This window comes from Haliotis rufescens, unplaced genomic scaffold, assembly GCF_023055435.1.
Source record: "Haliotis rufescens isolate VD_foot unplaced genomic scaffold, xgHalRufe1.0.p SCAF_25, whole genome shotgun sequence".
In the NCBI taxonomy this organism is placed as follows: domain Eukaryota; kingdom Metazoa; phylum Mollusca; class Gastropoda; order Lepetellida; family Haliotidae; genus Haliotis; species Haliotis rufescens.
The window spans coordinates 8,698,466-8,770,554 of record NW_025963946.1 but is presented as its reverse complement, the minus strand read 5'-3'; the positions used below and the strand labels follow the sequence as shown (position 1 = coordinate 8,770,554).

The 72,089-nt window shown below is 43.0% G+C and overlaps 2 protein-coding genes and 1 long non-coding RNA gene across 3 annotated transcripts; 1 reads left to right on the top strand and 2 right to left on the bottom strand.

The window, feature by feature from the left end:
- The first annotated feature begins 27,749 nt into the window (after positions 1–27,749).
- LOC125383624 (putative cyclin-dependent serine/threonine-protein kinase DDB_G0272797/DDB_G0274007) lies at positions 27,750–31,215 on the top strand. Its single transcript, XM_048402220.1, has 3 exons — positions 27,750–27,850; positions 28,768–29,023; positions 30,616–31,215. The coding sequence occupies exons 1-3, from the start codon at positions 27,750–27,752 to the stop codon at positions 31,213–31,215; spliced, it is 957 nt and encodes a 318-aa protein (XP_048258177.1).
- A 5,539-nt stretch (positions 31,216–36,754) lies between these two features.
- Positions 36,755–67,864, bottom strand: LOC124141401 (uncharacterized oxidoreductase MexAM1_META1p0182-like). Its single transcript, XM_048402338.1, has 9 exons — positions 67,647–67,864; positions 66,605–66,735; positions 45,719–45,814; positions 43,903–44,041; positions 43,462–43,502; positions 42,511–42,580; positions 41,520–41,556; positions 39,078–39,138; positions 36,755–37,935 (listed from the first exon to the last, which is right to left on the bottom strand). The coding sequence occupies exons 1-9, from the start codon at positions 67,678–67,680 to the stop codon at positions 37,768–37,770; spliced, it is 777 nt and encodes a 258-aa protein (XP_048258295.1). The 5' UTR covers positions 67,681–67,864; the 3' UTR covers positions 36,755–37,767.
- LOC125383650 lies at positions 47,363–56,897 on the bottom strand. Its single transcript, XR_007222858.1, has 4 exons — positions 56,776–56,897; positions 56,245–56,303; positions 55,286–55,359; positions 47,363–48,015 (listed from the first exon to the last, which is right to left on the bottom strand). It is a non-coding gene; the product is annotated as an uncharacterized LOC125383650 (long non-coding RNA).
- Positions 67,865–72,089: the final 4,225 nt, after the last annotated feature.

Here is a 72,089-nt window from a genome sequence, read left to right as displayed (position 1 = left end):
GCTGATCAGCCCCACAAACAAGCTGATCTGCCTCACAAACAACTTAATCAGCCTCACAAACACGTTGATCAGCCCCACAAACGAGTTGATAAGTCTCACAAACAAGTTGATCAGCCCCACAAACAAGTTGATCAGCCCATAAAACAACCTCAAAAGCCTCACAATCAAGTTGATCAGCCTCACAAACAAGCTGATCAGCCTCACAAACAAGCTGATCAGCCCTACAAAGAAATTGATCAGCCTCACAAACAAGCTGAACAGTCTCACAAACAACCTCAAATGCCTCACAAACAAGCTGATCAGCCCCACAAACAAGTTGATCAACCTCACAAACAACCTCAAAAGCCCAATAAACAAGCTGTTCAGCCCCACAAACAAGCTGATCAGCCATACAAAAAACCTCAACAGCCCCACAAACAAGTTGAGCACCCCACAAACAAGCTGGATCAGCACCAGAAACAAGCTGATCAGCCCACAAACAATTGATCAGCCCACAAACAAGCTGATCAGCCCCACAAACAAGCTTATCAGCCCCACACACAAGCTGATCTGTCTCACAAAGAAGTTGGTCAGCCTCATAAACAAGTTGACCAGCCCCACAAAAGAGTTGATGAATCTCACAAACAAGTTGATCAGCAGCAGAAACAAGTTGATCAGCCCCAAAAACAACCTCATCAGCCTCACAAAGAAGCTGATCAGCCCCCAAAACAAGTTGATGAACCTCACAAACAAGCTGAGGAGGCCCACAAACAAGTTGATGAACCTCACAAACAACCTCAAAAGCCCAAAAAAGAAGCTGATCAGTCCCACAAACAAGCTGATCAGCCCAGAAACAAGCTGATCAGCCTCACAAACAAGCTGATCAGCCCTACAAACAAGTTGATCAGCCTCACAAAAAATTGATCAGCCCACAAACAACTTGATCAGCATCAGAAACAAGCATATCAGCCCCACAAGCAAGCTGATCTGCCTCACAAACAAGTTGATCAGTCCCCAAAACAACCTCAAAAGCCTCACAAACAAGCTGATCAGCCTCACAAACAAGCTGAGCAGCCCTACAAACAAGTTGATCAGCCTCAGAAACAACCTCAAAAGAGTCACAAACAAGATGATCAGCCTCACAAACAAATTGATCAGCCTCACACACAAGCTGATCAGCCTCACAAACAACCTCAAAAGCCTCACAAATAAGATGATCAGTCTCACAAACAAGCTGATCAGCCTCACAAACAAGCTCATCAGCCTCACAAACAACCTCAAAAGCCTCACAAACAAGCTGATCAGCCCCACAAACAAGTTAATCAACCTCACAAACAACCTCAAAAGCCCAATAAACAAGCTGTTCAGCCCCACAAACAAGCTGATCAGCCATACAAAAAACCTCAACAGCCCCACAAACAAGTTGAGCACCCCACAAACAAGCTGGATCAGCCCCAGAAACAAGCTGATCAGCCCACAAACAATTGATCACCCTCATAAACAAGCTGATCGGCCCCACAAACAAGCTGATCTGCCTCACAAACAAGCTGATCAGCCCTACAAACAAGTTGATCAGCCTCACAAACAATTGATCAGCCCACAAACAAGCTGATCAGCCCCACAAACAAGCTGATCAGCCCCACACACAAGCTGATCTGTCTCACAAAGAAGTTGGTCAGCCTCATAAACAAGTTGACCAGCCCCACAAAAGAGTTGATGAATCTCACAAACAAGTTGATCAGCACCAGAAACAAGTTGATCAGCCCCAAAAACAACCTCATCAGCCTCACAAAGAAGCTGATCAGCCCCAAAAACAAGTTGATGAACCTCACAAACAAGCTGAGCAGGCCCAACAAACAAGTTGATGAACCTCACAAACAACCTCAAAAGCCCCCCAAAAAGGTGATCAGTCCCACAAACAAGCTGATCAGCCCAGAAACAAGCTGATCAGCCCCAGAAACAAGGTGATCAGCCTCACAAACAAGCTGATCAGCCCTACAAACAAGTTGATCAGCCTCACAAAAAATTGATCAGCCCACAAACAACTTGATCAGCATCAGAAACAAGCAGATCAGCCCCACAAGCAAGCTGATCTGCCTCACAAACAAGTTGATCAGTCCCCAAAACAACCTCAAAAGCCTCACAAACAAGCTGATCAGCCTCACAAACAAGCTGAGCAGCCCTACAAACAAGTTGATCAGCCTCAGAAACAACCTCAAAAGAGTCACAAACAAGATGATCAGCCTCACAAACAAATTGATCAGCCTCACACACAAGCTGATCAGCCTCACAAACAACCTCAAAAGCCTCACAAATAAGTTGATCAGTCTCACAAACAAGCTCAAAAGCCTCACAAGCAAGCTGATCAGCCCCACAAACAAGTTAATCAACCTCACAAACAACCTCAAAAGCCCAATAAACAAGCTGTTCAGCCCCACAAACAAGCTGATCAGCCATACAAAAAACCTCAACAGCCCCACAAACAAGCTGGATGAGCCCCAGAAACAAGCTGATCAGCCCACAAACAATTGATCACCCCCACAAACAAGCTTATCAGCCCCACACACAAGCTGATCTGTCTCACAAACAAGTTGGTCATCCTCATAAACAAGTTGACCAGCCCCACAAAAGAGTTGATGAATCTCACAAACAAGTTGATCAGCAGCAGAAACAAGCTGATCAGCCCCACACACAAGCTGATCTGTCTCACAAAGAAGTTGGTCAGCCTCATAAACAAGTTGACCAGCCCCACAAAAGAGTTGATGAATCTCACAAACAAGTTGATCAGCACCAGAAACAAGTTGATCAGCCCCAAAAACAACCTCATCAGCCTCACAAAGAAGCTGATCAGCCCCAAAAACAAGTTGATGAACCTCACAAACAAGCTGAGCAGGCCCAACAAACAAGTTGATGAACCTCACAAACAACCTCAAAATCCCCCCAAAAAGGTGATCAGTCCCACAAACAAGCTGATCAGCCCAGAAACAAGCTGATCAGCCCCAGAAACAAGGTGATCAGCCTCACAAACAAGCTGATCAGCCCTACAAACAAGTTGATCAGCCTCACAAAAAATTGATCAGCCCACAAACAACTTGATCAGCATCAGAAACAAGCAGATCAGCCCCACAAGCAAGCTGATCTGCCTCACAAACAAGTTGATCAGTCCCCAAAACAACCTCAAAAGCCTCACAAACAAGCTGATCAGCCTCACAAACAAGCTGAGCAGCCCTACAAACAAGTTGATCAGCCTCAGAAACAACCTCAAAAGAGTCACAAACAAGATGATCAGCCTCACAAACAAATTGATCAGCCTCACACACAAGCTGATCAGCCTCACAAACAACCTCAAAAGCCTCACAAATAAGATGATCAGTCTCACAAACAAGCTGATCAGCCTCACAAACAAGCTCATCAGCCTCACAAACAACCTCAAAAGCCTCACAAACAAGCTTATTAGCCCCACAAACAAGTTGATCAACCTCACAAACAACCTCAAAAGCCCAATAAACAAGCTGTTCAGCCTCACAAACAAGCTGATCAGCCCTACAAAGAAGTTGATCAACCTCACAAACAATTGATAAGCCCACAAACAAGCTGATCAGTCCCACAAACAAGCTGATCAGCCTCACAAACACGTTGATCAGCCCCACAAACGAGTTGATAAGTCTCACAAACAAGTTGATCAGCCTCACAAAAAGGTGATCAGCCCATAAAACAACCTCAAAAGCCTCACAATCAAGTTGATCAGCCTCACAAACAAGCTGATCAGCCTCACAAACAAGCTGATCAGCCCTACAAAGAAATTGATCAGCCTCACAAACAAGCTGATCAGTCTCACAAACAACCTCAAAAGCCTCACAAACAAGCTGATCAGCCCCACAAACAAGTTGATCAACCTCACAAACAACCTCAAAAGCCCAATAAACAAGCTGTTCAGCCCCACAAACAAGCTGATCAGCCATACAAAAAACCTCAACAGCCCCACAAACAAGTTGAGCACCCCACAAACAAGCTGGATCAGCCCCAGAAACAAGCTGATCAGCCCACAAACAATTGATCACCCTCATAAACAATCTGATCGGTCCCACAAACAAGCTGATCTGCCTCACAAACAAGCTGATCAGCCCTACAAACAAGTTGATCAGCCTCACAAACAATTGATCAGCCCACAAACAAGCTGATCAGCCCCACAAACAAGCTTATCAGCCCCACACACAAGCCGATCTGTCTCACAAACAAGTTGGTCAGCCTCATAAACAAGTTGACCAGCCCCACAAAAGAGTTGATGAATCTCACAAACAAGCTGATCAGCAGCAGAAACAAGTTGATCAGCCCCAAAAAACAACCTCATCAGCCTCACAAAGAAGCTGATCAGCCCCAAAAACAAGTTGATGAACCTCACAAACAAGCTGAGCAGGCCCACAAACAAGTTGATGAACCTCACAAACAACCTCAAAAGCCCAAAAAAGAAGCTGATCAGTCCCACAAACAAGCTGATCAGCCCAGAAACAAGCTGATCAGCCTCACAAACAAGCTGATCAGCCCTACAAACAAGTTGATCAGCCTCACAAAAAATTGATCAGCCCACAAACAACTTGATCAGCATCAGAAACAAGCATATCAGCCCCACAAGCAAGCTGATCTGCCTCACAAACAAGTTGATCAGTCCCCAAAACAACCTCAAAAGCCTCACAAACAAGCTGATCAGCCTCACAAACAAGCTGAGCAGCCCTACAAACAAGTTGATCAGCCTCAGAAACAACCTCAAAAGAGTCACAAACAAGATGATCAGCCTCACAAACAAATTGATCAGCCTCACACACAAGCTGATCAGCCGCACAAACAACCTCAAAAGCCTCATAAATAAGATGATCAGCCTCACAAACAAGCTGATCAGCCCTACAAACAAGTTGATCAGCCTCACAAAAAATTGATCAGCCCACAAACAACTTGATCAGCATCAGAAACAAGCATATCAGCCCCACAAGCAAGCTGATCTGCCTCACAAACAAGTTGATCAGTCCCCAAAACAACCTCAAAAGCCTCACAAACAAGCTGATCAGCCTCACAAACAAGCTGAGCAGCCCTACAAACAAGTTGATCAGCCTCAGAAACAACCTCAAAAGAGTCACAAACAAGATGATCAGCCTCACAAACAAATTGATCAGCCTCACACACAAGCTGATCAGCCTCACAAACAACCTCAAAAGCCTCACAAATAAGATGATCAGTCTCACAAACAAGCTGATCAGCCTCACAAACAAGCTCATCAGCCTCACAAAAAACCTCAAAAGCCTCACAAACAAGCTGATCAGCCCCACAAACAAGTTAATCAACCTCACAAACAACCTCAAAAGCCCAATAAACAAGCTGTTCAGCCCAACAAACAAGCTGATCAGCCATACCAAAAACCTCAACAGCCCCACAAACAAGTTGAGCACCCCACAAACAAGCTGGATCAGCCCCAGAAACAAGCTGATCAGCCCACAAACAATTGATCACCCTCATAAACAATCTGGTCGGTCCCACAAACAAGCTGATCTGCCTCACAAACAAGCTGATCAGCCCTACAAACAAGTTGATCAGCCTCACAAACAATTGATCAGCCCACAAACAAGCTGATCAGCCCCACAAACAAGCTGATCAGCCCCACACACAAGCTGATCTGTCTCACAAACAAGTTGGTCAGCCTCATAAACAAGTTGACCAGCCCCACAAAAGAGTTGATGAATCTCACAAACAAGTTAATCAGCACCAGAAACAAGTTGATCAGCCCCAAAAACAACCTCATCAGCCTCACAAAGAAGCTGATCAGCCCCAAAAACAAGTTGATGAACCTCACAAACAAGCTGAGCAGGCCCACAAACAAGTTGATGAACCTCACAAACAACCTCAAAAGCCGAAAAAAGAAGCTGATCAGTCCCACAAACAAGCTGATCAGCCCAGAAACAAGCTGATCAGCCCCAGAAACAAGGTGATCAGCCTCACAAACAAGCTGATCAGCCCTACAAACAAGTTGATCAGCCTCACAAAAAATTGATCAGCCCACAAACAACTTGATCAGCATCAGAAACAAGCAGATCAGCCCCACAAGCAAGCTGATCTGCCTCACAAACAAGTTGATCAGTCCCCAAAACAACCTCAAAAGCCTCACAAACAAGCTGATCAGCCTCACAAACAAGCTGAGCAGCCCTACAAACAAGTTGATCAGCCTCAGAAACAACCTCAAAAGAGTCACAAACAAGATGATCAGCCTCACAAACAAATTGATCAGCCTCACACAAAAGCTGATCAGCCTCACAAACAACCTCAAAAGCCTCACAAATAAGATGATCAGTCTCACAAACAAGCTGATCAGCCTCACAAACAAGCTCATCAGCCTCACAAACAACCTCAAAAGCCTCACAAACAAGCTGATCAGCCCCACAAACAAGTTGATCAACCTCACAAACAACCTCAAAAGCCCAATAAACAAGCTGTTCAGCCCCACAAACAAGCTGATCAGCCATAGAAAAAACCTCAACAGCCCCACAAACAAGTTGAGCACCCCACAAACAAGCTGGATCAGCCCCAGAAACAAGCTGATCAGCCCACAAACAATTGATCACCCTCATAAACAATCTGATCGGTCTCACAAACAAGCTGATCTGCCTCACAAACAAGCTGATCAGCCCTACAAACAAGTTGATCAGCCTCACAAACAATTGATCAGCCCACAAACAAGTTGATCAGTCCCACAAACAAGCTGATCAGCCCCACACACAAGCTGATCTGTCTCACAAACAAGTTGGTCAGCCTCATAAACAAGTTGACCAGCCCCACAAAAGTGTTGATGAATCTCACAAACAAGTTGATCAGCACAAGAAACAAGTTGATCAGCCCCAAAAACAACATCAAAAGCCTCACAAACAAGTTGATCAGCCTCACAAACAAGCTGATCAGCCTCACAAACAAGCTGATCAGCCCTACAAACAAGTTGATGAAGATCACAAACAAGCTGAGCAGGCCCACAAACAAGTTAATCAGCCTCACAAACAAGTTGATCAGCCCCACAAACGAGTTGATCAGCCCCCAAAACAACCTCAAAAGCCTCACAAACAAGTTGATCAGCCTAACAAGCAAGCTGATCTGCCTCACAAACAAGCTGATCAGCCCTACAAACAAGTTGATCAGCCTGCCCAACAATTGATCAGCCCACAAACAACTTGATCAGCATCAGAAACAAGATGATCAGCCCCACAAACAAACTGATCTGCCTCACAAACAAGTTGATCAACCTCACAAACCAGTTGATCAGCCCCCAACACAACCTCAAAAGCCTCACAAACAAGCTGATCAGCCTCACAAACAACCTGATCAGCCCTACAAACAAGTTGATCAGCCTGAGAAACAACCTCAAAAGAGTCACAAACAAATTGATCAGCCTCACAAACAAGCTGATCAGCCTCACAAACAACCTCAAAAGCCTCACAAATAAGTTGGTCAGTCTCACAAACAAGTTGATCAGCCCCACAAAACAAGTTGATCAGGCCACAAAATTAGATCAAAAGCTCTCAGAACAATTTGATTAAGCCCATTAACAAGTGGATCAGCAGAACAAAGAAGCTGATCAGCCCTACAAACAAGTTGATCAGTCCCACAAACAAGTTGATCAGCCTCACAAACAAGTTGATCAGCCCGAGAAACAAGTTGCTCTTTCTCACAAACAATTGATCAGCCCAGAAACAAGCTGATCAGCACCAGAAACAAGCTGATCAGCCCCAGAAACAAGTTCATCAGCCCCACAAACGAGTTGATCAGCCCACAAAACAACCTCAAAAGCCTCTCAAACAAGTTCATCAGGCTCACAAACAAGCTGATCACCCCTACAAAGAAATTGATCAGCCTCACATACAAGCTGATCAGTCTCACAAACAACCTTAAAAGCCTCAGAAACAAGCTGATCAGCCCCACAAACAAGTTGATCAGCCCTAAAAATAACATCAACAGCCCCACAAAGAAGTTGAACAGCCCACAAACAAGCTGATCATCCCCAGAAACAAGCTGATGAGCCAGAAACAAGCTGATCAGGCTCACAAACAAGCTGATACGCCCTACAAACAAGTTGATCAGCCTCACGAAAAAATTGATCAGCCCACAAACATCTTGATCAGCATCAGAAACAAGCTGATCAGCCCCACAAACGAGTTGATGAGTCTCACAAACAAGTTGATCAGCCCCACAAACAAGCTGATCAGCCTCACAAACAACCTCAAAATCCCCACAAACAAGTTGATCAGACCACAAAAACGTTGATCAGCCTCAGAAACAACCTCAAAAGCCCCAGAAACGAGTTGATCAGCCTCACACACAAATTGGTCAGCCTCACAACCAACTTTACCAGCCCCACAAACAACCCCACACACCCCACAAACAAGTTGATCAGCCCCACAAACAAGCTGATCAGACTCACAAACAACCACAAAAGCTTGAGAAACAAGTTGATCAGCCTCACAAACAAATTGATCAGCCTCACAAACAATTGATCAGCCCACAAACAAGCTGATCAGCCCCACAAACAAGCTGATGTGCCTCACAAACAACTTAATCAGCCTCACAAACAAGTTCATCAGCCCCATAAACGAGTTGATGAGTCTCACAAACAAGTTGATCAGCACCCAAAACAACCTAAAAAGCCTCACAAACAAGTTGATCAGTCCCACAAACAAGCTGATCTGCCTCAGAAACAAGCTGATCAGCCCTAGAAACAAGTTGATCAGCCTCACAAACAATTGATTAGCCCACAAACAAGCTGATCAGCCCCACAAACAAGCTGATCTGCCTCACAAACAAGTTAATCAGCCCCACAAACAAGCTGATCAACCTCACAAACAACCTCAAAATCCCCACAAACAAGTTGATGAGCCCACAAACAAGCTGATCAGCCTCACAAACAACCTCAAAAGCCCCACAAACGAGTTGATCAGCCTCACACACAAATTGGTCAGCCTCACAACCAACTTTACCAGCCCCACAAACAACCCCACACACCCCACAAACAAGTTGATCAGCCCCACAAACAAGCTGATCAGACTCACAAACAACCACAAAAGCTTGACAAACAAGTTGATCAGCCTCACAAACAAATTGATCAGCCTCACAAACAATTGATCAGCCCACAAACAAGCTGATCAGCCCCACAAACAAGCTGATCAGCCCCACAAACAAGCTGATGTGCCTCACAAACAACTTAATCAGCCTCACAAAGAAGTTGATCAGCCCCACAAACGAGTTGATGAGTCTCACAAACAAGTTGATCAGCCCCAGAAACAAGTTGATCAGCCCCAAAAACAACCTCAAAAGCCTCACAAACAAGTTGATCAGTCCCACAAACAAGCTGATCTGCCTCACAAAAAGCAGATCAGCCCTAGAAACAAGTTGATCAGCCTCACAAACAATTGATCATCCCACAAACAAGCTTATCAGCCCCACAAACAAGCAGATCTGCCTCACAAACTAGTTAATCAGCCTCACAAACAAGTTGATCAGCCCCACAAAGGAGGTGATCAGCCCCCAAAACAACCTCAAAAGCCTCACAAACAAGTTGATCAGCCTCACAAACCAGCTGATCAGCCCTACAAAGAAATTGATCAGCCTCACAAACAAGCTGATCAGTCTCACAAACAACCTCAAAAGCCTCACAAACAAGCTGATCAGCCCCACAAACAAGTTGATCAGCCCTAAAAACAACCTCAACAGCCCCACAAACGAGTTGAGCAGCCGACAAACAAGCTGATCATCCCCAGAAACAAGCTGATCAGCCAGAAACAAGCTGATCAGGCTCACAAACAAGTTGGTCAGCCTCACAAACAATTGATCAGCCCACAAACATCTTGATCAGCATCAGAAACAAGCTGATCAGCCCCACAAACAAGTTGATCAGCCACACAAACAAGTTCGTCAGCCCCTCTAACGAGTTGATGAGTCTCACAAATAAGTTGATCAGCCCCACAAACAAGCTGATCGGGCTCACAAACAAATTGATCAGCCACACAAAGAAGTTGATCAGCCACACAAACAAGTTGATCAGCCCCACAAACGAGTTGATGAGTCTCACAAACAAGCTGATCAGCCTCACAAACAACCTCAAAATCCCCACAAACAAGTTGATCAGACCACAAAAGGTTGATCAGCCTCACAAGCAACCTCAAAAGCCCCACAAACGAGATGATCAGCCTCAGACAGAAATTGGTCAGCCTCACAACCAACTTTACCAGCCCCACAAACAACCCCACACACCCCACAAACCAGTTGATCAGCCCCACAAACAAGCTGATCAGACTCACAAACAAGTTAATCAGCCTCACAAACAAGTTGATCAGCCCAGAAACAAGCTGATCAGCACCAGAAACAAGCTGATCAGCCCCCAAAACAACCTCAAAAGCCTCTCAAACAAGTTGATCAGCCTCACAAACAAGCTGATCAGCCCTACAAAGAAATTGATCAGCCTCACATACAAGCTGATCAGTCTCACAAACAACCTTAAAAGCCTCAGAAACAAGCTGATCAGCCCCACAAACAAGTTGATCAGCCCTAAAAACAACCTCAACAGCCCCACAAACAAGTTGAGCAGCCCACAAACAAGCTGATCATCCCCAGAAACAAGCTGATCAGCCGGAAACAACCTGATCAGGCTCACAAACTAGCTGATAAGCCCTAGAAACAAGTTGATCAGCCTCACGAAAAAATTGATCAGCCCAGAAACATCTTGATCAGCATCAGAAACAAGCTGATCAGCCCCACAAACGAGTTGATGAGTCTCACAAACAAGTTGATCAGACCCACAAACGAGTTGATAAGTCTCACAAACAAGTTGATCAGCCCCACAAACAAGCTGATCAACCTCACAAACAACCCCAAAATCCCCAGAAACAAGTTAATGAGACCACAAAAAAGTTGATCAGCCTCACAAAAAACCTCAAAAGCCCCACAAACGAGTTGATCAGCCTCACACACAAATTGGTCAGCCTCACAACCAACTTTACCAGCCCCACAAACAACCCCACACACCCCACAAACAAGTTGATCAGCCCCACAAACAAGCTGATCAGACTCACAAACAACCACAAAAGCTTGACAAACAAGTTGATCAGCCTCACAAACAAATTGATCAGCCTCACAAACAATTGATCAGCCCACAAACAAGCTGATCAGCCCCACAAACAAGCTGATCAGCCCCACAAACAAGCTGATGTGCCTCACAAACAACTTAATCAGCCTCACAAAGAAGTTGATCAGCCCCACAAACGAGTTGATGAGTCTCACAAACAAGTTGATCAGCCCCACAAACAAGTTGATCAGCCCCAAAAACAACCTCAAAAGCCTCACAAACAAGTTTATCAGTCCCACAAACAAGCTGATCTGCCTCACAAACAAGCTGATCAGCCCTAGAAACAAGTTGATCAGCCTCACAAACAATTGATCATCCCACAAACAAGCTGATCAGCCCCACAAACAAGCTGATCTGCCTCACAAACAAGTTAATCAGCCTCACAAACAAGTTGATCAGCCCCACAAAGGAGGTGATCAGCCCCCAAAACAACCTCAAAAGCCTCACAAACAAGTTGATCAGCCTCACAAACCAGTTGATCAGCCCTACAAAGAAATTAATCAGCCTCACAAACAAGCTGATCAGCCCCACAAACAAGTTGATCAGCCCTAAAAACAACCTCAACAGCCCCACAAACGAGTTGAGCAGCCGACAAACAAGCTGATCAGCCCCAGAAACAAGCTGTTCAGCCAGAAACAAGCTGATCAGGCTCACAAACAAGTTGGTCAGCCTCACAAACAATTGATCAGCCCACAAACATCTTGATCAGCATCAGAAACAAGCTGATCAGCCCCACAAACAAGTTGATCAGCCACACAAACAAGTTGATCAGCCCCACAAACGAGTTGATGAGTCTCACAAACAAGTCCCAAAAACAAGCTGATCAGCCTCACAAACAACCTCAAAATCCCCACAAACAAGTTGATCAGACCACAAAAGGTTGATCAGCCTCATAAGCAACCTCAAAAGCCCCACAAACGAGTTGATCAGCCTCACACAGAAATTGGTCAGCCTCACAACTAACTTTACCAGCCCCACAAACAACCCCACACACCCCACAAACAAGTTGATGAGCCTCACAAACAAATTGATCAGCCTCACAAACAACCCCGAAAGCCCCACAAACAAGTTGATCAGCCAACAAAAAAGCTGATCAGCCCCAGAAACAAGCTGATCAGCCAGAAACAAGCTGATCAGGCTCACAAACAAGCTGATAAGCCCTACAAACAAGTTGATCAGACCACAAAAAAGTTGATCAGCCTCACAAAGAACCTCAAAAGCCCCACAAACGAGTTGATCAGCCTCACACACAAATTGGTCAGCCTCACAACCAACTTTACCAGCCCCACAAATAACCCCACACACCCCACAAACAAGTTGATCAGCCCCACAAACAAGCTGATCAGACTCACAAACAACCACAAAAGCTTGAGAAACAAGTTGATCAGCCTCACAAACAAATTGATCAGCCTCACAAACAATTGATCAGCCCACAAACAAGCTGATCAGCCCCACAAACAAGCTGATCAGCCCCACAAACAAGCTGATGTGCCTCACAAACAACTTAATCAGCCTCACAAAGAAGTTGATCAACCCCACAAACGAGTTGATGAGTCTCACAAACAAGTTGATCAGCCCCACAAACAAGTTGATCAGCCCAACAAACAAGCTGATCTGCCTCAGAAACAAGCTGATCAGCCCTAGAAACAAGTTGATCAGCCTCACAAACAATTGATCATCCCACAAACAAGCTGATCAGCCCCACAAACAAGCTGATCTGCCTCACAAACTAGTTAATCAGCCTCACAAACAAGTTGATCAGCCCCACAAACGAGGTGATCAGCCCCCAAAACAACCTCAAAAGCCTCACAAACAAGTTGATCAGCCTCACAAACCAGTTGATCAGCGTCACAAACAAGCTGATCAGCCCTAGAAACAAGTTGATCAGCCTCACAAACAAGTTGATCAGCCCCACAAACGAGGTGATCAGCCCACAAAACAACCTCAAAAGCCTCACAAACAAGTTGATCAGCCTCACAAACCAGTTGATCAGCCCTACAAAGAAATTGATCAGCCTCACAAACAAGCTGATCAGTCTCACAAACAACCTCAAAAGCCTCACAAACAAGCTGATCAGCCCCACAAACGAGTTGAGCAGCCGACAAACAAGCTGATCAGCCCCAGAAACAAGCTGTTCAGCCAGAAACAAGCTGATCAGGCTCACAAACAAGTTGGTCAGCCTCACAAACAATTGATCAGCCCACAAACATCTTGATCAGCATCAGAAACAAGCTGATCAGCCCCACAAACAAGTTGATCAGCCACACAAACAAGTTCATCAGCCCCACAAACGAGTTGATGAGTCTCACAAACAAGTTGATCAGCCCCACAAACAAGCTGATCAGCCTCAGAAACAAATTGATCAGCCACACAAACAAGTTGATCAGCCACAGAAACAAGTTGATCAGCCCCACAAACGAGTTAATGAGTCTCACAAACAAGTTGATCAGCCCCAAAAACAAGCTGATCAGCCTCACAAACAACCTCAAAATCCCCACAAACGAGTTGATCAGCCTCACACAGAAATTGGTCAGCCTCACAACCAACTTTACCAGCCCCACAAACAACCCCACACACCCCACAAACAAGTTGATCAGCCTCACAAACAAATTGATCTGCCTCACAAACAACCCCGAAAGCCCCACAAACAAGTTGATCAGCCAACAAAAAAGCTGATCAGCCCTACAAACAAGCTGATCAGCCAGAAACAAGCTGATCAGGCTCACAAACAAGCTGATAAGCCCTACAAACAAGTTGATCAGACCACAAAAAAGTTGATCAGCCTCACAAAGAACCTCAAAAGCCCCACAAACGAGTTGATCAGCCTCACACACAAATTGGTCAGCCTCACAACCCACTTTACCAGCCCCACAAATAACCCCACACACCCCACAAACAAGTTGATCAGCCCCACAAACAAGCTGATCAGACTCACAAACAACCACAAAAGCTTGACAAACAAGTTGATCAGCCTCACAAACAAATTGATCAGCCTCACAAACAACCCCGAAAGCCCCCAAAACAAGTTGATCAGCCTAATAAACAAGCTGATCAGACTCACAAACAACCTCAAAAGCCTCACAAACACGTTAATCAGCCCCACAAACAACCTCAAAAGCCCCCAAAACAAGTTGATCAGCCCCAAAACAAGCTCATCAGACCCAGAAACAAGTTGATCAGTCCACAAACAAGCCAATCAGCCTCACAAACAAGCTGATCAGCCCAGAAAACAATCTCATGAGCCTCACAAACCAGCTGATCAGCCCCAGAAACAAGCTGTTCAGCCCCACAAACAAGCTGATCAGCCCTACAAAAAACCTCAACAGCCCCACAAACAAGTTGAGAACCCCACAAACAAGCTGGATCAGCCCCAGAAACAAGCTGATCAGCCCACAAACAATTGATCACCCTCATAAACAATCTGATCGGTCCCACAAACAAGCTGATCTGCCTCACAAACAAGCTGATCAGCCCTACAAACAAGTTGATCAGCCTCACAAACAATTGATCAGCCCACAAACAAGCTGATCAGCCCCACAAACAAGCTGATCAGCCCCACACACAAGCTGATCTGTCTCACAAACAAGTTGGTCAGCCTCATAAACAAGTTGACCAGCCCCACAAAAGAGTTGATGAATCTCACAAACAAGTTGATCAGCAGCAGAAACAAGTTGATCAGCCCCAAAAACAACCTCATCAGCCTCACAAAGAAGCTGATCAGCCCCAAAAACAAGTTGATGAACCTCACAAACAAGCTGAGCAGGCCCACAAACAAGTTGATGAAACTCACAAACAACCTCAAAAGCCCCCCCAAAAAGCTGATCAGTCCCACAAACAAGCTGATCAGCCCAGAAACAAGCTGATCAGCCCCAGAAACAAGGTGATCAGCCTCACAAACAAGCTGATCAGTCCTACAAACAAGTTGATCAGCCTCACAAAAAATTGATCAGCCCACAAACAACTTGATCAGCATCAGAAACAAGCAGATCAGCCCCACAAGCAAGCTGATCTGCCTCACAAACAAGTTGATCAGTCCCCAAAACAACCTAAAAAGCCTCACAAACAAGCTGATCAGCCTCACAAACAAGCTGAGCAGCCCTACAAACAAGTTGATCAGCCTCAGAAACAAATTGATCAGCCTCACACACAAGCTGATCAGCCTCACAAACAACCTCAAAAGCCTCACAAATAAGATGATCAGTCTCACAAACAAGCTGATCAGCCTCACAAACAAGCTCATCAGCCTCACAAACAACCTCAAAAGCCTCACAAACAAGCTGATCAGCCCCACAAACAAGTTGATCAACCTCACAAACAACCTCAAAAGCCCAATAAACAAGCTGTTCAGCCCCAAAAACAAGCTGATCAGCCCTACAAAAACCCTCAACAGCCCCACAAACAAGTTGAGCACTCCACAAACAAGCTGATCAGCCCCAGAAACAAGCTGATCAGCCCACAAACAATTGATCACTCTCAGAAACAATCTGATCAGTCCAACAAACAAGCTGACCTGCCTCACAAAGAAGCTGATCAGCCCTACAAACAAGTTGATCAACCTCACAAACAATTGATCAGCCCACAAACAAGCTGATCAGTCCCACAAACAAGCTGATCAGCCCCACAAACAAGCTGATCTGCCTCACAAACAAGTTAATTAGCCTCACAAACAAGTTGATCAGCCCCACAAACGAGTTGATGAGTCTCACAAACAAGTTGATCAGCCCCACAAACAAGTTGATCAGCCCATAAAACAACCTCAAAGCCTCACAATCAAGTTGATCAGCGTCACAAACACGCTGATCAGCCTCACAAACAAGCTGATCAGCCTCACAAACAAGCTGATCAGCCTAACAAACAAGCTGATCTGCCTCACAAACAAGCTGATTAGCCCTTCAAAGAAATTGATCAGTCTCACAAACAAGCTGATCAGTCTCACAAACAACCTCAAAAGCCTCACAAACAAGCTGATCAGCCCCACAAACAAGTTGATCAACCTCACAAACAACCTCAAAAGCCCAATAAACACGCTGTTCAGCCCTACAAACACGCTGATCAGCCTCATAAACAAGCTGGTCAGCCGTAGAAACAAGTTGATCAGCCTCAGAAACAACCTCAAAAGAGTCACAAACAAGATGATCAGCCTCACAAACAAATTGATCAGCCTCACACACAAGCTGATCAGCCTCACAAACAACCTCAAAAGCCTCACAAATAAGTTGATCAGTCTCACAAACAAGTTTATCAGCCCCACAAACAAGTTTATCAACCTGAAAAACTAGTTTATTAGCCCCACAAAACAAGTTGATCAGACAACCAAATAACATCAAAAGCTACCAGAACAATTTGATCAAGCCCATTAAGAAGTGGATCAGCACAACAAAGAAGCTGATCAGCCCTACAAACACGTTGATCAGTCCCATAAAACAAGTTGATCAGCCTCATAAACAAGTTGATCGGCCCCCAAAACAACCTCGAAAGCCTCACAAACAAGTTGATCAGCCTCACAAACAAGTTGATCGGCCCCAAAAACAACCTCAAAAGCCTCACAAACAAGTTGATGAGTCTCACAAACAAGTTGATCAGCCCCACAAACAAGTTGATCAGCCCATAAAACAACCTGAAAAGCCTCAGAATCAAGTTGATCAGCGTCACAAACACGCTGATCAGCCTCACAAACAAGCTGATCAGCCTCACAAACAAGCTGATCAGCCCTAAAAAGAAATTGATCAGCCTCACAAAGAAGCTGATCAGTCTCACAAACAACCTCAAAAGCCTCACAAAGAAGCTGATCAGCCCCAGAAAAAAGTTGATCAACCTCACAAACTACCTCAAAAGCCCAATAAACAAGCTGTTCAGCCCCACAAACAAGCTGATCAGCCCTAGAAAAAACCTCAACAGCCCCACAAACAAGTTGAGCACCCCACAAACAAGCTGATCATCCCCAGAAACAAGCTGATCAGCCCACAAACAAGCTGATCACCCTCATAAACAATCTGATCAGTCTCACAAACAAGCTGATGTTCCTCACAAACAAGCTGATCAGCCCTAGAAACAAGTTGATCAGCCTCACAAACAATTGATCAGCCCATAAAGAAGCTGATCAGACCCACAAAAAAGCTGATCAGCCCACAAACAAGCTGATCACCCTCATAAACAATCTGATCAGTCTCACAAACAAGCTGATCTGCCTCACAAACAAGCTGATCAGCCCTAGAAACAAGTTGATCAGCCTCACAAACAATTGAGCAGCCCACAAACAAGCTGATCAGCCCCAGAAACAAGCTGATCAGCCTCACAAACAAGCTGATCAGCCTTACAAACAAGTTGATCAGCCTCCCCAACAATTGATCAGCCCACAAACAACTTGATCAGCATCAGAAACAAGCTGATCAGCCCCACAAACAAACTGATCTGCCTCACAAACAAGTTGATCAGCCTCACAAACCAGTTGATCAGCCCCCAACACAACCTCAAAAGCCTCACAAACAAGCTGATCAGCCTCACAAACAAGCTGATCAGCCCCACAAACAAGTTGATCAGCCTCACAAACAAGTTGATCAGCCCGAGAAACAAGTTGCTCTTTCTCACAAACAATTGATCAGCCCAGAAACAAGCTGATCAGCACCAGAAACAAGCTGATCAGCCCCACAAACAAGTTCATCAGCCCCACAAACGAGTTGATCAGCCCCCAAAACAACCTCAAAAGCCTCTCAAACAAGTTGATCAGCCTCACAAACAAGCTGATCACCCCTACAAAGAAATTGATCAGCCTCACATACAAGCTGATCAGTCTCACAAACAACCTTAAAAGCCTCAGAAACAAGCTGATCAGCCCCACAAACAAGTTGATCAGCCCTAAAAATAACCTCAACAGCCCCACAAAGAAGTTGAACAGCCCAGAAACAAGCTGATGAGCCAGAAACAAGCTGATCAGGCTCACAAACAAGCTGATATGCCCTACAAACAAGTTGACCAGCCTCACGAAAAAATTGATCAGCCCACAAACATCTTGATCAGCATCAGAAACAAGCTGATCAGCCCCAAAAAACGAGTTGATGAGTCTCACAAACAAGTTGATCAGCCCCACGAACGAGTTGATGAGTCTCACAAACAAGTTGATCAGCCCCACAAACAAGCTGATCAGCCTCACAAACAACCTCAAAATCCCCACAAACAAGCTGATGTGCCTCAGAAACAACTTAATCAGCCTCACAAACAAGTTCATCAGCCGCACAAACGAGTTGATGAGTCTAACAAACAAGTTGATCAGCCCCACAAACAAGTTGATCAGCCCCACAAACAAGTTGATCAGCCCCCAAAACAACCTCAAAAGCCTCACAAACAAGTTGATCAGCCCCACAAACAAGCTGATCAGACTCACAAACAACCACAAAAGCTTGACAAACAAGTTGATCAGCCTCACAAACAAATTGATCAGCCTCACAAACAATTGATCAGCCCACAAACAAGCTGATCAGCCTCACAAACAAGCTGATCAGCCCCACAAACAAGCTGATCTGCCTCACAAACAACTTAATCAGCCTCACAAAGAAGTTGATCAGCCCCACAAACGAGTTGATGAGTCTCACAAACAAGTTGATCAGCCCCAGAAACAAGTTGATCAGCCCCAAAAACAACCTCAAAAGCCTCACAAGCAAGTTGATCAGTCCCACAAACAAGCTGATCTGCCTCATAAACAAGCTGATCAGCCCTAGAAACAAGTTGATCAGCCTCACAAACAATTGATCAACCCACAAAGAAGCTGATCAGCCCCACAAACAAGCTGATCTGCCTCACAAACAAGTTAATCATCCTCACAAACAAGTTGATCAGCCCCACAAACGAGGTGATCAGCCCCCAAAACAACCTCAAAAGCCTCACAAACAAGTTGATCAGCCTCACAAACCAGTTGATCAGCCCTACAAAGAAATTGATCAGCCTCACAAACAAGCTGATCAGTCTCACAAACAACCTCAAAAGCCTCACAAACAAGCTGATCAGCCCCACAAACAAGCTGATCAGCCCCACAAACAAGTTGATCAGCCCTAAAAACAACCTCAACAGCCCCACAAACGAGTTGAGCAGCCGAGAAACAAGCTGATCAGCCCCAGAAACAAGCTGTTCAGCTGATCAGGCTCACAAACAAGCTGATATGCCCTACAAACAAGTTGATCAGCCTCACGAAAAAATTGATCAGCCCACAAACATCTTGATCAGCATCAGAAACAAGCTGATCAGCCCCAAAAAACGAGTTGATGAGTCTCACAAACAAGTTGATCAGCCCCACGAACGAGTTGATGAGTCTCACAAACAAGTTGATCAGCCCCACAAACAAGCTGATCAGCCTCACAAACAACCTCAAAATCCCCACAAACAAGCTGATGTGCCTCACAAACAACTTAATCAGCCTCACAAACAAGTTCATCAGCCGCACAAACGAGTTGATGAGTCTCACAAACAAGTTGATCAGCCCCACAAACAAGTTGATCAGCCCCACAAACAAGTTGATCAGCCCCAAAAACAACCTCAAAAGCCTCACAAACAAGTTGATCAGCCCCACAAACAAGCTGATCTGCCTCAGAAACAAGCTGATCAGCCCTAGAAACAACTTTACCAGCCTCACAAACAATTGATCAGCCCATAAACAAGCTGATCAGCCCCACAAACAAGCTGATCTGCCTCACAAACAAATTAATCAGCCCCACAAACGAGGTGATCAGCCCCCAAAACAACCTCAAAAGCCTCACAAACAAGTTGATCAGCCTCACAAACCAGCTGATCAGCCCTACAAAGAAATTGATCAGCCTCACAAACAAGCTGATCAGTCTCACAAACAACCTCAAAAGCCTCACAAACAAGCTGATCAGCCCCACAAACAAGTTGATCAGCCCTAAAAACAACCTCAACAGCCCCACAAACGAGTTGAGCAGCCGATAAACAAGCTGATCAGCCCCAGAAACAAGCTGAGCAGCCAGAAACAAGCTGATCAGGCTCACAAACAAGTTGGTCAGCCTCACAAACAATTGATCAGCCCACAAACATCTTGATCAGCATCAGAAACAAGCTGATCAGCCCCACAAACAAGTTGATCAGCCACACAAACAAGTTCGTCAGCCCCTCAAACGAGTTGATGAGTCTCACAAACAAGTTGATCAGCCCCACAAACAAGCTGATCAGCCTCACAAACAAATTGATCAGCCACACAAAGAAGTTGATCAGCCACACAAACAAGTTGATCAGCCCCACAAACGAGTTGATCAGCCCTACAAAGAAATTGATCAGCCTCACATACAAGCTGATCAGTCTCACAAACAACCTTAAAAGCCTCAGAAACAAGCTGATCAGCCCCACAAACAAGTTGATCAGCCCTAAAAACAACCTCAACAGCCCCACAAACAAGTTGAGCAGCCCACAAACAAGCTGATCATCCCCAGAAACAAGCTGATCAGCCAGAAACAAGCTGATCAGGCTCACAAACAAGTTAATCAGCCTCACAAACAAGTTGATCAGCCCCACAAACGAGGTGATCAGCCCCCAAAACAACCTCAAAAGCCTCACAAACAAGTTGATCAGCCTCACAAACCAGTTGATCAGCCCTACAAAGAAATTGATCAGCCTCACAAACAAGCTGATCAGTCTCACAAACAACCTCAAAAGCCTCACAAACAAGCTGATCAGCCCCACAAACAAGTTGATCAGCCCTAAAAACAACCTCAACAGCCCCACAAACGAGTTGAGCAGCCGACAAACAATTGATCAGCCCACAAACATCTTGATCAGTATCAGAAACAAGCTGATCAGCCCCACAAACAAGTTGATCAGCCACACAAACAAGTTCGTCAGCCCCACAAACGAGTTGATGAGTCTCACAAACAAGTTGATCAGCCCCACAAACAAGCTGATCAGCCTCAGAAACAAATTGATCAGCCACACAAACAAATTGATCAGCCACACAAACAAGCTGATCAGGCTCACAAACAAGTTGGTCAGCCTCACAAACAATTGATCAGCCCACAAACATCTTGATCAGTATCAGAAACAAGCTGATCAGCCCCACAAACAAGTTGATCAGCCACACAAACAAGTTCGTCAGCCCCACAAACGAGTTGATGAGTCTCACAAACAAGTTGATCAGCCCCACAAACAAGCTGATCAGCCTCAGAAACAAATTGATCAGCCACACAAACAAGTTGATCAGCCACAGAAACAAGTTGATCAGCCCCACAAACGAGTTGATGAGTCTCACAAACAAGTTGATCAGCCCAAAAAACAAGCTGATCAGCCTCACAAACAACCTCAAAATCCCCACAAACAAGTTGATCAGACCACAAAAGGTTGATCAGCCTCACAAGTAACCTCAAAAGCCCCACAAACGAGTTGATCAGCCTCACACACAAATTGGTCAGCCTCACAACCAACTTTACCAGCTCCACAAACAACCCCACACACCCCACAAACAAGTTGATCAGCCTCACAAACAAATTGATCAGCCTCACAAACAACCCCGAAAGCCCCACAAACAAGTTGATCAGCCAACAAACAAGCTGATCAGCCCCAGAAACAAGCTGATCAGCCAGAAACAAGCTGATCAGGCTCACAAACAAGCTGATAAGCCCTACAAACAAGTTGATCAGACCACAAAAAAGTTGATCAGCCTCACAAAGAACCTCAAAAGCCCCACAAACGAGTTGATCAGCCTCACACACAAATTGGTCAGCCTCACAACCAACTTTACCAGCCCCACAAATAACCCCACACACCCCACAAACAAGTTGATCAGACTCACAAACAACCACAAAAGCTTGACAAACAAGTTGATCAGCCTCACAAACAAATTGATCAACCTCACAAACAACCCCGAAAGCCCCACAAACAAGTTGATCAGCCCCACAAACTAGTTGATGAGTCTCACAAACAAGTTGGTCAGCCCCACAAACAAGTTGATCAGCCCATAAAACAACCTCAAAAGAGTCACAAACAAGTTGATCAGCCTCACAAACAAGCTGATTAACCCTAGAAACAAGTTGATCAGCCTCACAAACAATTGATGCGCCCACAAACAACTTGATCAGCATCAGAAACAAGCTGACCAGCCCCAAAAACAAGTTGATCGGTCCCACAAACAAGTTGATCAGCCTCACAAACAAGTTCATAAGCCCGACAAACAAGTTGGTCGTCCTCACAAACAATTGATCAGCCCAGAAACAAGCTGATCTGCCTCACAAACAAGTTGATCAGCCTCACAAACAAGTTGATCAGCCCCACAAACGAGTTGATGAGTCTCACAAACAAGTAGATCAGCCCCACAAAGAAGTTGATCAGCCCATAAAACAACCTCAAAAGCCTCACAAACAAGCTGATCAGCCTCACAAACAAGCTGATAAGCCCCATAAACAAGTTGATCAACCTCACAAACAACCTCAAAAGCCCAATAAAAAAGCTGGTCATCCCAACAAACAAGCTGTTCAGCCCTACAAAGCACGCTCAACAGCCGCACAAACAAGTTGAGCAGCCCAGAAACAAGCTGATCAGCCTCACGAACAAGCTGATCAGCCCTACAAAGAAATAGATCAGCCTCACAAAGAAGCTGATCAGCCCTACAAACAAGCTGATCAGCCCTACAAAAAACCTCAACAACCCCACAAACAAGTTGAGCACCCCACAAACAAGCTGGATCAGCCCCAGAAACAAGCTGATCAGCCCACAAACAAGCTGATCACCCTCATAAACAATCTGATCAGTCCCACAAACAAGCTGATCTGCCTCACAAACAAGCTGATCAGCCCTACAAACAAGTTGATCAGCCTCACAAAGAATTGATCAGCCTCACAAACAAGCTGATCAGCAGAACAAACAAGCTGATCAGCCCCACAAACAAGCTGTTCAGCTCTACAAACAAGCTGATGAGCCTCTCAAACAAGCTGATCAGCCCTAAAAAACAAGTTGATCAGCCCTACAAACAAGTTGATCACCCCACAAACAAGGTGATCAGCCCCAAAAACAAGTTGATCAACCTCACAAACAAGCTGATCAGGCCCACAAACAAGTTGATGAACCTCACAAACAACCTCAAAAGCCCAATAAACAAGCTGATCAGCCCCACAAAGAAGCTGATCAGCCCTATAAAGCAAACTCAACAGCCCCACAAACAAGTTGAGCAGCCCACAAACAAGCTCATGACCCCTACAAACAAGTTGATCAGCTTCACAAACAATTGATCAGCCCACAAACAACTTGATCAGCATCAGAAACAAGCTGATCAGCCCCACAAAGAAGCTGATCTGCCTCACAAACAAGTTGATCAGCCTCACAAAGAAGTTGATCAGCCCCCAAAACAACCTCAAAAGCCTCACAAAGAAGTTGATCAGCATCAGAAACAGCTGATCAGCCCAACAAACAAGCTGATCAGCCTCACAAACAAGTTGATGAGCCCCACAAACGAGTTGATGAGTTTGACAAACAACCTCAAAAGAGTCACAAACAAGTTGATCAGCCTCACAAATAAGTTGATCAGTCTCACAAACAAGTTGATCAGCCTCACAAACAAGTTGATCAGCCCTATATACAAGTTGATCAGCCTCACAAACAATTGGTCAGCCCCACCATCAAGCTGACCAGTCTCACAAACAAGCTGATCAGCTCTAGAAACAAGTTGATCAGCCCAACAAACAAGCTGATCAGCCTCACAAACAAGTTGATGAGCCCCACAAACGAGTTGATGAGTTTGACAAACAACCTCAAAAGAGTCAAAAACAAGTTGATCAGCCTCACAAATAAGTTGATCAGTCTCACAAACAAGTTGATCAGCCCCACAAACAAGTTGAGCAACCTCAAATACAAGATGATCAGCTCCACAAAACAACTTGATGAGCAGAACAAAGAAGCTGATCAGCCCTACAAAAAGGTGATCAGGCTCAGAAACAAGCTGATCAGCCCTACAAACAAGTTGATCCGCCCCAAAAACAACCCCAAAAGCCTCACAAACAAGTTGATCAGCCCCACGAACGAGTTGATCAATCCCAAAAACAACCTCAAAAGCCTCACAAACAAGTTGATCAGCCTCAAAAACAAGCTGATCAGCCTCACAAAGAACCTGATCAGCCCTACAAAGAAATTGATCACCCTCACAAACAAGCTGATCAGTCTCACAAACAATCTCAAAAGCCTAACAAACAAGCTGATCAGCCCCACAAACAAATTGATCAGCCTCACAAACAAGCTGATCAGCCTCAGAAACAACCTCAAAAGCCTCACAAACAATTTGATAAGTCTGACAAACAAGCTGATTAGCCCCACAAACAAGTTGATCAACCTCAAAAACAAGTTGATCAGCCTACAAAACAACATCAAAAGCTTCCAAAACAATTTGATCAAGCCCATAAACAAGTGGATCAGCACAACAAAGAAGTTGATCAGCCTCAGAAACAACCTCAAAAGAGTCACACACAAGATGATCAGTCTCACAAACAAATTGATCAGCCTCACAAACAAGCTGATCAGCCTCAGAAACAACCTCAAAAGCCTCACAAACAATTTGATAAGTCTGACAAACATGCTGATTAGCCCCACAAACAAGTTGATCAACCTCAAAAACAAGTTGATCAGCCTACAAAACAACATCAAAAGCTTCCAAAACAATTTGATCAAGCCCATAAACAAGTGGATCAGCACAACAAAGAAGTTGATCAGCCCCAAAAACAACCTCAAAAGCCTCACAAACAAGTTCATCAGCCTCACAAACAAGCTGATCAGCCTCACAAACAAGCTGATCAGCCCTACAAACAAGTTGATCAGCCTCAGAAACAACCTCAAAAGAGTCACAAACAAGATGATCAGCCTCACAAACAAGCTGATCAGCCTCACAAACAAGCTGATCAGCCCTACAAACAAGCTGATCAGTCTCACAAACAACCTGAAAAGCCTCACAAACAAGTTGATCAGCCCTACAAAGAAGTTGATCAGCCTCACAAAAAATTGATCAGCTCAGAAACAACTTGATCAGCATGAGAAACAAGCTGATCAGCCCCACAAACAAGCCTATCTGCCTCACAAACAAGTTGATCAGCCCCCAAAACAACCTCGAAAGCCTCACAAACAAGTTGATCAGCCTCACAAACAAGCTGATCAGCCTCACAAACAAGCTGATCAGCCCTACAAACAAGTTGATCAGCCTCAGAAACAACCTCAAAAGAGTCACAAACAAGTTGATCAGCCTCAGAAACAAGCTTATCAGCCCGAGAAACAGGCTGATCAGCCTCACAAACAAGCTGATCAGCCTCACAAACAAGCTGATCAGCCCCATAAACAAGCTGACCAGCCCCAGAAACAAGCTGATGAGTCCCAAAAGCAAGTTGATCAGCCTCAGAAACAAGTTGATCAGCCCTATATACAAGTTGATCAGCCTCACAAACAATTGATCAGCCCCACCATCAAGCTGACCAGTCTCACAAACAAGCTGATCAGCTCTACAAACAAGTTGATCAGCCCAACAAACAAGCTGATCAGCTCTACAAACAAGTTGATCAGCCCAACAAACAAGCTGATCAGCCTCACAAACAAGTTGATGAGCCCCACAAACGAGTTGATGAGTTTGACAAACAACCTCAAAAGAGTCAAAAACAAGTTGATCAGCCTCACAAATAAGTTGATCAGTCTCACAAACAAGTTGATCAGCCCCACAAACAAGTTGAGCAACCTCAAATACAAGATGATCAGCTCCACAAAACAACTTGATGAGCAGAACAAAGAAGCTGATCAGCCCTTCAAAAAGGTGATCAGGCTCACAAACAAGCTGATCAGCCCTACAAACAAGTTGATCCGCCCCAAAAACAACCCCAAAAGCCTCACAAACAAGTTGATCAGCCTCACAAACAAGTTGATCAGCCCCACGAACGAGTTGATCAATCCCAAAAACAACCTCAAAAGCCTCACAAACAAGTTGATCAGCCTCACAAACAAGCTGATCAGCCTCACAAAGAACCTGATCAGCCCCTACAAAGAAATTGATCACCCTCACAAACAAGCTGATCAGTCTCACAAACAATCTCAAAAGCCTAACAAACAAGCTGATCAGCCCCACAAACAAGTTGATCAGCCTCAGAAACAACCTCAAATGAGTCACACACAAGATGATCAGTCTCACAAACAAATTGATCAGCCTCACAAACAAGCTGATCAGCCTCAGAAACAACCTCAAAAGCCTCACAAACAATTTGATAAGTCTGACAAACAAGCTGATCAGCCCCACAAACAAGTTGATCAACCTCAAAAACAAGTTGATCAGCCTACAAAACAACATCAAAAGCTTCCAAAACAATTTGATCAAGCCCATAAACAAGTGGATCAGCACAACAAAGAAGTTGATCAGCCCCAAAAACAACCTCAAAAGCCTCACAAACAAGTTCATCAGCCTCACAAACAAGCTGATCAGCTCTACAAACAAGTTGATCAGCCTCAGAAACAACTTCAAAAGAGTCACAAACAAGATGATCAGCCTCACAAACAAGCTGATCAGCCTCACAAACAAGCTGATCAGCCCTACAAACAAGTTGATCAGCCTCAGAAACAACCTCAAAAGAGTCACAAACAAGATGATCAGCCTCACAAACAAGCTGATCAGCCTCACAAACAAGCTGATCAGCCCTACAAACAAGCTGATCAGTCTCACAAACAACCTGAAAAGCCTCACAAACAAGTTGATCAGCCCTACAAAGAAGTTGATCAGCCTCACAAAAATTTGATCAGCTCAGAAACAACTTGATCAGCATGAGAAACAAGCTGATCAGCCCCACAAACAAGCCTATCTGCCTCACAAACAAGTTGATGAGCCCCAAAAACAACCTCGAAAGCCTCACAAACAAGTTGATCAGCCTCACAAACAGGCTGATCAGCCTCACAAACAAGCTGATCAGCCCTACAAACAAGTTGATCAGCCTCAGAAACAACCTCAAAAGAGTCACAAACAAGTTGATCAGCCTCAGAAACAAGCTTATCAGCCCGAGAAACAGGCTGATCAGCCTCACAAACAAGCTGATCAGCCTCACAAACAAGCTGATCAGCCCCATAAACAAGCTGACCAGCCCCAGAAACAAGCTGATGAGTCCCAAAAGCAAGTTGATCAGCCTCAGAAACAAGTTGATCAGCCCTATATACAAGTTGATCAGCCTCACAAACAATTGATCAGCCCCACCATCAAGCTGACCAGTCTCACAAACAAGCTGATCAGCTCTACAAACAAGTTGATCAGCCTCACAAACAAGCTGATCAGCTTCAGAAAGAAGCTGATCAGCCCTACAAACAAGTTGATCAGCCTCAGAAACAACCTCAAAAGAGTCACAATCAAGTTGATCAGCCTCACAAACAAGTTGTTCAGCCTCACAAACAAGCTGATCAACCCCACAAACAAGTTGATTATCCTCAAAAACAAATTGATCAGCCTCACAAACAAGCTGATCAGCCCCCACAAACAAGCTGATCAGCCCCCACAAAGAAGTTGATCAGCCTCAAAAACAACCTCAAAAGCCCCACAAACAAGCTGATAAGTCCCAAAAACAAGCTGATCAGCCTCACAAACAAGCTGATCAGCCCCATAAACAAGCTGACCAGCCGCAGAAACAAGCTGATGAGTCCCAAAAGCAAGCTGATCAGCCTCACAAACAAGCTGATCAGCCCCACCAATAACCTCAAAAGCCCCAGAAACAAAATGATCAGCCCTACAAACAAGTTGATCAGTTCGACAAACAACCTCAAAAGCCTCACAAACAACCTCAAAAGCCTCACAAACAAGTTGATCAGCCCAACAAACAAGTTGATCAGCCGCATAAACAACCCCCAAATCCCCCAAGACAATTTGATCAACCCCATAAACAAGTTGATCAGCCCAACAAGCAAGCTTTTCAGCCCCACAAACAAGCTGATCAGCATAACAAACAAGTTAATCAGTCCAACAAACAAACTCAAAAGCCTCACAAACAAGTTGATCAGCCTCACAAAGAAGTTGGTCAGCCCCGCAGACGAGTTGATAAGTCTCACAAACAAGTTGATCAGCCCAAAAAACAAGTTGATGAGCCCGAAAACAACCTCAAAAGGCTCAGAAACAAGTTGGTCAGCCTCAGAACAAGTTGATCAGCCTCACAAACAACCTCAAAAGCCCCATAAACAAGCTGATCAGCCTTACAAAGAACCTCAACATCCCCACAAACAAGTTGATCAGACAACAAACAAGCTGATCAGCCCGAGAAACAAGCTGACCATCCCCAGAAACAAGCTGATCAGCCTCACAAACAAGCTGATCAGCCCCACAAATAAGTTTATCAGCCTCACAAAAAGCTCAAAAGTCTCACAAACAAGTTGATCAGCCCAAAAAACAAGTTGATGAGTCCGAAAACAACATCAAAAGGCTCAGAAACAAGTTGGTAAGCCTCAGAAACAACCTCAAAAGCCTCACAAAAAAGTTGATCACGCTCACAAACAACCTCAAAAGCCCCATAAATAAGCTGATCAGCCCCACAAACAAGCTGATCAGCCTTAGAAACAACCTCAACATCCCCACAAACAAGTTGATCAGACAACAAACAAGCTGATCAGCCCCAGAAACAAGCTGATCATCCTCACAAACAATTGATCATCCACACAAACAGGCTGATCAGTCTGACAAACACGCTGAACAGCTCTACAAATAAGTTGATCAGCCTCACAAACAAGCTGATCAGCCCCATAAACAAGCTGACCAGCCCCAGAAACAAGCTGATGAGTCCCAAAAGCAAGTTGATCAGCCTCACAAACAAGTTGTTCAGCCCCCAAAACAACCTCAAATGCCTCAGAAACAAGTTGGTCAGCCTCACAAACAAGTTGATCAGCCCCACAGACGAGTTGATAAGTCTCACAAACAAGTTGGTCAGCCCAAAAAACAACCTCAAATGCCCTAGAAACAAGTTGGTCAGCCTCACAAACAAGTTGATCAGCCTCACAAACATCCTCAAAAGCCTCACAAACAAGCGGATCAGCCTGAGAAACAAATTGATCAGGCTCACAAACAAGCTGATCAGCCCCACAAACAAGTTGATCAGCCTCACAGAAAAATTGATCAGCCCCACAAACAAGTTGATCAGCCCCACAAACCACCTCAAAAGCCTCACAAACCACCTCAAAAGCCTCACAAACAAGTTGATCAGCCCCCACAAACAAGTTGATCAGCCGCATAAACAACCCCCAAATCCCCCAAAACAATTTGATCAACCCCACAAACAATTTGATCAACCCCACAAACAAGTTGATCAGCCCAACAAGCAAGCTTATCAGACCCTGAAACAAGTTAATCAGTCCAACAAACTCAAAAGCCTCACAAACAAGTTGATCAGCCTCACAAACAAGTTGATCAGCCCCACAGACGAGTTGATAAGTCTCACAAACAAGTTGATCAGCCCAAAAAATAAGTTGATCAGCCCCAAAACAACCTTAAAAGGCTCAGAAACAAGTTGGTCAGCCTCAGAAACAACCTCAAAAGCCTCACAAACAAGTTGATCAGGCCCCAGAACAAGTTGATCAGCCTCACAAACAACCTCAACATCCCCACAAACAAGTTGATCAGACAACAAACAAGTTGATCAGCCTCACAAACAATTGATCAGCCCCACCATCAAGCTGATCAGTCTCACAAACAAGCTGATCAGCTCTACAAACAAGTTGATCAGCCTCACAAACAAGGTGATCAGCCTCACAAAGAAGCTGATCAGCCCTACAAACAAGTTGATCAGCGTCAGAAACAACCTCAAAAGAGTCACAATCAAGTTGATCGGCCTCACAAACAAGTTGTTCAGCCTCACAAACAAGCTGATCAGCCGCACAAACAAGTTGATTATCCTCACAAACAAATTGATCAGCCCCACTAACAAGCTGATAAGCCCCACAAATAACCTAAAAAGCCTCACAAACAAGCTGATCAGCCCCCACAAAGAAGTTGATCAGCCTCACAAACAACCTCAAAAGCCCCACAAACAAGCTGATGAGTCCCAAAAACAAGCTGATCAGCCTCCCAAACAAGCTGATCAGCCCCATAAACAAGCTGACCAGCCCCAGAAACAAGCTGATGAGTCCCAAAAGCAAGCTGATCAGCCTCACAAACAAGCTGATCGGCCCCACCAATAGCCTCAAAAGCCCTAGAAACAAAATGATCAGCCTCACAAACAAGTTGATCAGCCTCACAAAAAAACTCAAAAGCCTAACAAACAAGTTGATCGGCCCCATAATCAAGTTGATCAGCCCCACAAACAACCTCAACAGCCCCACAAACAAGTTGATCAGTCCACAACCAAGCTGATCAGCCTCATAAACAACCTCAAAAGCAACACAAACATGCCGATCAGCCCCACAAACAAGCTGATGAGTCCCCAAAACAAGCTGATCAGCCCCTAAAACAAGCTGATCAGCCCCACAAACAACTGACGAGTCCCAAAAACAAGCTGATCAGCCCCTAAAACAAGTAACAGAACCAGAAACAACACCAGCACCAGAACCAGAAACAACACCAGCAACAGAACCAGAAACAACACCAGCAACAGAACCAGAAACAACACCAGCAACAGAACCCAGAAACAACATCAGCACCAGTACCAGAAACAACACCAGCAACAGAACCCAGAAACAACACCAGCAACAGAACCAGAAACAACACCAGCAACAGAACCCAGAAACAACATCAGCACCAGTACCAGAAACAACACCAGCAACAGAACCAGAAACAACACCAGCAACAGAACCAGAAACAACACCAGCAACAGAACCCAGAAACAACATCAGCACCAGTACCAGAAACAACACCAGCAACAGAACCAGAATCAACACCAGCAACAGAACCAGAAACAACACCAGCAACAGAACCAGAAACAACACCAGCAACAGAACCAGAAACAACACCAGCACCAGTACCAGAAACAACACCAGCAACAGAACCCAGAAACAACATGAGCAACAGAACCAGAAACAACACCAGCAACAGAACCCAGAAACAACATCAGCACCAGTACCAGAAACAACACCAGCAACAGAACCAGAAACAACACCAGCAACAGAACCAGAAACAACACTAGGAGCGCCACAAATATCAGCAGCCCCTCAAGCAACATGAGCAGCCCCAGACAGAACATCAGGAACACTGTGGGGCGTGAGGCAATAAACACTTATTCTCACAAAAATCTGGGTTTAATTCATGTTCTATATTTTGTTGTGACCAACTCCTTGTGCAGTGCAGTGTGCTGGTAAGTATCTAATCAGATGACATTGTTCTTGATCGACGTGTAGGCTATCGTAAGATCTATGTATTCATACGCACGTTTGGTGTGAATAAACTTGTTCATTTTGAGGTATTTACTAAAAATAAGACACCTGATTTCTACGTTATTTTGACTATTCAGAATCAAGCATGTTTCAGTATCATGGTAGATGCTAGAGTATCATGGTAGAATGTAACTTACAAAACATGAATATATATTTAACAAAAGTGCAACAATACCCACTCACTTAATCCATAGGAAGGGCAATATATGGGCTGATAATATTTGGAATGAACATCAGATATTAAGAAGGGAACAGCTTGAGGAAAATAACAAGAGCAACATCGCAACAGCAACAGCAGTCCCACAAACAACATCAACAGTTTCACAAATAACATCAGCAACAGCCCACAACAAACATCAGCACAAAAATCAGCATCATTAACATCAGTATCCCCACAATCACATTAAAATCAGATCTTAGCGCTCTCTATTGCTAAACAAAGATCTGAGGACATCCCATTACGGGTCACGTCAGAACGACCTTTCATCCAACCAATCAAAGCGTTGCTTACCAGATGGTCGAAGTGAAAGTCGGAATGTGTTTTCAAATCATACTATCTCGAAAACCTTAACACGGGGTTGTACGACGTAAATTGTAATAAAAAGGTAAATTGTAATACTTGCAGCAAATTGTAATAATTTTGACGTTAATTGTAATAACAACGTAAATTGTAATAATATTTGACGTAAATTGTAATACGCAAATTGTAATAAAAATTGACGTAAATTGTAATAATCTCTACTTGCGGTAAAATGTAATAAATTCTTACGTAAATTGTAATATCCTTACTACCGTAGTGTCCAAGACGCCAACTGACTAGAAATGATCTTTGTCAGTTGAGCTTGCGTTTCACATGTACAATTCGAGACATACTGTGAATGATGACAAACGTACAAAACTGTTAAGTTAGGGATGGTTGGTATAGGCTTTATCGTACAATCGTTATTAAAGGGTGGTGTCAACATCGATAAATTTAATTGACTGAAAGATCCATCCTCGGGTTCAAAATGAACACAACCGTATATTTGACAAATAACTTAATTGTGACATATTGTTCAATACTCTTACAAGGCTATTCAAGATGTTTTTTGCATGACTTGCTTCAACAGTACGTTGACCAGTTCGAAACGACTGAACGCGTGATGACGAAGGGTACAAACACAGGCTGGTCAACCAGTGTGTCGATTTGCAGTGGAAACGCTATACGAGTTGATAAGGAGTACATGATCCTTTTCTTAAAACAAACGAGGGAATTTAATCATATTTATACAATTCATTTTATTTTGACGAAGAATTCAAATACATCAAATGAGTTGACAGATCCGTGCATACACAAATAACATCCGGTATCTTGTACAGTTTCAAAGCGTATACGAATCATCATAAAATTCTTGCAATCAATTGCTGAAATATGTCTGCTTGTATCAAAATAGAAAGAAATTGAAAATTTATAATGAAAATATGTTTGTCACTAAAGTAAATTTTCTCTTTGACCTTGAAACGTACTTGAAGATCATTAAACTCGACAATCGTTGGTGGATTGCGCCAAGAAACCTTAATGCGAAATATATACGTACAATAATCCTCTGAAAATTAAGAGGATTAAAGTAATTTGGGCTTACATCAAGCACTGTAATAACATACTCTCTTAAAATTCCAATGAAATGACTGGTGACTTACCAAAAAGTCAAATGATATTTTGCTCCGATTTTTTTACCTAGTTCTAATTGCCCACCCTTATCACTTTTTTCTGAAATTAAGTTAAAACATCTAAAAAATTTGAGACTGCAGATATGTCTTCAGAGGGTATTTCATACACTATGTAACAACTATTTTACCCCATTTCAAATTTGGTTTCATGCTGAATCGCTCTTTTCAACTACTTCTAACAAACTTTAAATGCAAGGAAAGCATCCCAAACATATACATTGTGTTAATAACCACGTCCAGTGAGTTTATATATATATATATATATATATATATATATATATATATATATACTAGTGTCCAAAAGAAACGATACCACCTGTTTGCAACGACATAAAAGAAAAACTAAACAATGCAGAAGTTTAGGATTGGTGTTATGCTTTTGAGAAATCCTTTCACAACATCTGTACAAAAATTTCATTTCAATAAAATCTGTACAACCAATATGACAAGCCTTTAAAGATGGCTGGGGTCGAAAATGAACATTTCGTTTGAGCACTGATCACAGAAACAACGGGAAATGTCACACCACACGTCTCAAAGTCAAGTCAGTAGCGGGTATATCCACCGTGAGCATCAATACATGCCAGAACACGCCTACGGACTGATGACGTCAAACGTCTGATGACGTTGGGAGTGATGCGTTGCCATTCCTCGAGGAGACATCGTTCCAAGTCCTGGACGTTGACTGGAGGCACACGGCGACGTCGGATTTGCCGATCGAGGTGGTCCCATAAGTGTTCGATGGGATTCATGTCCGGTGAACATGCGGGCCATGACAAAACCTGTACGTTGGCGTTGGCAAGGAAGTTCTGTGTCAATCTTGCTGTGTGTGGCCTTGCATTGTCATGTTGGAAAATGAGTTCACGAGGCTGTTGCTGAATAAAGGGCACCACAACAGGCCGTAGGATGTCATCAAGATAACGCTGTGCATTCAGGTTTCCACGAATTACGACAAGCATCGTTTTGACGTCACCACATATGCCACCCCAAACCATTAACCCTCCACCTCCAAACGGCCGGACCTGTTGGATACAGTTAGGCGCCAAACTTTCACCAAATCGTCGGTATACAAGCTGCCGTCCATCGTTTCTGAAGATGAGGAATCTGCTCTCATCAGAGAACATAACACGTGCCCAGTCCCGCCGTTGCCAACGTCGAACTCGCCTGGCCCAGATCAGTCTGTTGTTCCGGTGTCGAGGCGTCAGGAGCGGTCCGCGGTAGGGATGACGTGGCCGGATACCATACTGCCGTAGTCTCCTGTAGACGGTCTGTCGACTGATCCTGTGTCCCAGTGCTGTAGCCGCCGTGGACGTCGCTGTTACGATGCGGTTCCTCAGGTGTAATACCCGGATATAACGATCTTCACGGGGCGTGGTTACTCGTGGTCTTCCACTCCTGGGCCTGTCTGACGTCTGACCTGTCTGACATAACCGCTGCATCAACCTGGTGATAGTGATGCGTGCGCAGCCCAACCTTCTGGCGACGTCGACGTGTGACGCTCCTTGTTGGACCATTCCAACGGCTCTCTCTCTCTCGATGGCTGTCAAACGTGGCATATATTGTGTTCTTTTTGTTGCTGTGATATCAACGTGTCTGATCAGCCGTTTTATACAGTTTTTCTGCACGTGCAGAACATGCTAGAGAGGGAAATGTCACTTTCACGAAATTTACGTTTTTTCCCGGAAGTGATCACGTGTTCCCGGTATTTTTTATCGACTATGCTGTGTTTGGGATGTGCAATACGAATTGGCATGTTTTCATACTTGACAATTCACTTAGTAAAAAACAATTTTGAAAATAAGTTGGTATCGTTTCTTTTGGACACTAGTTTATATATACAACAATGTTCGATATATCAAGTTTCAAAAAGTTCTCACACCCCACACTAAGTCATATTTAATGACGATTATACGATAAATGCTGTTCCAAACTTCCCTAAACAGTTTTGTACCTTTGTATATATATGTACTCCAACTGTTCGGAGTACAGTAAAACATTTATATATATATATATATATATATATATATATATATATATATATATATATATATAAAGTAAATACTGTTATCAGTGTCCGAAGGCTAATAATGACGTATGGAAAAGGTAGTGGACTTGCATTAGAGCTAAAAAAAAGTGAATTGCCATCAGAAGTGGATCAATGCCTGGTTGTACCTTGAGTACAGTGGTTTTGGCTGGTACATAGTGAAAGACATTTATTTGAAGTGATGTGATGTTTGGGGCATGCTATCATCTACGTAGAAGATACTATGATCTGCGTAGAAAATACTATCATCTACGTAGAATATACTACCATCTGCGTAGAAAATACTATCATCTACGTAGAAGATACTATCATCTAAGTAGAAGATACTCTCATATACGTAGAAGATACTTTCATCTACGTATATGCTAGTATCTTCTACGTAGATGATAGTATGTCATCTAGATACTATCGTCCAATAACATACTTTCATCTACGTACATGATACTGTCATCTAGAGTATGAAGAAGTGCAGTCATATATGTGATACCAATGACATAGAGCTCACATTTACTGTCATTACACACGCACTCACGCACGCACACACACACACACACACGCACACACATTCACACATAAACACACACACATACATACACACCTGTGTGTATGTGTTTGTATGTATGTGTGTGTGTTGGTGTGTATGTTTGTGTGTGTGTGTGTGTGTGTGTGTGTGTGTGTTTGTGTGATGATGAGGGCATAGTATCGGAGATAAATATAATTTGGTTTCTTAGTTAGTCACTATTCTTTTCATTGGAATGTTAAGAAGGTATGCTATAATTTCAATATTTTATTACAGTGCTTGATGTTAGCTGGAATTTTTTTTAATCCTCTTAAACCTCCAGAGAAGAATATCCTCTGAGGTATTTTTTGTCCGTATATAGGTCACAAATTAGTGATAACTTATGAAAAACGTAATCATCTGTTTCGAAAATTATGTACCGCATTATACGTTAGGTACCAAATTTGGTATCAAGGTTGCTTGGCGCAACCCACCAACGATTGCCGGGTTTAATGATCTTAGAATACTCTTCGTATAAGGTCAAAGAGAATATTTACGTTAGTGACAAAACCCTTTTCATTAAAGATTTCCCATCCTTTCAATTTTGATCAAAACATATATTTCAGCAATAATTGATTGCAACAAAATTTTATTATACATTCTGATGCTTTTTGAAACTCAACAAGCATAGTCGCCTTTTACGGCAAGCATTGGTTGCTGGAGCCCTATTCTATCCCGGATCTTCACGGGCCTATTCAACCCCGGATCTAAAATGACGTCGTATCCTTTCATGACAGGATGCTTGCCGTAAAAGGCGACTATGCTTGTCGTAAAAGGCGACTAACGGGATCGGGTGGTCAGGCTCGCTGACTTGGTTTATGCATGTCATCAATCCCAATTGCGCGGATCGATGTTCATGAAGTAAATAACTGGATTGTCTGGTCCAGACTCGATTATTTACAGACCGCCGCCATATAGCTGGACTGTTGCTGAGGGCGGTGTTAAGCAACAAACAAACAAACAAAACAAACAAATGGAATGACTTCAAATTTCCCTTTATGTCAATCGGTATTCCAATGTATTTACTGTTTAACAAAGCATTCACCAATAGTCCAGCTACATCACGATGGCCTATACGTAATCCAGTATATGCCCACATCATCAACACGCTCAGCTGTCGGGGCACAATAACACACAAATGGGCCGATCACTGGATTGTCTGGACAAGACTCGATTGTTCACAAACTGTCGTCATGTGGCAGGCGTACTGCTGTGGTGCAACACACGCTTACTCTCACAAAGATCTGGGTTTAATTCCCAACGTGTGTACAATGAGTGAACCCAACCTCCGGTGTTTAGTTTTGTAATGTTGCGGAACCGTGAAGATACGGGATAGAATAGGCCTTCAGCAACCCATGCTTGCCGTAAAAGGGGACAATGCTTGTCGTGAGGGGTAACTAACGGGATCGGGTGGTCAGGCTCGCTGACTTGGTTTGATGCATGTCATTGATCTCAATTGCGTGGATTGATACTCATGATATCAATGAGAGGATTGTCTGGTCCAGACTTGGTTATTTACAGACCGTCGTCATATAGCTGGAATATTGCTTTGTGCGGCGTGCTGAGGTCGTCATCTGTGTGACTTTTAATCCCCAAAGAACAGCTTTAAAGATTCAGCTCATAGTGTCGAGGTGGAAAACATCTTTTCAAACTATGGTATATCTTTTTAATTCTGTATATCTCAGAATAAATCATGTCTCAATATTTTCTCAGAACTATAAGTCAAAGAAGCTGTGCTTCTCAGAGTAATGTTTTAGTAATGTAAACTTTAGAATTGGGAAGATTTTCTACGTTATGTATGGTTTGAATAAACCTCTTCAGATTTAACTCTGTTCTACTTTGCTAGCCGGTGACTTCTTTTCCCCACGTCATTACATACTAGTAAGCGGTATATAAACTCATTTTTGTCAATTTGACCAGTGGCCTTGCGTATTTGGTAGTACACAATCTGCAGACAGTGGAGGCAAATATAAGTCCTTTGAATCCGAATTCTTATGTAGAGATGGGTGGTGTGGTCATTGTCAACCCGCCATCGGCCAAGATACATTCCCCTGTTATGAAGGCTGCTTTTTCCGAGGCCAAGAAGGCAACAATGTGTCCCATTTCCTCTGCCGTAGCCGTTCGACCAATTGGCGTCGCTTTAATCATGGATTTTTCCATCTGAAACAGAGTGAGTGAGTGAGTGAAAGAGTGTCGTGGGCTTTGGTCTCTTTGACTAAGGGAGATAACTCCAGCAGGACTCCCATCTATCTAAGTCATCTGATGTCTTCAGTACAGGCTTAAAGCCATATGGCCAGAAGATAATAAATTTAGGACTGACAAAAAAAATTAAAAATATGTCGTGATCAGAGAATACAAAAGGCGCTGGTTCTATACAGATGGTTCTGTCCAAGGGCGTACGTTTCGGCCCTCAGATGGTAGCTCAGGGTGATGACGGACGACAAAACTCAGGGGTGAAGTTTAAGACAACAGCAGCAATGCTTATTGATGATGGGTGGAACAGGTCGAACAGGTAGATGTTGATAATAACGTGACAGAACGCACACCGGGACCGAGTGGCCAATGTTCCTTGGTGGGAACACCAGCTCTGTCACTTACACAAATCGATCTCTGCCGCATCTCTTTTATAGACAGGGGTATAACATAACGTGTTGCAAGGTCATTGTCCCGCGAGTATGTATACACGTAAGATCCGGCGACGTAAGAAGGTGTTAACTGACATTGATAGATAGAGCTGGAGTTTAAGGGTCCTGCCTGGAGGGGGCTTATGATAAGAGGGGATACGCCGAATATTGTTTGAATATATTAAACAAAGGGCATAGAATTTCGGTGCACTTGGAAAAATATAGAACCAATTAGGTATTTAAGATAAATGAAGCCTTAAATAAAAGTATTGAAATAGTTTGCACTGGGACAGTTCTAACACAAAGATGCTTCACATCACATGTGGTTATTCTGGGTTAAGAATAAATCATCAGTGGGTTACACTTGTCGTAAGAGGCGTGGAATCGAGGGGTCAGACTCGTTTTTTTTGTTGATAGGGTGTCGTACATGAATGGTGTGGGAAGTTGCTCGTGCTATCAATAACTGGTTTCCATGACATTGGTTGGTTTGTTGTTTTACGCCGCACTCGGCAATATTCAAGCTATATGACGGCGGTCTGTAAATGATCGAGTCTGGACCAGACAATCCAGTGATTGACATCATGAGCATCGACCCACGCAATTGGGATCGATGACATGCATCAACCAAGTTAGCGAGTCTGACCACTGGTTTCCATGACAGATGTGGTAGGTAATTACCATGGCACTTTCTTCTTTGTTTAACTGCCCAGACATTATTGAAGTGGGTACGTGGCCTGGTCTGAAACAATCAAACCAACAGTGTAACACAATCATAGTGAATACAACAGTCAAAATAAACACAACAAGGGCAGTGAATACAGCAATCACAGTGAATATAACAGCTGCAGTGATACAGCAATCACACTAAACCAAGTGAACAGTTATCAGTATATGGAATGATCGCAGGAAACCAAGTATGACGTACCCAGAATACTAAAAAAACAACCGTAAACGGAAAAGACATATTTGTTAATCAACATTGTAATTACGTTTGTTTGTTTGTTGTTTAACGCCGCACTCAGCAATATTCCAAATATATGACGGTGGTCTGTAAATAATCAAGTCTGGACCAGACAATCAAGTGTTTAACAACATGTGCATCGATACGGAATCGCAATTGGGATCGATGAAATGCATCAACAAAGTCAGCGAGCCTGACCACCCGATCCCATTAGTCGCCTCTTACGACAAACATAGTCACATTTTACGGCAAGCATGGGTTGCTGAAGACCTATTCTATCCCGGTTCTCACAGGCCTATTCTACCCCGGATCTCCACGGGTCTTGTAATTACAAGAAGATTCAGATGTCTAGAATGACGTCGTATCCTTTCATGACAACTGAGCCCACCAAGTTTGTTTTGGTTTTCTGTTTGTTGTTTAACGGCGCTCTCAGCAACATTCCAGCTATATGACGGCCGTCTGTAAAGAATCGAATCTGGACCAGACAATCCAGTGATTGATAACACGATCTACGCAATTGGTTCGTTGGTTTGTTGTTTAACGCCGCACTCAGCAATATTCCAGCTATATGGCGGCGGTCTGTAAATAATCGAGTCTGGACCACATAGTCCAGTGATCAAAATCATGAGCATCGCTCCACGCAATTGGATTGGTTGGTTGGTTGGTTTGTTGTTTAACGCGGCACTCAGCAATATTCCAGTTTAAAACGGCTGTCTGTAAATAATCGAGTCTGGATAAGACAATCCAGTGAATAATATCATGAGCATCGATCCACGCAATTGGGATACGATGACATGCATCAACCAAGTCAGCGAGCCTGACCACCCGATCCCATTAGTCGCCTTTTACGACAAGCATAGTCGCCTTTTACGGCAAACATAGGTTGCTGAAGATCTATTCTACCCCGGATCTTCACGGTTCCCGCGCAATTGGAATCGATGACCACCCGATCCCGTTAGTCACCTCCTACGACAAGCACAGTCGCCTGTTACGGCAAGCATGGAAAGCTGACGACCTATTCTGTCCCAGAACATTCACGGGTCACCTTGTTTAACGACTGATGGTAATTACCTTCGCGTAACTAAAAGACCATGCCCCGAGTTGATTAACTGGTTTTGCTCATGTGTTATATAACTACATGCCAATTCCAACTTCTTGCGTGATGTCCAACACAATATATATGGAGTTATTACGTTGATATTGTAAAAGCGGAGACCCGTGAAGATCCGGGGTAGAATAGGTCTTCAGCAACCCACGCTTGACGTAAAAGGTGACTATGCTTGTCCTAAAAGGCGACTAACACGATTGGGTGGTCAGGCTCGCTGACTTGGTTGATACATGTCATCGTATCCCAACTACGTAGATCGATGCTCATGTTGTCAGTCACTGGATTGTCAGGTCCAGACTCAATTATTTTCAGACCGCCGTCATATAGTTTTGATATTGCTGAGTCCGGCGTTAAAGAACAAACAACAATGTAAAAGTGGAAGACTTGTGCGATACCTGCTTACGTTATACAGAACATGATTAATGCTTGACCCCTATAAATGCATATTATGAAACTAACACCCTGTAAATAGTAATGAACACCTAACGAATACTGGACATGTTGTAACGAAGTTGAGTGTCAAGTTTTCACTAACCTTGCAACCTGATGAATCGAAACACATGAATATACAAGTGATAGAAAACATGCTGCATATTCTCAGCTTATTATAAACTGAACTCAAATAAATCTAAGTAAATGTCAGTGAGTGAGTTGGGTTTAACGCCGCTTTTAACACTATTACAGTTATATCACGGCGTGTCAGCTTAATGTGGGAGGAAAGCCCGAAGTGATTCAGGTCTCAGACGTTTACCACTTTGGTGAAACCCACGAGGACGGGTATGGTGCTGATAAACCTAGAAACATAATCGGTGCGAACCGGGATTCGAACCCACAATCATAGGTTTCTGGCGTGCCCAAGGGACGCAACTCTGCACAACGAAACGCGGCGCCTTAGACGACTGGGCCACCCGTGCCCCCCCTAAGTGAATGTAATTTCCATCAATATTAAATATCCACCCTGATCAAACACCATCCACACACCGACATACACGGTCATACACAAAGGCAATATTACTTTCTTCATAAGTATTGCCTTTCTCATTATACTCACTGGACTGCATTAACGCGAACCCCCTGGGAAGCCATTTCTGTGGAAAGAAATAACGATGTTTGTATTTTGTTTGCTTTTTGATAACACCGTTTATCAGCATTTATTTTATGTGGATACGACGGTGCCGACTAGATGATCCACTCAGTTCCCTTGAGCGATAGGCATAGGTCGTTGGTGACCAATTCTAACCTGGATTCCTCACAAGGTACATTACCACGTATGACGCCTCTTTTAAATGCCAAATCTTCTGTTCTGAAGTGTTCGAGGAATTATTGACAAAAGCTACCGCTACCTATATGTTAATACATATCGAGTGATTATTTTGGTTTAACCCAACTTTGATATTTCAGTTATACCAGCATCTCAGTTTAATGTAAAAGGTAAGCCCAAAGTCAGATGATGGATTTTTTCCCCAAATGAAATTTTAAGTCCTTTTTACCACTTTGGTGAAACCACGGGTACGGTGCTGACAAACCTTGAAACAAAATCAGGGTGAACAGGGTTTCGAACCCAGTATCATAGGTTGCTGGCGTGGCCAAGGGACGCAACTCTGCACTGCGAACTGTGGCGCCTCAGACGACTGGGTCATGCGTACCACCTTATGACCTTGTAACTATCAAACTTAACTATCCATAGTGACAAAATGTATGAGTATAAAGCAAAGCATTGTGCAATAAAGACATAATGGAGATAGAGGTTGGAATTTTAATTTTGGAATTAAATTACAAAAAGGTAAATTTTAATATAACGGTATATGGAAGTTATATCGAAGTTTTTGAGATGTGCCATTTCAGGGAGTGTATTTATATAGAGAGCGGGTTGTTCGATAGTAAAAAAGGGCATAGCTTTCATTTTTAAGGTTTGAATGTCAGGTTCAAACCGACAATTATCGGATTCTCGCACGTCGAAAGTCTGCACAGCAAACTGCAGGACCTTACATGAGTGGGCTACCCAAGCGTCCGATAGGTTTCCAAAAGGTTTATATACTAACCTTGGGCAAGGTATCTTGTGAATGTGTCCAAGGCCGCCTTCGACATGATGTAGATACCTCCATTCGGTATCTGCACGGGAGGGAAGATTGATACAGGTTTTTGCATGATATATGAAAGTACCACAAGCAGCCCCATCACTTCATTTGATACAGATGCCCAAAAGGACGTAGAAGGTTGAAGGTACTTTTTTGGCCGAATCATAGTGTGAGCATGTCAGTGTAATTGTTTTACCATCTATCGTAATCTACATCTCTTGTAAAGATCAGCCTCGGTCTAGGACTTGTTTCTGTTCAAATATCTCTAAAATCACCATTTCCAACACATTTGTATTCTGATCTGTACAATTAGTGTAAATGATAACAAATGAAGTATACCATGGAGACAAGTGTCCGGAGACCAAGTCACTTGCCAAACGAGACACCACAAAGGAGACATGCAGCTGTTCTCATGCAAAACATTTCCACATTTTCTTTAAAATATCTCAACTTGATGTTGAAGTAAACTTAAATGCCACCACCACTAATACTCCCTTTACTGTCGCAGCACCCATTTTGGCCATACAACCTCCAATGTGCTTCGCATGTGATGCATGTCAATGCTGCACTCCAAATAACACAGGTGGTTAAAAGTTGTTGTTGTTGGTTTGTTGTTTAACGCCGCACTCAGCAATATTCCAGCTATATGACGGCGGTCTGTAAATAATCGAGTCTGGACCAGACAATCCAGTGATTGATATCATGAGCATCGATCAACGCAATTGGAATGGATGACATGTATCAACCAAGTCAGCGAGCCTGACCACCCGATCCCGTTAGTCGCCTTTTACGACAAGCATAGTCGCCTTTTACGGCAATCATGGGTTGCTGAAGATCAAGTATACCCCGGACCTTCACAAGGGGTCCATTTTACATGTACGGAATTATCCCGGTCTTTGCCGACAAAACACTCACAATTGTACTCGTTCCGCAAGTCGAAATATTAACCACACACCCTGCAACAAACAGATTTGTTTAGCCCTAAAACTGTGGCAATATCTACCATACACATTATAACGTCCTAACGAAGGAAACATGAACTTACATGTGTTACCAGTTTATATCTTATTGGCAGTATTTCAATAATACAGTTATTAAGACAAGTTTTTTATGACTGAATATGTTTTGATCACTGCTTCAAGACATACAATGATTTCTCTGAAAGGAGAAGCTGAGCCGTTTGTGCCGACGGCACCTTTTCCCGGACATCCAGCATATTTTCCAGTGAACAATTGTTTTCGTGTTGAAAAATTGTGAGGCAATTTGCTTCCAGTTTTTCAAAATAAATCGGTTTTTTTAAATAATTACAGACATAAAATCATACTCATGCATTCACATTCACTCACAAGAGAGTACCTTTAGTTTCAACCAAATACGGTAAAACCAACTGTGTCAAAAACACAGGTGCCTCCACGTTCACAGCCATTGTTTTGTCGTACAGTTCTTTGGGCGCTGCTCCCAGCGGACTCATCGTTGCGATCCCAGCATTGTTAACCTAAACATAAACATATGATACAACTTGTTTCTGTTCTTTTAAAATTGGTTGGTTGGTTTATTGTTTCAGCAATGATCCAGCTATATGATGGCGGTCTGGACCAGGCAATACAGTGATTGACATCGTGAGCATGGAACCACGCATTTGCGATACGATGACATACATCAGCTAAGTCAGCGAGCCAGACCACCCGTGTCTTACGACAAGCAGTCGCCTTTTACGGCAAGCATGACATAAAAAATCGACCAAGTGAGCGAGCAAGACCACCCGTGTCATACGACAAGCAGTCGCCTTTTACGGCAAGCATGGGTTGCCGAAGACCCTATTCTACTCCGGATCTTCACGGACAGATATTTGTTAAAATACTGATGTTGTCTGTTGTGTTTCTTATTCGTGGGGCTGCTGACAAGCAAGCATGGGCAAGCTATTCACCCCGGAATTTTTAAAACGCCACTCTCTGCGACGAGCCTGAAGGTAATCACCCATAGACAATGCAATGATTGATAATATGAGCAACAACCAACTCTGTATGGGTGTAATTACGTGGTTTCCATCAATTAACCAATGACCCTTTCATCACCTCTTACGACCGTTGTGTAGCCTAGAGGTTAAAGCGTTTGCTCGTCAAACCAAGACACTGGTAGGATTCCCCACATGGGTACAATGTGTGAAGCCCAAATATGGTGTAGCCTGTTGTGATATTGCCATAATATTTACACAAGCCGGGTGAAACCCAATTTACTCCAACCTCAGACAAGCATACGGCAATAGCGGGCCTGGTCTTCTAACCCAGAATCTCCATGTGATGGGTGAATGGATTCTACTCTGCAGCAGTTAAACTTTATCAAATAGTTGCATTTTATTCTTTGCAATGTATCGATGCACATATTTAACAAAATCCATGAAACCCTTTCAACAAAAGCACCCCATGGATGTTCTGGGTAAGAACTGGTTCCCAACAACCTATGCTTGTGTTCAGAGGTTACTTAATGGGTCGACCAGTCAGGATTGGTGATTTTGGTGCTTCCGTCTCATCATTTTCCCACACCATAGATCGTTGTTCAAAATAACAATCACAGGATTTTCTGGTCCTGTCACTGTTGTTTACTAGCCATTGTCAAATGGAAGGGCTACTGCTGAGTGCGGCAATAAACAAGACACAAACAATATGTTCAGTTGAACGTGTCTTGTCTCGGCTCGATTATTTACATGCCGCCCTCATATAACTAAAATATTGCTGAGTGCGGCGTTAAACAACACACAAGAGAACTGTATTGATTTTTGAAGCAGGTTCTCATTGTAATGTATCATGATGGTACAGAAGGTATACATGTGTATGTCCTTTCAACCCTTCTGGACCGCATCCGTGGTCTAGTGGTAGAGCGTCCGCCTGGAGAGCGAAAGGTTCGAGGTTCGATCCCCGGCCGCGTCATACCAAAAGACGTTAAATGATGGTACTTGTTGTTACCCTGTCAGGCGCTCGGCATTAAAGGACTAAAACAAGGACTGGTCGGCTCGGAGTCAGTATACTGTGTCTCATCGGCATCAGTCCGGACTAGTACAAGCAGACACAAACATGCATGCACGTCGCTATATAAGTGCAATAATCTTGGACACGACGTTTAACCCCATTTCACCTCACTTTCAACCCTTCTGCGGTAGTTGAAGTATACCCACCAGTATGTCGATTTTCCCGAACTTCTTCTTGGTTGCCTCCACGAGAGTCTTCCTGAAAGCATCATTCGTGACGTCACCCACGTTTATGAGAACATCCTGAAATAGAAAGTCAATCACGTTGTAAAATCGTTGATTCGATACGATGTGGTTTCACCCATTTGCCAGTGAGGAAATGTCGTCAACAATTGGCTGAGGCACTAAATTTATGGGACGATTCGAAAGGTTACCTCGTTGTGTTTGTACTCTCGAAAGTGCAGTGAATGCTGGCATGCCTATAGGTTGTTTGGATGCACAGCAAAAAAAGTGTAGGTTTCAGTCTTCCGGAAACCTTCCGGATACCTACCCATTTTGGATCCGGCCCGGATACCTTCCGGAAACCTTCCGGAAACCTTCCAAAAAAATGTCAAAATTTGGGGGGTGCATTTTGTTCACTTAAGTTTGAAACACATATAAAAAAATTAACTTGAAAATACCAAGCAATTTGAAGGTTGCTGAAGGCATCTGGAAGGTTTCCGGAAGGTTTCCGGAAGGTATCCGGATGCAAATTTTCTTCATGACTTGCTTCTGGTAAATAATGTTAGCATGTGCATTTCAGGTAGCTGCTGTAATGTTCTGGGTTACTTTAATGGTGAATATCCTCCTAAAACATTTTTTGAGAAGACAATTGTTCAATTTCATATATTGTCCTTTTCAGATGTTAATGGTATTTAATGAACAAACATCAGTTCTCGTATAATGATATCCTTAAATTTCATGTCCAGACTTCCAGATAGTACTGAGAGAAAGAAAAAGTCATTGACAATGTGCTCACTTGGGCCTTTGGTCCTAGTGAGATGATAATAAGACTATTTGTAACGGTACATGTACTTGTTATATCCAAAATACTAACTTCATTGAAATTTGCCTCACCCTAGTTTTATGGTACTACAGTGAGCGCTTCCTCAGTTACTGTGAAATCTTTTATTAAAAGGGATTGAGAGTTAATTTGACACTGGAGTTGTAACCACTGCTCATATATGTGTATTCAAATAATATAACAACTATGTGCTTAATACTTCACAAATATCTCCAGAAATAGGCATTTTAGTCATAATTGCAGAAATACTTTATGAATGACCCCTTCACTATTGCCTTGATCTTACACTTCAACCCTTTATGAGTTATCACTTTTGAGTGTGAATTTGACCTTCAATATCAGTGATAAATATTTCAAAAACATTTCAAAGAGCTATCCAGCACATAAACCAAATATGCAGTCCTTTGGTAGAATTCAACATATCATTGACAAAAATATGAAAGTAATGAAACCAGTATATGTATAAGAGTTACTAAGACTTCTGCAGAAAAGGCAAATTAGGGGAAAATGTAGTATATATAGATCACACACGACCTTTTTCCAACTTCGACCCCTGCCCAAAGGAAGAGTTAGACCACAAACAAACTTTTTGTCTGGTTGTGACTTTGACCTTGACATAACAGATCAATGTGTCATCAGACGTTTTCAGAGCAAAGGAAACATGTGTTATTTATTCTTGAGATGCCCAAGCAATGCATGGTTTCATAAGATAAGTGTGGCTATTAAACTGAGGCAAAATCATGAAACATCCCCATTTACACAGCTGGCAAATGAAACATAAGCAACAATCAAATTATTAATTTCTTTTATTCATATGCCTATAGTATATCAAACATTGAACAGTGTTCACATGATGGTTCCTGATGCAGTATGCAATTTCATCCTATTCTTCAATACTCATAACAGAGTGTGATAACTGTTCGCTTGACAGTACCTACGGATTATGTTCACCAGTTCAGAGAACTTACTTTCCCTCAATACTCCTTTTCTTTCTATATTGTCATGGATGAACAGGAACCAGGATGAGGGGATACCAGTTGGACTCTATCTCTGCAGCATTGTGTTAGTAGAATTGTGAACTTTCCATTTGGTGTTTGGGTCCACATTTAAAGACAATAAGTCCCATTTATCATTCCTTTCAAGTGTTTACCACATGGCTCAAGACAAGAATTTCCTGAATGTCCTGGAAGAATTTCACTCCAGCTTGGCATTGGTTGGTCTTCTCACATTAGGCAGACCAGCCTTTGTGTGTCCCAGTACCATTTGGCATACAACTTCTCGGTCGGCCTCCATTGAAATAACAGGACCCTCGTCATCGCTGTCTGCAAATCACCTCTGATATCTGAAGGGGTGCACCCTCTGTTTAGGACTCCCTTGTCTGGTCCTTCCAAACTGTCAACCTGGAGTACTCATCCAGGGATCTCAAGCAGGACTTCAGTTTCTGCAGCATAATGTACAAAGATTTTAGCAATCAAAAAGAATTGTTGCCACATGTACTTACAGATAGAAGGCAGCAAAATTTTTACAAACCTGTAGAGGTTATGAATTCTCTGATGAAATCCTCCTTGGGGCACTTATTGCATTTTCCTGGCTCAAGAAAATCTACATGACATAGTTGTAACCATTTTCCTTAATAAAAATTGTTACCACACAAAAAACTTTGTTTTTGTATGATATACGTCCACCCTTATGGTGCCTCACCCTCCACGGCGCGTCACGCCAAGGGAAGCAACTCTCACCCAAATCACTTTCCATATGTCTAATGCTGACGGAATGTGGGGAGGCGGGTGGCCGTGCCCCAAGGAGGATTTCATCAGAGAATTCATAACCTCTACAGGTTTGTAAAATTCTCTTTCAGATTAAATCCTCCTTGGGGCACTTATTGCATCAAGATAGACTCCTAAAGATAATCTAGGAAGTGGCATCCGTCAGCAACAAGCGTGCATAAAATACATCGTATTTTGATTATTTCAATGAATAAACAAGAGTTCAATAAATGGAACCAACCTTATCGTGAGGCACCACCGTCGAAAGGAGGGGGCTGGAGACAGGGCGTTATCGACCATACACAATGAAAAGAGCCATTCTTTGTGGCTCATCACATCGAGAACTCGAGACACACACACCCCCCACCCCACCCACTTTTTTGAACAAGTGATATTGGGGGCACAGATCACGAGAGACTATAAACCCGCACAGAGCTAGGCCAGAGGGTCCCCGTAATCGAAGGAGTGCATGTGCAATTACGATGATTATCGACTAGTAATGGCTGGTATTGTATCGACCGTAGAAGATAAAATCCGGACCGTTACTGAGCAGTGTTATAACCGGTCCGGGCGGTCTAAAATCTCGAAGGCTCAATCGGCTAGAGATGTAGAACTTTGCCCAGTTCGGAGAACTGACTGACCAAACCGAGCACGCTCGCTTGAGTGTTTGTCGAGTTGGTAATGTTTGATGAACGTGCTCGGCTGGCTCCAAATAGCCGCGGAGCAGATCTCCTCAATGGGCAGAGCCGCAGCATACGCTTGTGTCGTAGCCACTGCTCTAATCGAATGAGCCTTCAACTTGGTAGGGGGGTCCCTGCCTTGAAGCGTGTACGCCGTACATATAGTAGAGACTATCCACCGCAAGATAGTTTGTTTGCTCGCAGGTGAGCCAGCCGTCCTACCGCCATAACAGCAAAATAGTTGATTATCCTTACGGATACCCTTAGTTCTGCTGATATAGGACTTAAGGGTCCTGCGGACATCCAAGACATGAGCATGTCTTGTAGTGGTCCCCGACGAGGAAGGCTGTGAAAGAGCAGGTAGCTCAATAGGAGCCGTCACGTGGAAGGCGTGTGCGACCTTAGGACGGTAAGAGTCCGGCAGGCGAATACTGACCCTGTCCCGGTGAAAGACAGTTAGTTCGGGATCGGCTGACATTGCGTGAATGTCGCCTACCCGTCTGCCGGACGTTACCGCCACAAGGAACGCCGTCTTCCAGCTCAACAGCTGAAGAGAGAGAGACGACAGATCCCGAAAAGAAGGACCGGACAGCCAATCAAGAACGATTGACAATTCCCAAGGGGGACTGATCCGCCGGACAGGCGGTCGGATCCTGTCCACACCTGCTAAAAAACGCTGCACTAATGGGTGCGCACCCAAAAGTGCCCCGTCGACGGGGACGTGAAAGGCAGCGATAGCTGTAGAGTACCCCCGGACTGTCGATGCGGCCAGGCCGACATCTAGTCGCGACTGGAGGAACTCAAGTACGGCTACGAGATCTGCAGAAAAGGGATCTGCAATCCTTCTATCGACACACCAGCGCGCATAGCAGGCCCATCTATCCTCGTACTGAACGTTTGTCGAATCCCTCCGCGAAGCCAGTATTGTGTCTGCAACTCGTGCAGGAATACCGCTCTCCTGGAGGCGATTCCGGACAGTGGCCAAGCCACCCACTGAATCCTGGGATTCGGGTGGAGGGCCTCGTTCTGGGATAGGAGGTCCGGTCGTAAAGGTAATAGAACAGGAGGCTGAGCCAGAAACCTGAGTATGACTGGAAACCAACTCTGCGCCGACCAAAGGAGTGCCAGGAGCACAAGTAGTCGCGCAGGCTGAGTGGCTAGCTGAGACAGGACCTTGGAAATCAGAGGTACTGGGGGGAATGCCCACAGTATTCTGTCCGTCCAATCTAGCTGGAAGGCGTCCGGTGCCACCGACCTCGGGTCGGGGACTCGGGAGCAGAACGTTGGTGTCTGGTGATTCACCCCAGACGCAAACAGATCCACCTGGAACGACCCGTATAACTGGGAGATAATCCCGAATATCCCCGGGTCGAGCCTCCACTCGTGAGGAGCGAGGATCCGGCGAGACAGAGCGTCCGCACGGACGTTGTCTACCCCCGGGAGATAAACAGGTAGCACCCTGATAACGTGTGAGTCGCACCATAGGAGGAACTGCCACGTCTCTTGGAGAAGCGACGGAGACACCGTTCCCCCCTGCTTCCGGATGTAAGTCATCGCCGTTTGGTTGTCCATCTCTAGACGCACCACTTGGCCACGAAGCAGATCCAGGAAGCGTTGGAACACCAACCTGACCGCTCTCAGTTCTAGCACATTGATATGCAGTTTGATCTCCTGCTGGGACCATAGTCCCGAGGCAGTGTGATCGTTCAGAACGCCTCCCCAGCCGGAGAGTGACGCGTCTGTTTGAACTGTGAGAGACGGCACGGGAGTGTCGAGGGGGAGCCCCCGGGACAGATTCCCGACCTCGGTCCACCACTGAAGGTGTGCATTGAGCCACTGCGGAGTCTCGAGAACAGTCTCGAGATCTTCCGAGTTCACCCAAAGTCGACGGAGCGCTTGTTGAATGGGTCTCATTCTCAAGCGCGCCCGCCAAACAACATCCACTGTCGCCGCCATGTTGCCCAGTAACTGGAGCCATGTACGAGCAGTGTGACTGGCGGACAGAAGGAACTGGGAAGTAACACTTCTGACCTTGGTAATGCGATCTTGTGACAGAGATACAAGTCCGCTCACCGTGTTGAAATTCGCCCCTAGGAAGACTAGATTCTGAGTAGGGCTCAGATCTGACTTCTTGAGATTGACTATCCACCCTAGAGTGATCAGAATATCTATCACTTGTTGTGTAACTATCTGACTCAGGGATTGCGATAGAGCTCTTAGTAACCAGTCGTCGAGGTACGGATGGCAGAACCGACCTTTTGACCTGGCCACTTGGGCGGGAATCAACATCAGCTTGGTGAACACCCTCGGGGCCGTAGCGATCCCGAATGGTAGAACCCTGAACTGATAACACCTCCCGTCGAAAGAAAACCTGAGGTATTTCTTGAACTCGGGGTGTATGGGTACGTGGAGATAGGCGTCTTTTAGGTCTATTGACGTTAGCCATTCTCCGGTCTCGACAGCTGAGATCACCGAGCGCATTGTCTCCATCCTGAAGGACGGTACCTCTATAAGTTTGTTCAGCCTTCTCAGATTGAGAATAGGCCTGAACCCTCCGTCTTTTTTGGTGACTAGGAAATATGTCGAGTAGAAGCCCTCGCTTTCCTGTCCCACGGGAACTGGTTCGATCGCAACCTTCATAAGAAGTGCGTCGACCTCGGCACGGAGGAATTCCGCCCTCTCCAGGGTAGCAGGCACCGGAGTGTGCTTTATCCCGGAGAAGGGGGGCGGATGATGTTTCCACCGAGGCAAATGGCCATCCCTTAGAGTGGACAGGGTCCAGGGATTGGATGTGACTGTCTCCCATTCCTGCAGGAATAGAGCCAGTCGGCCGCCTACGGGGACATCCGGCTTGAGGCAGCGGACCCCGGCTGTCGGCAGTTCGAAAACATGCGACCGTGGGTCCGCCCGGGGCGCTTCGGGCGCTAATGGGAACCCGATGGGTTCCCGGCCCCGCGAAAAGGCTGCTGGCCTCGACCAGCTGCCCTGCCCCGGCCCCTGCCTCTCTTGCTCCTCCAGGCGCCCTTACCTGAAGGAAGCGGCTGCTTCCAAGCAGGTGCAGACTTCTGACCCGGCGCGTCAGCGTAGGAGGAAGCAAGTGGAGAGGTCCGCTTACGTGGTTTAACGCATGGTACCTCCAACAAGGCCTTAGAATCCTTGATGGAGGCATACAACTGTGCGGCCTCTCGGACCACCTGCTGAGCCCCAGGGAAGAGGGTGGCACCCATCTTATAAGGCAAAGCAAGTAGATCCTGGCGTGTGGAAGCCGAGTATTTGGATACCGACATCCACAGCCTGCGCATGCCCATGACTGCGCACATCATCTGCGAGGCACAGCTACGAATAGCGTCCCTCGCAAGATGACTATGTACCTCCGTAAGTTGCGCGGCCAACTCCGAAGAGTCGGCCGGCCCCTCTCCCGCTAACTCCCTCTGTACGGCCGACAGATAAGCGGAGTGTACGGACACCCGGAGCTGCTGACATGCGTTACGATATTGCTCCTCGAAGCAAACGTAAGCAGCCTTCAGCTCCGTACCGCAACAAGGGTGGCAACCGCCGGCCCTGCTTGACCTTAGCCAAGTTGGGGGTCGAAGACCCCCCCAGGGTAACGGAGGTCCAGACGCATTCGTCCACCACCGGTACCTCAAAATCACCATCCTCTGCTAACGGGTACCGCTTAATAAGTTCGGGCAGGTCGAACTTCCTGCGGGCACCCGACAACAGAGGGTTGATGACTTCATGCACCAATGAAGACAGGATACGGAGCCGCACCTGGGGTGCTTGCTCGGAGCAAAAGCGTCCCCCGGAAGGCGGAACTCAGTCGGATCCGACTGGGGCCTGGGCGCAGCCACCTGAGGCAGTACCTGGACAATCTTGTCCCGTACATGCCTCAACGAGGAAACGAAGGAAAATATTCCCGAGGTCTCTGAGTCGTCTCCCCCCTCCTCCATCCACTCCTCCTCTCTCGATTCCGAGCCGAAATTAATCGACTCTTCCCCGAGAGAAGAGGCAGACGAAGTCGGAAGGGGACGCCCGAAGGCCTGGGCCTTCGCATCCCCGGGCTGCACCCGGCCCGAAGCCGAGTCCCGGTCCCGAGGTGCCGGGGGTTCAAGGGAACCCACCTGGCTCTGGGCTAGAAATCCGCTAGAGGAAGCCTCGGCCTCGGAAGAGGCGTCTGGCTCCGCTAGGGAGAACTGTGCGTCGGTAGTGAACGGGCCAGTGCCCACCACCCCTCCGCTGGGGAGCGACCTCGAGCCGGCGCCGAAGCCCGGTCTGAGTTCGTCCCCGAGACCAAGTGGCCTGCCTCGGCCGACGCCGTGCATATCACAAGGTCTCGAAGCCGCGTCCGGCGCCGACAACGGGGAAGGCTCGGTCCGCAACTCCTCTCGGAGCTGAGACTTTACCTCCTCCATCATCGACGCCATCTGCGACCTCAACAAGGCAGAGATGTCTGCCAAAGACGGTGCAGGAGAGGGTGCAGTGATTGTGACGGGGACCCTAGAGCCTTCTCCCCCGGCCCCCGGGGAGGGAGCGGAGGAGACAGTCTCAGCTGCCTTTTAACCCTTTCTTACTTTTTTTGAGGGGGGCGGGGCGGTCTTTGCCGATCTAATGTCCACCCCCGCCTTCAATAGACCCTTAAAGTGTAAGAGGTCCACATTTCTCTTTTTCTGCGCCCGTGGTGTGAATGCAACACAGATCAGGCATGACCCATCGTCATGCCCGTCTTCGGCCAAACACTTTATGCAGGTATCATGCCTGTCTTGGGGGGGAATCGAAGCCGAGCACCCCGTACACAGTTTGAAGGTCTGTAAAAAAGACCGTAATTTTTGAGTTTGGCGGGAAGGGTAATAAAGTGTATCAGTGCGATTGAAAGATCGGAAAGATACGTGCATAAATTGTGTAACTAGAAGCAAAGGCGTAATTTAGAATGCGATTGGTAACGCGATACTAATAGCCAATGTCGTAGTATAATTATAACACCAAAGTGGGCGTGTTACGCGCGAAGGTGTAGAAAACCCGTAAAAAAGGTAAGTGTAATTTAAAATAATTAACACACCACCTTGGGTTTATTTAAAGGAAAAGATTGTAGGCTAAAGCCCGATGATATAGATTAAAAAACCCGAAGCCGTTTTTGATGGCCCTGGTGTTACATATATCATACGTGGCACTACAAAATGGACGCTACGACGGCCTTATTTCAAAGGTATCGTACACGTGTCACATAATTACAACTTTATAACTTTACAATGCGAGGTATTACGCCTTTGCATGAAAGAAATGTACCATACATACAGTTTGGTCTGCCATGGTTCTTGTACGAACGATTATCTTGTCTTTATTTTGTCTTGAAAAAAACAGCACGTCTGTCTTTGTCAGATGACATAAGGAAAGTGATTTGGGTGAGAGTTGCTTCCCTTAGCGTGACGCGCCGTGGAGGGTGAGGCACCATAAGGGTGGACGTATATCATACAAAAACAAAGTTTTTTGTGTGGTAACAATTTTTATTAAGGAAAATGGTTACAACTATGTCATGTAGATTTTCTTGAGCCAGGAAAATGCAATAAGTGCCCCAAGGAGGATTTAATCTGAAAGAGAACACTTAAGTTATCATATGTGAGTCTTGTTATATGCTAAACATTTAAGATAATCACATCTCAAATCTCAACCAGACAAACCAGTGATTAATGTTATGAACTCGGTCCAGACAAATCGATGATAACTATTATGGACAATATCCCACATCACTGTGGTATGATTACATGTGATCAATGAGCCTACTCAATCACTACCTTATCTATTAATTAGGCTTGGAATGCTGGGAATCTTTTTAAGTGATGTCATTTAGTGATTGTTTCAACTCATCAACATGGAAAAATATATATATACAATCCTTGTCATATAGCCAAACTATTGCTGGATGCAGTGTTAAAAAAATGAGTTGGCTTTAACACTGCTTTGAACAGTATTCCAGATATATCACCGCATGTTAGCTTGATGTGGGAAGAAAGCCCTAAGTGATGCAGGTCTTTGATGAATCCCACGAGCATGTGTATAATGCTGACAAACCTAGCAACATAAACGGGTAGAACCAGGATTTGAACCCATGACTATAGGTTTCTGCTAAGCCCAAGAGATGCAACTCTGCACAGAAAATTGTAGTGCCTTAGATAATAGGACATCCGTGCCCACAGCATTAAGGAACAAACTGAAGAAATATTTGCAAAATAACCATATGAACCAAACAGAATAATTTCAAAATATTAACCACTGTTGCTCTTCTATGGTCTTTCATTGCATTGATGCTGCACAGATGACTGTCTCTTTATTCATCCGGACATTCTACAAACATAAGTAGCATTCACATCACAGAAATGTCCAAACTGTACATGTTGTACATTTGATTCAAATGAAAAGACCCCGGTTGTGATTCCGACTTAGAACTGCCCTAATTATAATAATTTATGTCAAACATTCAGAAATGACATTTATCCCCACATTTAACAAATGTCAAAACAATATTTTGACAACAAAGTCAGGGTCATTCAACACATACATTACATAGGAAATAACTTGTTCGACAATGCAGAGAGATCCTCACCGAGGTGAATATCATTCCATGAATTATTGCCAAATTTTCTTGAAATGCAGATTAATGCAATGCAGTATTTACTTTTATTTCTAGGCTATTTGTTTGGCTTTTCCATGGCACTGTTTTGACAGGGATCTAACCTTGATATGACACTTTGTTCAGAAATGATATAAATAAGAGAATACTTTATTTTTCCCGAGAAAATTTGGGTTACATTGTGAAAGCACAGAGAAACAAGTATAAGATTCATGATTTAAGTTAAATACACTCACTACATACACACACAAACACAACATCCAAACACCAGGGTTAGAAATTGGCACTAGTCATTTTGACATTTTAAAGGTTTTGCTATATGCTATCATTTTAGGACTAGTGGACTGAAAGGGTTAGTTTCTACCGCTGCAAACACTAATCAACTAATGAATTGGGTGGTCAGACTAGGTTGTCATCATACTCTGAGGGCATGGATCTTTGCTGATAATAACAATCACTAGATTGCCTGGTCCATGATCAATTATTTACAGGCTGCCATCACAGAGCTGGACTATTGTGAGTGTGATGTTTCACATTGCATTGAAATATACCATGATGAATACATGTAGTTTGTATTTAACACAAACAAAAATACTCACTCAATACTTTGTATCCCCCCTGAGGATGTCTGTGAACCTCCCCACAAACCCTGAACATGCTGAAACAGAAAACAACTAACTTGTCTTTATCCTTTCAATGTTTCAGTGTGAATTTGTTAAAGATTGATAAGCTGTCATTATTCATTGTAATCCATATCTCACTTTCAGGTGGTTCAGGTGGCAACACATTATTGGAATTGAATGCCACATTTTGTTTGACATGCACTTTGCCAGATTTATACCCTTGGTAACTAACCCTCATCATCAAATCCCAGCGTTATGTTGAGAATAAGGACACGACCCTTAAAGTCCTGCACCTGTAGCTCTTATGCAAGCCCAAATAGAAATACCATGTCACAACAAACACTTGATCATAATAATAACAAAAGGTTTCCGAAAACAACAAAACTAAAAGGCCCTTGACGTTTACAGTAGTAACATGGAGATCAGGAAAATATCTAAATCAATCCATTTCATAAGATCTCTGTATAGAAATCATGGAACATTTTGTCTCGAAGCCCTGCTACGTACCTGGCATCCGCAAGCTGCTCAGTGCTCTTCCTTCGGCTGTCAATCGAGTTTTCGAAATACTTGACGTCCTCGTTGTGAATGGCTCAGATTGATTTAGACCGGGATTTCCGTGTTAGAGGTGACTGAGAACAATGTATCGATACATGAGGTAGGATACAACGATACAACCCGCAGTTCCCCAAGTAAACTTTCTCTATCGACCTGAATTAGATCATCTGCATATTCATGGCGACTAATGAGGTAACGGAAGTTACGTAGTCCGCACATTTTTTCCCGCTCTGTGCCCAGAATCTATTGGGAGATCATAAGGGCCATAATGCCAAACTGAGAAATACGTTCTTCACTAGTAACCAAAAGAAAAATACATACTTTGGGCATACTAGGAGTGCCTTTTATATATTTATTGTTGACTTTTAACATTTTTCCATTTTGTGACAAATTATTGTCATCCAATTTTTTTTAAACAATCTTAAAATATCATTTCTGATATTTTGATGTTGACTTATAAAAATATTTTTCTCTTACTTTTCGGTAAATATGCATTGAATACCTATTGCTGATAACACATTTAGAATTTTACTTGTGCTGTCTGTGCACTTGTCTGGACAAATCACTGATGTCTGGCATGATCATACCAAGTGGTTGGTAGAATTATGTCCTCTTTTTGTCCAATTCGGACCTACATACACAACTTTTCTCTGTACCGCGATACGATGGAGTTCTCTCACTTGTCAAACAGAGCGCGAGGCCCGGCTTTTACTCGGAGCTACTAATGTAAATAATGAACTTTTATCAGTAAAATATGCATTGTTTGATAACATGAATGATATCTGATACAGAGAACACGAATAAACATAAAGGTTAGTGAGTGCATTTTGTTCCGTTTGGCGTACATGACAAGTACCGCGATACCCCGAGGTTGCAGGCTATGATGTAGAAATATGTTTGCCTACTTATATTCCTTTAACTAGATACTCTACTGTGACTCATTTTCTTAGTTCATATCGTACCGTCAAAGCAATCTGTGGTACCAGAGACCATATAATAGAGGGACGGCCCTCTAGCCTATGCGCGAAACCATCAGTGCTACGGCTTGTACTGCGCAGCCTGTCCGGAAGCGAGCAGAAACGCGTTAACTGCAGTCATCGCTGTCGCCTTTTTTTCCCATGCAAAAGATATATTTTACAAAACAAAATTACACTCTTGTATTTCTTAACATTGTTAACATTACAACTGAGATTTGTTGGTGCCCTAAAGCATGTCGTTGTCACTGTATTTGATGACTGTGATCACGCTTTGTCTTTGTCCGAGAGAACAAAATGGCGCACATGTAAAATCGGCAAAAGTGCAGATTTTGATTTTCAATAACGGCCTCTAATTCGCAATGAAAGTCCTTGGTTACCAAGGTGTATAAAAAGGATATATGTTAAAAATTGGCTTAGTGCCATTTACAATCTTAGGGCGGATGCGATATTTCAGATTTTGACTCCAGAAATGGGACTAAATCTGACTTTTCCCGAAATAATTACACCACAACTCTTAATTTCCGCATGCTTTCAGACGAATGTGTTCCAATCATCGGTCCTGAATTAAATAGTTTTACATTCATCACGATTTCCCCTTTGGCTTGGTACCAAAGTTATTTAGGTACGATCGGTAGTTTTTTTTTGTATGATTTTTGGCGCAAGGCCATATTTTACGTCACATATTTTAAATTAAATTACCATATAGCAGACGAAATAACATGCATTTTGTCTGTGATTATCATCCGCATATATCTTTAGAAACATTATACAAAGTGACTTATATTGTATGATATTAGAATTGTTTTTGTAAGACGCGTATTTTATTTACCTTTGCTTTCGCCATTTTTTCGTAAGTTTAACTTTGTTTCAGTTAGGCTTCTATCACATATCGCGCATATACTATATACTACAATACTACATATTTGTTATCTTCTGAAGATTTTGTCTGTATTAATCATGACTACATTTAATCAATTATTTATTTTATGCCGTGTAAATATTGATTATGAGCAAAATGATCTTGGCCTAAACCCAATCATAATAATGTAAATATGATGAAGGTACTACTTACTTTGTGTATTTACACAACAATAAAAACATCATACAAAAATAAAAATCCGTTACATGAAATATTTGTATTATAAAATTATCATTTGCTTTGTAAATGCCAAGAAAAAAGAAGGATTATATCGGCAGTCGTCGGGAGAGAAGTTCCAGACAACAAGGTCGAAGGTGTCAAACTTATCTCGCTCCGGCAAAGCCTATTATCACTGCTAGCCCCAAACTGGCATAAACCAATAACATTTGATTCTTTCGAAGCCCATTGTCAGACACATCGAAAATTCATTTAACAACGCTCGTAGTTTAATGTGTATTTTTAATTCATTGGAACTATTAGCATTATAAAATAGTAGCGAATTTACATGAAATAAAAACATTAATATGGCGTCATTTTTTTTCTGGCTAATAGTAAAGCATTTACACCAGTCGGTGATCATGCATTTTTGCAAGTAAATCTAGTCTGGACTTAATATAAGATATGAAGTTAATCTGGAGATATATTTTGTGAACATCGGGAATAGGGTGATATGTTACAAGTGTCTTCCCTGCTTCTGAATGAGTTTTATTTACACTTCCTGAGTTCCTGTGCAATTTACCGGATCGTAGTTTTCTGTGGCGTTCGTAGTAGATTTGGTATATTTGTTTATTTATAATAGTTAACAATTGCAGCATAAAATGAGATATGTAAATTGAAATAAATGTCCCGGAAGACACACATGTTCAGCAAATAATTTGCAGCCAACTGACATGTGCTAATGAGAGATATCATACAAAAATCTTTGTAATCCGCTAAGAGACGTCCTTTTATTGGATTGTCGCTGGTAGTAGTCGGAGAAATCTCGGCTAAGGGAATTAACTCTTACCCCGGATATTATGTAATATTGTTTACGTGGTTACCAGAATGGTCAGTCGTGAATGTCTGCGCATCTATTGCGCATCTGCAGCGGTACAGGGAGGTTAACAGCAGGGTGTCGGGGTGTATCAGTTACATGCCAGACCGTAGCGCTGATGGTTAGTGATAAACTGTTGGTGAGGGCCGTCCCTCTATTATATGGTCTCTGGTGGTACTCACCAATCTGTGAGAATGGTTAATAGACTAAACTTACTTTTGCAGGTGTCAAGAATCAAGAACAAATTAAATGACAGAAGTTTTGCAACAGTGAACATAGTGAAGTGGAAGATAAGACATTTGAAAGGTATGGATATTTTCACTTGAACTTGTTGAAGAATACCATGATGACAACTTTATCATGTTGGGAATTTTGGCGGTGGGGTAGCCTAGTGGTTGAAGTGCTGAAGACCAAGGTTCTATTCTTGTCATGGTACCATGCATGGTACAATGTGTGAAGTTCACATCAGGTGTTCCCCGCCGTGATATTGCTGGAATATTGCTAAAAGCAGCGTAAAACCATACTCACTCACTCACTCAGATAAGCTCAATGTCAAGCTGAAACTGGACTACAGGTATACTATAGGTATACTATTTATTTCATATTTATGTTAGTAAGTAGGAAATGAATAGTAATTTTATAGAAATTTCATATATATCTCCCCTTTCTGCCAACAACATCTCCAGATAACAGACAACGACAATTAGTAGCCCTTTTTGCCAAAACAAGGTGCTGTTTTCGCCTCACCCATAAGAGATAACTTAATAGATCGGGTGATCAGGCTCGGTGACCTGGTTCATGGCATCCGACAGTGACCATCTGACAGCGTGGATTGTTGTTCACAATATCAATCACTGGATTGTCTAGAATCTTGGGCCTACCTTTAGAATACAGTACCACAAACTTTTCGAACAGGTCACAATACCCTCTGATGTAATTTGTAGTATTTTGTTGCCTGACACACTGGCAAAATAATGCTTTGTGATGTCAGGGGTCATTGGGTGTACATATATATGCTCTTTTCAGTGGTCTATCATCTCCACACGCTATGTTTTTGCAGAAGCCCAGCAATGTTGACAGTTTTAATTATTTGTTTACTAAATATTGCCTGCGGCTGCGCATTTTATATCAAGTGCTTGTTTATGAAAGCACCTTTGTTTTCTATATGTTTTTTTATTTCATTTTTTACTTATTCCAGTGGTTAAATTGATTATATATTGAAACTTATAATGTGCAATAAGCGGGTTATAGCTAAAACGTCACCGATTGGCAAAACCCTTGCCGAAAGCGAAAACAGCGATTATTACTTGGCGAAAATGGCACCTTATTTTTTTTTTACCTTGGTAAAATAAATGAAATTAAACTTGGATTGATAACTTGCAAAGACCAATAATTGTGAAATGTTAAAACAAGTTTACATTAGAAATTAGCCTCTACTCCAACGTATCCTATACGCGACTCAATTTATTGTGATAACATGCTTTGAAGTAAAATATATGGAATTAAACACACATCGTCTCATACAAACACAAATAGTTGTGAAACGTTAAAACAAGTTTACCTTAGAAATTAGCTCCCTACTCCAATTTACTCGCCGACTCTGATTGGCAGACGCAGCTAACTTATTGTGAATATATTATAAGCTTTGAAGTTTAAAGTACTCAATGTCAAGCTGAAACTGTATTTAAAAATCCTAACATGGTGCTGTCAGATCACAATTATTCACAGTGGCCTTTCGATGTATCATTTGAACATGTTGAAAGGTTTTACAAGAGATTTTTGTCAGTAATAACTGATGCTATTTCTGCCCTAACATGACAACAAATAAATCAACCAATATGGAACTATTTTATTGATATGTGGCAACAAACATACTTCAGGCTGTAAATTTTCCAAATGGGTCAATATCTATGTCATCTTGTTTCTCCTAATGTCTGTGCAGGTGCTCGCTACAATTTTGGAACTTCTTTACAGCTACAAACAGAAAATACCAGAACAGTTTACTACTACAAATCAAATACTGTATGGGTTTCACTGAAAGTGTGGCCACAACTGAAAATCTTCAAATACCTGTATTTGGCTATAAATTTGACTATGGTTTCTGTCAATTATCTATTCCTGCCTCAGGTAAGGATGCAGTGATTTATTTAAGTGCACACATGTATCACAGATATACTCCTGAAGTCTATGAAAGTTATTTACAAGTGATACACATAAGGACTTAAAGGAGGAAATGTATTGATGTCAACTTCTTTATTATGAGGATCACAAAATTTCTGAGTATATACTTACTCCTTCATAAGGTTAATATTCACGATTCTGCTCCAATTGCTTAGATCAATGCCCACATTGTCAATCACTGGGTCGTCTGGTACAGACTCGATTATTTACAGATCACTGTCATATGGCTGGAATATTGCTGAGTGTGGCGTTAAACAACAAACACAACATGTTTCTACTACCTGCCGTTGTGGATACCATTTTGAGAATCCTACACATTACATCTTTTCATGTCATCAACTATTGCCATCTTCTCAATAATATGTACTACTACATGTGTTTTCAACATATTTATTTCAAAATGTAATGGATTTGCAAACAATCTGATTGCCTATATATATGCTTATCAAATACACAAAAAAGTATTAATTACAATAAAGTTCAATACTATCAGTTAAGCAATAATGTAGTTATTAAATTGGTAAGTAGATAATTCAAGTATGAAACCATATTGATTAAATCTAACAGATTCTGACAAAAATGCATGTATCGATGAATTCTTTCAATGTTTTCCTGTACATAATTTTCAACATTGCCATATTAAGCCATTTTCATGTGTATAATAATACAAATTATTTCTAATAATCGCGTAATTTGGACACACAAATATAAAGCAACCCAATACTTGCCGTAACAGGCTTGTCTAAAGAGTTGACTAACGGGATAGGGTGGCGGTCAGGCTTGGTGACTTGGTTGAAGCATGTCATTGATCCCAATTGTGTGGGTCGATGCTCATGATGTCAATCACTGGACTGTCTGGTCAAGACTCGATTATTTACATATAGCCGGAATATTGCTGAGTGCGGCATAAAACAACAAACCAAACCAAATCATAAAAAGCGCCATAAGTCGGGATGGGTCATTTGAGATTAGCAAGTTTTATGTGAACTTAAATCATTACAACCTGATCTGAGTCTTGAAAAGATATGACTTTGATTCAGTGAAAATTTGCATCATGATAGTTTCAACTGTAGGCACAGTTAATCTAAACAGTTAATCTGATTTTTGTACAGTTTCTGTTTATTAAATGTTAAATGTCTTTGTGTTCAAATAAGCTTTGCCTCTTCACCAACCCTATTCCTCTTTTGGAATAAATAGTGTCTTATTCAAATACCATCACTACTAATCATCCTAGTGAACAAAACAAAGAAATGCACATCAAAACTGTCATTATTATATATCAGATATCTCATAAAGTAGAAAAATAACCTGTTATCCAGCAAGATACATATCCTTAGTCCCCAGAAGCATGTTACATAGTAGACTGACTTGATAGGTTAAATAGCAGTCAGCATGGTTGTAAATGCACAACTGACTAAGCCGTCACTACTCAATTAAGTAATTAACAGACAATTGCAAGTGCTAATACCCACCCGACACTAATTGCCCTGTTAATCCCTAGCCCACAATGAGTTGACATTGAGTTCATTTTGCTAATTAGCTTTTTTTAGAGTAGCAAGGTAATAAACATCAAAGGTGGGCCAGGCTTTGATCATGTGTTCTGTAGAAAAGATGATGTCACTTGTTTTATGAGATTATCTGACAGTTTGGCTGGACACAAACAGATGTCTCCCTTGTAGCACACTATGTGTCAGACAAGGACTTTGACCACTCTGTGCAGATGCATATCAATGCATAAAGAACATTGGGTAGATGATTCAATAATGTCATGCAAGTCAAAGTTGGGTTTCGCTGTATTTAGAAACAGACGATGTATCCAAAACTTTATAACAGTAATGATGATTAATTTAAACTTTGCCAGACCAATATTTTTGGCAGATTTGCATGTTATTGTTAATCTTCATAAAGTTATTTTAAAAAAAAGATAGGATATGATAAGGTATGATAAGATATGATAAAAATATGATAATGATTTTAGTCAAGAATATTGCCATGAATATTTTAATTCAGATCAGAACAAACAGGGAGGGTCACCCCAAAAATGTGAGAGTCTCTAGGGGAGGGACCGGTCATGTAAAAAGGGTTATGAAAAAATGGACAATAAAATATAAAGTGCTTTGCATTTTCCTTCAGGGAGGGTAGTGTCAGAAATGAATGAGAACATACCGGTAATACATGACCGGCCCCTTTAATGTAATATACATAGTTTTTAGTTGATGGTTCAGGTTGTGCTTTTCAGTTGAATTTCTTATCACTATCTATGTTGGACTACCATTAACGGTAGATATTAAATATCCATAATAACTTAGATAAATACTTCTACAGTCTCATCCTAATTTGTCAAAATTTGAATTTCAATATAGCTTCAAATAATGAATGAATGAATTTGGTGAGAATATCTATTGTCTGAAATCCTAATGCACTTGCTTTTGTATTTGGTGTGCTAGGGTAGCCTAGTGGGTAAAACGTTCTCTAAAACCCAGGTTCGATTCACCACTTGGGTACAATGTGTGAAGCCCATAGATGCAATATTGTTAACGAGCTGCATGAAACTATACCAACTCACTCGCTCATTATGTTGTATTTTGAGATCACTTACATGACCTGTCTGATTGAAAGTTTTGATTATTATGAATAGTTCTGTTTTTATGTATAAGAACCTATGTAACTTAGTTTTGCATTGTCTTGTTTACCCTTCCATATATTTTGATGTAATGCAAACATTCAAGCAAAATTCAGGTGAACCGTGTGGCGCTTAAGGTATTGTTTTTGAAGACCGGATACATTTTTGTATTTTCTGAACACTTTTCTGTTTGCAATGGCTTATTTACATGTTCAAAGATTGGTTAAATATCAGTTGCAAGATAAATTGTCAATACCCCACTGTTCGAGAAAACAACTTTTTACATTTGTAAATATGTGTTTCATAATTTTTTAATAACAAGTTTCTAAAGATGTTATGAATTGTTTCAGGACTTGGATTTCACAATCTGACACCAGCTACATTTAAGAAGATCTTGCTCAGACATGTCAGACAAGGGACTTGCCGGATGATGAACAATCCTCCCGATAACAACCAACAGATTCACCACAGAAAGTGATGATTCTGAATGAATAATGCCACATCAGTGTGACTATAGTATAGTGACTATAGTATGACACTAATCAAGTCTGAATGAATTTATGCCAAAGCACTGTGACTATGTCCAGGTTGTGTACACCGACTCTGACTATACAAATCTGAATAACTTTTGTGGTTTACTGCAGAAACATAATTGACTTTACATATTCTTCTTCCATGAAATTCTTCTGAGATTTGACTAATTTGTTTATTTAGAAAATTGCATTGAAGAGTCTGTTCTGTAAGTTCTTGCAAACACCACTGGCTACTTTATGCTAGTTCCTCTTCTTGCTTAATCAAATTTCAATTTGTGATATGTACCAATGAAATGTCATAAAATCAATAAATATGATTTTTATTCCAAAAACATTATTTGTTTTGCTTCATTAGCATAAAGAAATATGATACTGATCAGCCATAACATAGGTGCTGAACAAATATAAAATATACTAATGCCCTGAATGTTTTCCTACTATGAATACAGCTCACTTAACAAAAGTTGTAGTTCCACACTAGTAATCAAATGACATTGATATTTTTTTCTGTGCTTTATTTAGGTGTTTTCTATGGATGCCATTAGTCTTATGCACCAATTTGGGAAAATTGTATTGTGTTTCGTACTCCCATGAAACTACACTGTCCAGATATAACAAGTACTGATACCGTTCCAAACTAATCTTTTAATTTCACCAGGGCCAAATGCCAAAGCACATAAGCAATGACTTTCCATTTTTGTGAGAATGGTGTTATGCCACTTTTAGCAATATTGCAACAATATCACGGTGGGTGACACCAGCAATAAGCTTCACACATTTGTACCCATGTCGCGAATCGAACTTGTGAACAATGCATGCCCACATATCTCAGTTTTAGGAGGATATTTACAACTAAAATAACACAGAATATTACAACAGCTATCTCATATGTACAGGCTAACATTAATAACCAGAAACAAGACATGAAGAAAATTTGCATCCGGATACCTTCCGGAAACCTTCCGGAAACCTACCAGATGCCTTCAGCAACCTTCAAATTGCTTGGTATTTTCAAGTTAATTTTTTTATGTGTTTCACACTTAAGTGAACAAAATGCACCCCCCAAATTTTGACATTTTTTTTGGAAGGTTTCCGGAAGGTATCCGGGCCGGATCCAAAATGGGTAGGTATCCGGAAGGTTTCTGGAAGACGGAAACCTACACTTTTTGTGATGGTTTGTTGTTTAACGCTGCACTAAGCAATATTCCAGCTATATGACGGCGGTCTGTAAATAATCGAATCCGGCTCAGATAATCTAGTGATTGACAACATGGGCATCGATCCACGCAGTTTAGATCGATGACATGATCAACCAAGTCAGCGAGTCTGACCACCCGATCCCGTTAGTCGCCTCTTTCGACAAGCATAGTCGCCTTTTGCGGCAAGCATGGGTTGCTGAAGACCAATTCTACACCGGATCGTCACGGGTCACATGCCTGTAGGTCACATCGCTCAGGAGAAACAAGGATGTTGATTTGGTAATCGGCTATAGCTCTCTCCTTGGTTTCTACTTACGGCAGAACCTTTCGTCTTGCAGTTCTTAACCACTTCCTCCAAATTCTTCTGGTTCCTGCCTGTCAAAGACAGTTTGGCTCCTTCTTTTGAAAACACTGCTGCAATTCCTGCCCCAATTCCTGAACTGGAACCTGAAAGGAGGAATGTGCTGATTGACATGAAACATACAAAGAATTCCATTTCTGTCACTTATGTGTTCTGGAAACTGACCAATGTACCCTGCTTTGTTTGGTGCGTGCGTGTGTGTGTGTGCGTGCGTGTGTGTGTGTGGAGGGTGTGTGTGTGTGTGTGTGTGTGTGTGTGTGTGTGTGTGTGTGTGTGTGTGGAGGGTGTGTGTGTGTGCGTGCGTGCGTGTGTGTGTGTGTGTGGAGGGGGTGACTGTGGCTGGTGAATAACGTGACAGAATGTGTCCACATTACTCCATGCTTGTAAGATCTATATTGTGATAAAACGAGTCTTACATCGCGAAGTGCATCAAATCACGTGAGAACCTTGATTAAAAACATGAAAAGATTTAGAAAAGATCTGTCGATCACGAGTTGGCGGCGCACATGCGTTGCAAATCCTGCAAATCCTGCAATCGAAATCTGCATGCCTGTTTCCAACCGGATTTCGATTTCGCTGTGCGATTTTGATTGGGCTATGCATAGAATCGTTAGTCCAGCCAAAATGTAACTCCAAAATACCAGCATAGTTCGGCAAGGTTGGAAACTGGACTTTTATAGTCAGTTAACTCCCTTGCTTCGGGAAGATGGTAGGCTATCGAAAGATCTTTGTATTCATACGCACGTTTGTGTGCGAATAAACTTGTTAATTCTGAAGTTTGTAATGAAATTAGACACCTGATTTCAATGTTATTTTTGTGTCACCCTGGTCCGAAGCGCTACCATTTGTACAATTTTTAATCCCCACCATCTGGGGATGCTTCCAGTCAAATTTCGAAGAAGTCGTTTGAAAAAATTGTTGACAGACGGACGCCTCAGTATGGCAAAAGCTCGCCTTGGTCCGTCGGACCCGGTTAGCTAACAATAAACAATCTCACCTGTAATGATAGCAACTTTTCCTCTCAGTGCCATTGTAACAGGAAGCCCTCTGATGCAGCAATTCTGTGTGTATGAATTACAATTTAGTATCTGAATGTTATTCCTTCCACGGCGGCAAGTAAATTAGCTGTATCACTACAACTTGAACCGGCGATGTTATACATATGCTGCAGTGTAAACGCATGTACACACGTGCCTGCACTCTGTTACGTGACCTACAAACATGCTTCATCATCGTGACTGGCCGCTTTGTTATATTTGAAAATTGAACACATACAGACGACTCTGCAAGTCATGTGCATATTTGACATGATCATTCATCAATAATTGTAATCCCCTTTCACCCCAAACCATGATTCAGCATTGCTAGTCGGCAAAACATTGACGCTTTGAACAGATCCCTCAACTGTTTTATGGGTTACGTGCAAATTTGGCATATTCATACATCACTTATTTAATTTGTTTGGTTGGTTTATTGTTTAACGCCGCACTCAGCAATATTCCAGCTATATGACGTCGGTCTGTAAATAATAGAGTCTGGACCAGACAATCCAGTGATTGACATCATGAGCATCGGACCAGGCAATTGGAATCGATGACATGCTTCTACCAAGTCAGCGAGCCTGACCACCCGATCCCGTTAGTCGCCTCTTACGACAAGCATAATCGCCTTTTACGGCTAGAATGGGCTGCTGAAGACCTTAGTCTACCACGGATCTTTCCCCAAACCCAGGAATACATGTCTTTTGTCGATCAGCACGTCCCCCCGCGGGACAGACTGGGTTAAGTATCATACACAAGTTTAATTGAGAATTGACGTTTTGCGTGTTTGTGATGTTTGTTTGTTTAGGTGTGTTTGTGTTGTCCTTGAGTTTTTGTGGTTTCTTATTTGTGTGGCTTTTTTGTGTATTTATGTATTTGTGATTTTGCTTGTTCGTGAGTGTATGTTTGTGTGTGTGTCCGTTCATTTGTGCTACATAATATTAAATATATGCATTAAATACGTTTTCGGAACCACATGAATTCATATGGACATAGATTAATATATTTTACCGCAACTGCAAGGACAGTTCGCTTTATCAGGGCATTATGACCGCTGATAACGACACCATGAACGACGAGTGATGACGAATAAAACAAACATTCGCACCAGGTGCAGGATTTCACCCTTATCAAACCATGTTACGTGGAAAAAAAGGCATGCCCCCGACACGATATCACCCTAGACCTCCGCCTGAGCTCCCTGGCATATTGCAGTTTGGGAGTCCATTTTACCTGATTATAAAGAGTTGTATTTAGCCATGGAGCTAATATTAAAACAATTACCAAACCAAATTCAACATTGATATCGGATGTTGATTCGACGTCAACACTTCAAAATCGTTTCAACTTTCGAATCCAAACGAAAATAAATGTCAGGAGTAATTTGAAAGGTAAAGTGTAAGCAAAACATTTTAAATGTTTCATGCTATTCAAAATGTTTCAGGTTATTTAAAATGTTTCAGTTATTTAAAATGATGCAACTAATTCAACATGTTGCACATTATTTCAGTCATACTGTGCTGAATATTGCTAGCTCTTTATAACTTTATAACGATTGGTTTGGTTTGTTCTTTTACGCCGAACTCAGCAATATTCTAGCTGTATGGCGGTGGTCTGTAAATAATCGAGTCTGGATCAGATAATCCAGTGATTGACATCATGAGCATCGATCCACGCAATTGGGATCGATGACATGCTTCAACCAAGTCAGCGAGCCTGACCACCCGATCCCGTTAGTCGCCTCTTACGACAAGCATAGTCGCCTTTAACGGCCAGCATGGGTTGCTAAAGACCTATTATACCCCGGATCTTCACGGGTCTTATAACGATTGATTAGACTTTATGATGACAAACGAAATAATCTCCGATGGGGCATGCGTGCATTGCATGACTAACGTACATGTCAACGAGCACGTATAAACCAATGACAACAGTCTGCCCCACAGCATGTTTACTAAGTGTCAACAATCTAACTGATATCCTGCGCATAAAACGTCGTTAGATGACTTGCACAAATCAAGTCGAGACCGTATTTGCACATGGCGTTATTATGAAGTCTATTAAATGAAGAAATCGTGAGATGCTGCCTAAAATGAATTCCACTAAATTCTTGACACTCAGCATTACAAATGGGTGAAGAAAAAACTATTATTCCACAAACTAAACAGACTCGGACATGAAGCGAGCTGGTCGCGTCCCTGTCTATTTTTACATTTGTTTCTTTGTGAGTTGTTTAACATGGCATTCAGAAATATTCCAGCCATGTTTGCGGCAGTCTGTAAATAGTAGTTTCTGGCCCGGACAATCCATGACTGACATCATAAGCAATGATCTACGCAATTTGGATACGATGGCATGCATCAACTAAGTCAGCTATCCTGGCCACCTGGTCCCGTTAGTCGCCTTTTGCGACAAGCATGGATTGCTGAAGATATATGGACAATCGATATGAAAATCACGTGTGTCACTGAAACTCTGTTTAATCACAAGAATCATTTAGACTATGTTTGTTTGTTTGTTGTTTAACGCCGCACTCATCAATAGTCCATCTATATGACGGCGGTCTGTTAATAATCGAGTCTGGACCTGACAATCCAGCGACTGAAATCATGGGCATAGATCCACGCAATTGGAATACGATGACACGCCCAACCAAGTCAGCGAGCCTGACCACCCGATCCTGTTAGTCGCCTCTTACGACAAGCATAGTCGCCTATTACGTCAAGCATAGTCGCCTATTACGGCAAGCATGGGTTGCTGAAGACCTTTTCTAAGCTGGATCTTCACGGGTCTATTTAGACTAGGCCGTCTCCGTGGTCTCGTGGTAGAGCCCGGGGCCCGGGGTTCGATCCCCAAACGCGTCATACCAAAAGACGTTAAAAGGTGGTACTTGTTGTTACCATGTCTGGCGCTCGGCATTAAGGGGCTTAAACAAGGACTGGTCGGCTCGGAGTCAGTATACTGTGTCTGAGTGGGGTATTCATGTTAAACTGCGGCATTGTATCTCAGTGAGCTAGCACTATAAATCGGCATCAGTCCGGGCTAGTACAAGCAGCCACACACATACACACGTGCATGCACGTCGCTATATACATGTAAGTGCAATAATCTTGGACGCGACGTTAAATCCCATTTCACCTCACCTCTATTTAGACTATGATCAATACTGCACGTAAACACCATCACTTTGCTAATATATATATATATATATATCTACGTGTGTGGTAGTATTTGTTATTGCACAATGTATGATTGTTTGTTTAACGCCGCCCTCAGCAATATTCCAGCCATTTAACGGCGGTCTGTAAATAATAAAGTCTGGACCAGACTACACAGTGATTGACATCATGAGCATCGATCCACGCAATTGGGATACGATGACATGCATCAACCAAGCCAGCGAGCCTGAACATCCGATCCCGTTAGTCGCCTCTTACAACAAGCAGAGTCTCCTTTTACGGCATGCGTGGTTTGCTGAAGACCTACTGTAAGACTGCCAGTGATATTATCGGGTCCGACATTATCGAACGAATTGGTAGTGAAGTATGACAGTAGATGTGATCTTGAAGGACGATAGAGGTGAGACAGGTAAGTCTGTCCCACTCCTCCTGCAGTGCCTAGCCAAATTCTGTCAACGTGCACGTGGTCAGCGGCCTATGGCCAGACGCACATATCTCAATATCATGTCCCAGATGTGTTCAATGGGGAAACACCTGTGTTCATTGCTGGCTATGGAAAGGGCCAATCAATTTAGATCTTGTTATTTTTCCAGACATAGCGAATACACACATCCTCTTGTAGTTCCATTCAACTCCCTTTGATCACACAGACATGTGAAAACGTTTGTGTGCGTGAACGTATCAACACTGATAAGAGATAGGTTGGTACTGCTTTCCAAGTTTTCTTCATGCAGTCAACACTATCCTACTTTCATTCATATCCATGGCACGACACTTAACTGTGCTGAACAGTATTACATGCATAGCAAACCTGTTACATTTGAAGATTAGGACACAGTCAAGCAGATTTTAAAATGTCCAGAGCAAAATCGACAAAAGGAACACGTAAGAAAGTTCAACCAATGGACGTGTGACAGCTTAACACGTTAGACAGTTTAACCAATGGACGTGTGACAGCTAAACACGTTAGACAGTTTAACCAATGGACGTATGACAGCTAAACACGTTAGACAGTTTAACCAATGGACGTGTGACAGCTTAACACGTTAGACAGTTTAACCAATGGACGTGTGACAGCTTAACACGTTAGACAGTTTAACCAATGGACGTGTGACAGCTTAACACGTTAGACAGTTTAACCAATGGACACGTTACAGCTTAACACGTTAGACAGTTGAACCAATGGACGTGTGACAGCTTAACACGTTAGACAGTTTAACC

Coding starts and splice junctions, on each gene's coding strand:
- LOC125383624 (XM_048402220.1), top strand. CDS start 27,750: ATGAGTCCCAAAAGCAAGCTGATCAGCCTCACAAACAAGCTGATCAGC. Junction 27,851..28,767: donor ATGATCAGCCCTACAAACAA/GTTGATCAGTTC, acceptor CCACACAAACAG/GCTGATCAGTCTGACAAACA. Junction 29,024..30,615: donor TAAGTCTCACAAACAAGTTG/GTCAGCCCAAAA, acceptor AACAAGTAACAG/AACCAGAAACAACACCAGCA.
- LOC124141401 (XM_048402338.1), bottom strand. CDS start 67,680: ATGGCACTGAGAGGAAAAGTTGCTATCATTACAG. Junction 44,042..45,718: donor TCGGGAAAATCGACATACTG/GTGGGTATACTT, acceptor GTTTATGTTTAG/GTTAACAATGCTGGGATCGC. Junction 37,936..39,077: donor ACAAAGAAGAAAGTGCCATG/GTAATTACCTAC, acceptor ACTCTGTTTCAG/ATGGAAAAATCCATGATTAA.